This window comes from Oreochromis niloticus, linkage group LG11 (genome assembly GCF_001858045.2).
Source record: "Oreochromis niloticus isolate F11D_XX linkage group LG11, O_niloticus_UMD_NMBU, whole genome shotgun sequence".
In the NCBI taxonomy this organism is placed as follows: Eukaryota; Metazoa; Chordata; class Actinopteri; order Cichliformes; family Cichlidae; genus Oreochromis; species Oreochromis niloticus.
In genome coordinates this window covers 7,317,845-7,371,656 of record NC_031976.2, presented here as the reverse complement: position 1 = coordinate 7,371,656, position 53,812 = coordinate 7,317,845, and the positions used below count along the sequence as shown (strand labels likewise).

At 41.3% G+C, this 53,812-nt stretch overlaps 3 protein-coding genes across 15 annotated transcripts; 1 reads left to right on the top strand and 2 right to left on the bottom strand.

The window, feature by feature from the left end:
• Nucleotides 1-6,910: 6,910 nt before the first annotated feature.
• On the top strand, nucleotides 6,911-18,186 carry oprd1b (opioid receptor, delta 1b). Its single transcript, XM_003452103.5, has 3 exons — nucleotides 6,911-7,507; nucleotides 8,777-9,132; nucleotides 9,304-18,186. The coding sequence occupies exons 1-3, from the start codon at nucleotides 7,296-7,298 to the stop codon at nucleotides 9,831-9,833; spliced, it is 1,098 nt and encodes a 365-aa protein (XP_003452151.1). The 5' UTR covers nucleotides 6,911-7,295; the 3' UTR covers nucleotides 9,834-18,186.
• Nucleotides 18,187-21,057: 2,871 nt separating this feature from the next.
• Nucleotides 21,058-27,645, bottom strand: rcc1 (regulator of chromosome condensation 1). Of its 2 annotated transcripts, none has more exons than XM_005456709.4 (10): nucleotides 27,508-27,645; nucleotides 26,204-26,300; nucleotides 25,708-25,895; nucleotides 25,416-25,595; nucleotides 24,917-25,013; nucleotides 24,694-24,816; nucleotides 24,415-24,555; nucleotides 24,180-24,299; nucleotides 23,926-24,090; nucleotides 21,058-21,851 (listed from the first exon to the last, which is right to left on the bottom strand). In XM_005456709.4, exons 2-10 carry the CDS (start codon nucleotides 26,280-26,282, stop codon nucleotides 21,676-21,678), a joined length of 1,269 nt encoding a protein of 422 aa, XP_005456766.1. In that variant the 5' UTR covers nucleotides 26,283-26,300; nucleotides 27,508-27,645; the 3' UTR covers nucleotides 21,058-21,675. The 2 variants fall into 2 exon arrangements, with proteins under 2 accessions (XP_005456766.1, XP_003452123.1); XM_003452075.5 differs by having other exon boundaries at nucleotides 23,938-24,090.
• Nucleotides 27,646-29,274: 1,629 nt separating this feature from the next.
• phactr4b (phosphatase and actin regulator 4b) lies at nucleotides 29,275-53,275 on the bottom strand. 12 transcript variants are annotated; one of them, XM_025911443.1, is made up of 17 exons: nucleotides 53,090-53,275; nucleotides 46,555-46,669; nucleotides 46,254-46,298; nucleotides 45,261-45,298; nucleotides 41,322-41,492; nucleotides 40,341-40,421; nucleotides 39,003-39,512; nucleotides 37,350-37,670; nucleotides 35,321-35,452; nucleotides 33,766-34,294; nucleotides 33,144-33,442; nucleotides 32,824-33,022; nucleotides 32,588-32,643; nucleotides 32,259-32,320; nucleotides 32,033-32,170; nucleotides 31,760-31,836; nucleotides 29,275-30,781 (listed from the first exon to the last, which is right to left on the bottom strand). In XM_025911443.1, the coding sequence occupies exons 4-17, from the start codon at nucleotides 45,289-45,291 to the stop codon at nucleotides 30,766-30,768; spliced, it is 2,622 nt and encodes an 873-aa protein (XP_025767228.1). In that variant the 5' UTR covers nucleotides 45,292-45,298; nucleotides 46,254-46,298; nucleotides 46,555-46,669; nucleotides 53,090-53,275; the 3' UTR covers nucleotides 29,275-30,765. The 12 variants fall into 12 exon arrangements, with proteins under 12 accessions (XP_025767228.1, XP_025767229.1, XP_025767230.1 ...); XM_025911444.1 differs by lacking the exon at nucleotides 53,090-53,275 and adding an exon at nucleotides 52,098-52,291; XM_025911445.1 differs by lacking the exon at nucleotides 53,090-53,275 and adding an exon at nucleotides 50,894-51,214.
• Nucleotides 53,276-53,812: the final 537 nt, after the last annotated feature.

The window sequence follows — 53,812 nt, the reverse complement described above, 5'->3', positions numbered from 1 at the left end:
AGAAACACTGAAATTACCGGAAACTTAAAAAATATTACTCCCTTTATGCTTGTTCCTCTTCTGTAGCACTAGTTGCGATTCACAGACACCTGCAGTCCTTCTGGTGTTGTGACAAAAACAAAGCAAACAAAAAAAGATTTAATCTTTTAAATCCTGACTCATTCTGTTTTATGCGACATGCTCTGGTGATTAATAAACGAACAGGCCTGCCTTTCCTGTGGTTCTGTTTAGGCTCAAGTCTGTTTGATGTTTGGAGGCAAAATAATAGCTCCCCTCAAATACGTTAAACCAAAAGTAAGTTTTTGAAAATGTACTGAAGAAAAGTACCTGAAAATTGTACTTAAGTACAGTAACAAACTATTGGTACTTTGTTACTTCCCAACTCTGCCTCTCACCCATTACACCACCATCACTACCCTGAACTTATACAGTGAGGTCCATATATATTTGGACACTGACACAAGTGTTTTTAAAATCTGTTTACTGAAACGTGTTCTAATTGTAGTTATCTAATGAACATGGACATAATGAGCTTTTATTTGAGGGTATCCACTTTCAAATTGGATGAAGAGTTTCAGCTCCTTAACATGTGCCACCCTTTCTTTAAAGGGGCCAAAAGTAATTGACTCAAAGTCTCTTTCGTGGGCAGGTGTGGGCAATTCCTTCGTTATGTCATCAATTAAACAGATAAAAGGCCTGGAGTTGATTTGAGGTGTGGTGCTTGCATTTGGAAGACTTTGCTTTGAACAGACAACATGCTGTCAAATGAGCTCTCCATGAAGGTGAAACAAGCCATCCTTAAGCTGCGAAAACAGAAAAAAACCATCTGAGAAACTGCTACAATACGGCAGAGCATTTAAAGAAGGAAAGCCAGCATCTGCTGATGTCCATGAGTTCAAGACGTCAGGCTGTCATTGCCAGCAAAGGGTTTTATACCAAGTATTAGAAATTAACATTTTATTTTCAGTTATTTAATTTGTCCAATTTTGAGCCTCCGAAAAGATTAAAAAATCCTTAGTTTCTCACCATTTTCTGCAATCTTTTTGTTCAACCCACTGAATTAAAGCTGAACGTTTGCTGAAATGGTAATTTACAGAAAAAAGTTTTCTCTATCCAACTATTTATGGACCTCACTGTGCACGGCAGGTTCAGTCATGTTTTCCTGTTGATTGTATAATTCAGACCCTACCATCTGCATGTCACAGCAGAAACTGAGACTCATCAGACCAGCCGATGTTTTCCAATCTTCTGTTGTCCAGTTTTGGTGAACCTTTGTGAACCATAGCCTCAGTTTCCTGTTTCTACTGACAGAAATGCCACCCAGTATGGTCAGCTTGCAGCCCATCTGCTTCAAGATTCAGTCTGTTGTACATTCAGAGAACTGCTACTCGCTGGATGTTTTCTCCCCTTTTGGATCGTTTTCTGTGAACCCTACAGATGGTTGTTTGGGAAAATACCAGCAGTTTAGCAGTTTCTTAAATATTCAGACCAGCTGTCAATCGTGGCATGCTGAAAGCCACTATCATCACCTTTCTTCCTCTGTCTGATACTTGATTTGAACCTCAGGGAATCTTGATTATGTCTGAATGCACTGAGTTGCTACAGTGTGATTGGCTGAATAGCTAATTGTTAGTAATATGATGGCTAGTAAGTATGTGATTATAACAGACATATTTATGGAAACAGTGTAAATACAGGAACTAACTAAGTGAACCTGCTTCAGTGCAAACTCCTTTGGTGCTGTTTAACTTGATCATGGCATCTTTTTCCTCTCCACTGCATTCGAGTAAATATATTGAAACACTTTCTGTTTAAATGCAAAAAACCGAGCAAATACAGCCTTTTCTAAGCTCCTCGCCTTTATCAATAATTTCTCTCACCCCAAATCATAAATATTAAAACTACAGACCTCTGACTTGCCCTACCTTCATTACAACCATTAACAATTATTACTAATCTGTGTTCAGTATAATATGATATAAACATGGTGCGCTTATCCATATCTTTCTCAAACTTGATTTAAAGATGTTCTGTTTAGTTTTAAACTCCGATGCTAAAGCAGAATAAACAGGTGTGAGATGATTTGTAGACCAGAGCAGCTTTATTGTGCACCATGACTGAATGAAAGCACAGCAGGGTGTCTGTGTGCTTCCCTGCAAATTAAAAACGTTGGCCATAAGCACGGTCACTGCAGCGAGGGAAATGCATTTTTAGCTGGCACGTGTAAAAGATAAAAAGTGTGTATTCCTGTTCAGTTCTGCACAGCAGTTAATGACGCTGTTCTGGTCGCATTTAACACACACTTACACACAGTTTTCATTTGCCACACTATATGAGGCTTAAGATTTTGACTTTATTACAAAGTCCTAAATTTACCAGGCTGCTGACTGCTGTGAATGAAATCTGCTCCTATCTTTTTCTTTAAATGATTTAGTTCTTTTTGTCACTGCTCATCCATTAAAAAGCACACTAAGAGGACGGATCATGCAATAACTTTTTCTGACAGAACATGAAGTGCAGATACTACACTAAATAAAGTCTAACAGATGAGCATCAATAACACTACAAGCATGGCTTCATATCGGAAATTGCCATAATTTAAGTGAAGTATTATTTTATATAGACACTGCTTTAACTTCAGTCTGTTTACACAGTTTTGTTATGTGCACTTGTTCAGTTGCCCATTTATGCATATTTCAACATTGGCAGCAACTCATTGCATTTAGGTATACAGACATGATAAAGATAACCTGCTGAAGTTCAAACCGTGCTTGAGAATAGGGAAGAAAAGCGATTTCAGTCACTTTGAACACGGCTTCTTGAATATGAAAATGAGTTCACTGTACACTGTAAATTACCTCCACAGTCACCAGAAATCAATCCAATACACCACGTTTGAGATGTGCCATTATGAGAGATTCCAAGATTGGATGAGTAGCCAACAAATCTGCAGCACGTGTGTGATGCTGTCCCGGTAATATGGACCAATGTTGCTGCTGAACAATGTTTCCAGAACCCTGTAATTAGAACAGGTCTGAAGGCAAAAGGAGGTTTAATCAGGTAGTAACACAAGGTGTAACTAACAAAATATCCTTTAATCTTACAGCTAAGACAGAGCATGGGGGATTGCTTCCACTGTTCTTCAGCTCTGACAGATTCAGAACATACAGCTAAATGATAATATTATTTAAAAAAGCCTCCATATATTTTCTTTTTAGTTTCTCATCCATGTAATAACAGAAGAGAAACTCACAACGTGAGGAAATAAAATGTCAAGCCATGTACTTTATTCTCTGACCTTTAAGAAGTTAAAGTATTCTGGCTCACATCAGAACTGCTGTTGCGTGCACGAAACAACGGACTAATTCCACACAATACAATGTGAAAATGCAATGTATAGACACTGAAAAGTTAATCTATTTAAAATTATTCATTAAAACTAAACAATCTGTCAGGAGCTGAAAGGAGTCTGCCTGTCTTATGTGATCATTATGAAATCAAATATGCAACATCATCGTTGTATCTTTATGCAAAAACCCAACAACGAGTTCACTTTCATTTGCCCGTACTCTGTATTCCCTGCTATGAATGTGATGGGTTCAGGAAAGCAGCATAATGTTTCCCAAGGTTTCCATTGGGCTGATGAGTGATGCGGGTAATCACACTGCCTGTACACACTAATCATGAGTGATTCTCCCCGAGGAGCAAGGAGAATATAAACAAGAGCAACAGCAGCATTTTGTTCCTGCTGGTGACTCTACGTCCAGACCCATTTCTGTCTCCTTTGCAGGATATTTCCACCAGTTATAACAACTGTCCACATAGAAACATGCATCTCAACGTGCACACTCTTTCATTATAGGAAGCACCTGCACAGAACTAACACACTACAGTATTTTTAGTCCTATTCATTAACAGAGTAGATAGTCCTCCAACGTAACCTCTGTGGCATACATTGTTCTCCCACCCAGAAATTAAATGGAGTGAGTTTTGTTTCTGAACTGCTGAGTAAGTCATTTAACGCTGGTGGGATGTGCTGTCCCACTTGAACTATTGTCTTTGAGATTGATTGGTGTGATCAGGGCCACCAGAGGTGTGTAGGTATATAAGCTAGATATACACAGAGCCCTCAGCAGGGGTTGTGGGCTGAATTTAATCAAATGTTTGCAGGAAAATGTCTGTGTGACAGTAACTGTGACCTCTCCACCTCCTTCCTATCAGCTTACACTCACTTTTGAGGCACTTTTATATCAGCACATGACAATCTTAGCATTGTACTCTGTTGAGAAGCTGTCGTGCTTTCAAACTTGTTTATACAAGCTATTTAATCATAAAAGATGGGCATGAAAATAAAGATTGTGCAGAATCACTCATTTTTAATATACAACACAAAAATACCACAAGATAACTATCCCACAATGCAATTCTCTACATTCTATTGATGTAGAGCCAGGCTCCCTGAGCCTGGAACTGTCAGAGGTGTCTTCCTGTTAAAGGGAGTTTTTCCTTCTCACTGTTGCCAACATTGCCCATAGGGGTCTGTCTGATTGTTTGTGTTCTCTGTATGATTTAGTGTCTTTACCTTATAATATAAAGCCCCTTGAGGCAACTGTTGTTGTGAATTGGTTCTATGTAAATTGGACTGAATTGAATTGAAATGGAGTAGTGTGGGTTTTACAGTGCTCAGCATATATCTGTGACAGCATTTTGTAATAATATTTCCCAGTTAGCATCTTTCTGCTTCTGCTCCATTATACTTTGGATGCAAATATTTTACTTTCTGTTTGTTTAAAACCTTAAGTTACTTTTCAGATTTTAATATATTAATCTACTATTTATTTTTCCATATTATTATAGATAAAGTTGCACCACATAATAAAGATATTCAAATGATCTGTAACAGCAACATTAAATTGATGCAGACGTGAATAAATCCCCACTGTGAAAGCCTGTTTTAAAAAATCCCAGAAAAGCACCTGTTTGATACTCCCATTACATTTTCCGGGGTTTGAGAACTAAATGTTGTTTAGCCTTGTGTAGCAGGAGTTGGTTCAAGTTTCGTGGGAAGGAATGAAAATAGTGAGGTAGCCTTACTGTGACTCCTGTGTCAGAAGCCTAACTTTGGTCCCAGCAGTTCTCTTGTTTTTTGCCACCTGCACCACTAAACTGAATTGTGCAGCTGTGTTAGACAGAGCGTGTCAGTTTTAAAGAGTACACAAAAAAGAGAATGGGAAATCTCACAGAGATTTTAAAGGAAAAGAACAGCAAGTTAGAAAAGGAAGGAAAGCTGAAGGATAACTAAAAGTCAGAATCAACAGACATTTGACTGAACATCAGAAATGTTAACCTGGCAGCTCTCAAGGAACAGTCCTCTTCACCAAACTTCATAGCACTCAAACCAAAACACTGAACAACTGGCAGATCAGTGCAATACAAAACACAAGCTTGTGAAATCTAAAAATGCTCTTTTCTTAGGGAGACACAAATAGTCTATTTCAAAGAAACTGTAAAGACATTAAAGTGTTACCTGCTGTGGCTTACCAGAGATTATGGCTCTTCCATTAACTGGAGGTGACGGTTTGATTATTGCCTGTCTGTATGGCAGAGTTTCCTTGGGCAAAATATGAAAACCTAAAATGTTCTCCAGCATGTCCATTAGTATGTAATAGGACAAATGCTGTATGTATAGCACAAAAACACTGTGTGAATGTTCCTTGTGAGTAAGCACTATATAAATGCAGTCCATTTACCATTTAAATGCTGCCCGTTCACTGCTTTCTGCTCCGCTGATGGCCGTTCCTTAAAGGTCAGTCTGCAGAGTGCATAGATTATATACAGCCACAGGAGAATTTGTATCTGCGAATGTTCACAAAAAACAAAAACGCATGTTTGAGAAAGAAATGCAGACACACTCCTCTATGCCTCAATTTCAGGAGACATAAAGCATTACATGCTGCAGCCTGTTTGTAATGGTTTCTGATATCCTGGTTAATGGAAAGGCAGCTACAGATAAATGAATGCTTTCATAAAACATTGGAAAAAGATGTCTGCTTGGCATCAGAAAAAGAGTAATGAAGGACATATATGATCTGCTGCCAGCTGTACAGGTTAGGCTGAGTTGTTACTTCAGTAAATCTAATGTTACTAAACAAATTAAATGTTCTGATAAATAAAAACAAAACAGTGATATCCAGGGATGAGAAAGTCTTCAGACACATTTATATTACTAAAAAATTACCCTCACTTATTAAATATTCACCCAGAGTAAATACACAGTTCTCAAATGGAGACGCATGTGTATTTGTAGGCTTGCGTCAGTGTGTTTGCTCATATAGCTGTGATCAGTACTGTGAGGGTCATAAGCCGGTAATTTGGGACATTAGGGTTTTACAACTTAGACTCTTTAAACATTTGCAACCCATCGCTAAACAGTTATTGACTGATCTGCCATAACTATGATGGATGACAAGGAACAGCAGGAAAACCACAGGTTTACAGAGTGTGTTTGGCGAGGTCTATTTAGGCAAAATTACTAAATTAGGGTACAAAGGTCACTGACAGGATTAATGAGTTAAATGATAAACTGGTTTAACCATTAAAAAAACAGCTAACATAATTGAGTTGTTAATAAAGCTGGTGATCTGGTGTCGTTTTTAACATCGGCTGACTGCCCCATTTTATCCTAATACATCATCAGCGTGACATTAATGTGTAAAGTTCTTAAAGTGTTTCACTTGGCAGCATATTTTTTCTTTCAAGAATATTAAAAATCAATAAAAAGTTATCAAAGTATCACTTAAGATCTGCAGACTTCCATGTGGTTTTCACAACAATCTCCGAAAGGCGGTTCCAAATCACATGACTTCATTTGTAATTCCCTCTAACATCCGCGCACTTGCTGCTACGCAGTCATGCTATCAAAAGCAAGCTCAATGTTTCACGAGCCTTGGTGCTGTCAGGTGGTAACATGATGGTGACCGCCCGATGAGAAGAGTCAGGCTGTAGAACATGTTATGGCAGCTTGGTTATGACTGGCAATCGTTTGATGATGAAGCATTTTTAATTAACGCATTCTGAAAAAAAAAAGTCTTTTTAGGCAAGGTAAGAACTTGTCAGGGAAACGGTCTGCTTGTGCCAGTGCGCAGAGACGCACGCGCCACTCACACGCGGGCGGGCGAGGCGCAGAGGCACAGCTCTCACATCCTCCGAGCGCCCGATGACTTAATTTGTCGCACAGTTTTCGTGCGCTCGTACTTCTCGAATCTTTGCGCTCTGTTCGCACCTGGATCGCCGCAATGGAGTTTTCCACTCTTCTCCCGGACTATTACAACTCGGTCTCCGTAACTCCTTTCAATGTTACGCGCTCTGAGGATCTGGTTTCCATTCCTGGCAACGAGGCCAACAAGGACAGAAGACTTGTCATCCACGTTTGCATCACGGCTCTCTACTCTCTCATCTGTGTGGTGGGACTGGTGGGAAACGTGCTTGTAATGTACGGGGTGGTCAGGTAAGAAGGACATGCTATTCAGATAACCATAACCCAAAGGGAATGTGTTGAAAGGAAGACAAAAAAATGTACTTGCTCGCCACATTTTGATAGGTGAAAAGCGACACATAAACATATGACAGAAACCGCAAAATGGATAGGATAAATATGTTTTTATATGATCAGGGTTTATTTAAATGACACTAAAGTACTCTGTATGTTACGTGTTAAAAATATAGTAGAACAATTTCAAAAAATTTTATTCGAGGGAAATCCATTTTCACTGTCGTACTTTATTTGTGATGGTCCCCTTTGTAACTGCCCACGGTGCCAGTTGCGCCTGAGAGCCTCTCTCCATCACATCCACCCACACACAACACACACACACACCTCCCACATGCAAGGAGAGGATGGAGCGTAATCTACAGTTTAGCCCTGAGTTTATTTAATTGCACCAATTATTCCTGTAAGGAAGTGGGGTTGTGAATTGAGATGATAAACCAAAGCTCAACCTTCAAAAGCGATACTGTGTCGAAATGATGTATTATCGATTTCGGGGATTTTTTTTTTTATTTTATTTTTTTTTATTTTTGAAAAAGAAATGAAGAAAACTTAAATATATTACTCACACTCCCAGGCAAAGTAGTTACATACAGGATGAGATCTGTGTGCTGTAATACATAGATGTCTTTATACCTGGGAATAAGATGTGTCTCCCTCTATCCTTGCAGAGTCTGATATTTTGCAGCAAAACACTTCAGAAATATAATTTAATCAAATGTGACCCACAGAGTGTCATGTTGTGGGCTGATGTGGAGGAATCCATATTAAAAGAGCCAGGCAAATGTTAAGCTGGCACTCAGAAAACACACACACACACACACACACACAATAATTTTAATCTGAAATCAAGTAGGAGTTTGGAGGGCTTTGAGCTTTAATCAATTCATTACATGGTAATGTTTTTTAATGGAGGCTCCAGAGAAGCTCATGAGCTGCTGTGCATTTAGTGTAGTGCTCTAATGACATTATGCACCTAAAAAAATCTTGTTTATTTAGAGGAAATAGCAGATTATTGGTTTTATGGTTAAATGAATTAAATAAAACTTTGTAACTTTTAGACATTTTAATGGAAGTCGTGAGTCAGCCACACGAGACATCCTCTTTGTGTTATAGCAATAGCCAGACCTTGGGAAAAAATCCAGTCTCCTCCAGCTGACAATTATTCCCATCCGCTGTGTGTCGCAATCTGTTTAAAGTGTGCTCTGCACTTTTCTTCCGACCAAACAGGTACACGAAGATGAAGACAGCCACAAACATTTACATCTTCAACTTGGCTCTGGCCGACGCTCTTGCCACCAGCACCCTTCCTTTCCAGAGTGCCAAGTACCTGATGAGCACGTGGCCGTTTGGGGAGGTCCTGTGTAAAGTGGTGATAGCCATCGACTACTACAACATGTTCACCAGCATCTTCACGCTCACCATGATGAGCGTGGATCGCTACATCGCTGTGTGTCACCCGGTGAAGGCCCTGGACTTCCGCACGCCCGCCAAAGCCAAGCTCATCAACGTCGCCATCTGGATCCTCTCCTCTGCTATTGGAGTCCCCGTGATGATCATGGCTGTTACCAAGGTGACAGAAGAAGGTGAGGGAATTTTCATTGCTGCAAAAAAAAGAGGTGCTGGGAAGTACCATCGCTCTGTGAAAACAAACTGGCTGTTTAGAAGGAAAAAAAAAACAGACTTTTGAGCTGTGTTATTAATTTCAGTTAGCTTCTCCCCCTTTTATTAAACTTGCAATTGTTTTACCTCCTCAGGAGTCACTTTGTGCTCTCTTGGATTTCCTGAACCGGATTGGTACTGGGACACGGTGATAAAAATCTGTGTATTCATTTTTGCCTTCGTGGTGCCCGTCCTGGTCATCACCATTTGCTATGGGCTGATGATCCTGCGTCTTAAGAGTGTCCGTCTGCTCTCTGGCTCCAAAGAGAAGGACAAGAACCTGCGGCGGATCACCCGGATGGTCCTGGTTGTCGTGGCAGTTTTCATAATCTGCTGGACTCCCATTCACATCTTCGTCATTGTCAAGACCGCTGTGAAAGTTGACCGCGAGAATCTCCTGACTATGGCCTGCTGGCATATATGCATAGCTCTGGGCTACACCAACAGCAGTCTGAACCCTGTGCTGTATGCCTTGATGGATGAGAACTTCAAAAGGTGCTTCAGGGATTTCTGCCTGCCCTATCGCTCCCGCCCGGAGCAGAGCAGCTTCTCCAGAGCCCGCAACAGCACGCGGGAGCCCGCGTCCGTTTGTGCCCCTGCGCCGGCAGTGAAGCCGCCCGCCTGACTAGGTATGGATGAGCTGGGTGGGAGAGCATTGCATGATGACCTTCAGACTGAAGTCACGCAGTTCTCCACCACAGGAGTCTGAATTTAAACATGCAGGCTTCGTAGCTGCTGTTTAAAAGAATGATTGATTGTTTTTTTGTTTCATATAATGAAACTTTTATGTGTCACTAGGTTTTGGGGTGGGGGGTTATTTCAGGACAATCACAAACATCCCCATGTGTCCCTGTATATGATAATATGTATTAAAAAATGCATATAAATTACTGCAGTGTGTAAAAAAATACACACCAATAATGCACCTATCTGAACAGTGCCTGTGCACTGGGAAGCCAAAAAGCTGACTTTTAGCTTTAACTGTGTTTGTGGGATTTCACATCCATATTAGGTAAACAATGGGAGTCATTGCCCCATGTGTGCTCAGTCCATAGATTAGCAGGATTTCCAACAGGACATTGATCCTAAGCATACAGACATTGCCAGCAAGGTGTCTTTTTATGGCCAAGAGATGGCGATTGTATGATTGGCCGAGTCAGTCAGCTGACCACAGTCAAAGAGATCATATGTTTTCCTTGCTGAAAACGAGACCGACTGATGATGCCAGTCGTAGCTGGCAGAGCAAACACTGCTGTCTCCTCACATCTGTGGACCACAGACTTTCACTGATTTACAGACAAATATCAGATCTGAGGACTTTATTGATTGCCGCTTATTATTCATCTAACACTAAAATTGTGGGATCGTTTCATAAAAGGGCTACCAATCTGTTAATCTTACACACAAACTGGTTTCACCCTGGAGGTTGATTTGATAAAGCTTTTTCAAAGCTGGTGACCTTTTTAGCCAATGTGCACTCTGCCGCTTTAACTGGTCATTGTATCAGAGTGAGGTAGAGGTTCCTTTTTGTTTGGCGTTTTTGTTGGAAGTCTACTAAAAAGTGTCTCAACAACTGTTCAGAATGTGCACCAGTTTTCTAACATCTTATTTTTTCATTTACAAATGTTTATTCTTGCAATTTAATGATTAGAAATTGCATGTTTATTCTCTTTTGTTAGCTCTGTTAGCTAGTAAAACCTCCACTATCTTATTGCTGTTGAGCTGAGTGATAATTCTCCATGGGCTGGTCACTAAAAGCAGATTCTTTCATGTCAACACGTTTAAAAACTCACTAATATCATGAATCTTAGGTTGAAGCTTTATTTGCTTTCTGTTGGTGATGTCTGAACTAGCAGATGTTTCGCATAAGGAAAGATGCCGGTTAAACAGATATCAAAAAACATGACAATACTGCCTTCGTGATTAAGCAGTGATGACTGTTTGGCTGACTGTTTCCTGTCCTGTAGCAGTTAGGCGATAACCAAAAAGCTGTTCAGCTGGCAGATGGGTGGCAAGCTGAAGGGGACAGTGGAAATGCTGTTTCAAGTCACCGATAGATCACTAAATAGCCTCAAATTGACCTGGAGGAAAATCTGAATTAGATCAAATGCATTAGTGAGCAGGAAGAATCTTCCTAAACATATTAAACCTAATGGACAATTTTCCAGTGATGATTGCTGGACATTTACACAAGAGAGAGAATTCAAATTGATGCCTCTCATTTTGATAGTGCAGCAATGCAGTGTTGCTTTGGCAGTATTGTGTATATACACGAGTACGTACTGTGTCAGATGTGTACATAATATCATGCTGTAATGATATTTTTCAGTATTTTCAATGTGATTTATTTTATTTCAGTGTGCTGTCGAGCTGTCGTACCATCAAGTCAAATCTGATATAACTATATACACATAGTTAAAATGTGAGGAGAAGTATTCCAGATCTTCAAAGGAAATAGGTCCCTGTCTCCTGTCTGGACAATCTCTAACTGGGTTTTTTATAGGCACAGTAAAACTGTCCTGCAGTGTGGATGATAATATTTGCAGCTGAATGAAAGTAAGTACCGTAATGCCTTTTTCAACTTGTGTTTAGGTGTTTTTGCAGACGTTTGACTGTTTGTGCTTGATCTTTAAAATCTGTTTATATTCTGCAGTATCTAAAGTACTTTAATGTGCATATGTAATAACTGCTTTTGTTTTTGCAACAACAAAAAAAGAAGCACCACTGTCATACAGACTAGTATAAGTTGTATCTTGGACTTTTATTTTGAAATATTGTTGATTATCATTACTGTTTCAATAAAACATCCACCTTTATGTGATCATTATTACAGATCCTGTTAAAACTTATTGACAGTGTGGAAGTTTCACATGTGATCTCTTGGTTGGATTGAGTATAATGATCAGGGAATGCAGATGGGACACAGTGTCATCTGTTGGCCTGAGCATCGGGCGTTGAGGTAGGCACAACACGTTTTAAGTCCATGATTAAATCAAGCACAATTTGAAATAAGTGTGGAATAATCCTGTGATCCTTGTATGAATGGAAGGCTGAGGCTGGTAATCTCCTATACAGCACTGTGCAAAAGTCTCGAGACACCACTCACTTCTTTATATTTTGCTAGGAAATTTATTGGGAAAATTATATGGGATATGTATTGAAACACATGTGAACATTTGCGGTTATTTGTTCTGTTCTGTGAAAATGAATAGCCAGCTCTTGTTCCCACTGATGCAAATTACAATTTCATGCAGTGAAGTCATAACAACAACCGGTTAAAACTGGTTTGTTGTCTGGATTTTGATATTTAATTCTACCTTTTTATATTTATTTAGGTTACCAGTCTAATCATATTCTGATTATTAAAAATAATCTGCTTTTCTTGTCACATAATAAAAAGGCATACAATTCTGTATTCACACAAGTTATACACTTCAAATGTAAATGAAGGTGTAATAACAACAACAACAATAAAAACTGATTACAAATCATTTAGCTTTACTTCATTATATAATGACTGTAGCTTTTGTATGTCTGTATATCTCCTCCTAGACAAGTGGAACAATTTTGATGAAACTTTGGTCAAAGACTACCAACTTCTGCATTTTATAGAAATCCCTCAATCAAATATATTGTACATTTGACACTTCAACCGTGCACTGAATGAAACTGAACGCCAGCATTGACTCATGCTCTGGAATATCAGATAAGAACGGTGTGTCAACTCAAACACATTTCTGAAAGACTTGGTTCATGTGGGATACTTATTTGACAGCTATATCAACAAGCCTTTCCACAGCCTGCCTTTCTGCTTGTTTGAATGCTGTCCTCTTGCAGGGGCAGCATATGAAGCGTGGTTTGTTCACAGTCGTGAACAGTGGTAACCCCTGGTGTGCAGTGGGAAATGGACTGGTTCTTATATAGTTTTTATTCTGCACTATACTGACGCATTCACCAACTTATACAAGCACTTTTATATAGTTTATATGGTTTTAGTTTTATGTATTTCTAAAAAACTAATCATTTCCCTTACAAGCTGCCACGGCTTATGCTGCAATGCATTCTGGGTAGCTAGTTCAAATGGGTTGCACTCAGAATCCTGAATTGAAGAATTCAGAAGAAACGTCTACCATCAGTTTTGCTCAACTTCAAAGCCACAGCACTGATGACAGATCCACAATGTGTGAATTCATGTCCAGTGCTCTTACATTCAGTCAGTTGGCTACAGCGGCCGTCTACACCTTCAAATTACATTCTGGTTTCTGCAAGTCCTGCTTAAAAACCAGTGTTTATCTTCCCAACTTGTATTTCTTTTCAGAGACCTTTGCATTCTTAACCTCTTAACCGCTGCTCCGGCTCAAAGCGGCCTTTCCATTACGTCCCATGACGTAATGCGTCATTCGGTTACGTCGCAGAGACCTAGCGCTGCCTTTGATCCAAAACGTATAAAGAGCCTGATATACGTGTTTAGAAACGTACTCTCGCTTTTAGCGATGAGTGCACAGATTATTTTTTCCCCCAGCTGTAAAACTTTGAAAAAATGGTTTTGAATAAGTCTTCTTCTGACAGTGATGAGGGTATAGGTATGAACGTCCTTATCCAAAGTAAATCATGTAATTACATGGTAAGAAAGCTCCCCGGAGAAGGAACTTTTGGACGAGTGCTGAAAAGTGTAAAATTAGACACTTTTGAAACAGTAGCAGTCAAGGCTGCTAAGCAATACGACTGGGTTGCTTGGAAAGAGGCTGCTGCTATAAAAGAAATGAGTGTTCTGGATATCGACCAGTGCAATTTGGTCAAGTACTACGAAATTTTCGACTACAAATGTCAAACCTTCATTTCAATGGAAATGCTAGACATTAGTCTGCATGATTTTGTGAATCATAGGTACTGCTATCCACTGCTTCTGCATGAGATTCGGGTCATTTTAAAACAGATGTTTGTGGCTCTTATCACTCTGAAGAGCATAGGTATGATGCATGCAGACATTAAACCCGACAATATAATGCTGGTAAATCAATCTCAACAGCCGTTTAAAGTTAAGGGCATTCCTGTCAATGAATCTGCAGATTTGTGGGCTCTTGGTCATGTCGCAGCTTTTCTATATTTGGGCAAACACCTGTATCCTACCAGGTGTGAGTATGAGATGATGCAAACTTTTCTTCAGGTGCTTAGTCAGCCTAATGACAGCATATTAGAGAGTGTGTCGCACACCAAGAAATATTTCTGGAAGTGAAAAGAGGTAATGAAATACACATGGGTACTGAAGACACCAGTTCAATATTCAGTATCCACAGGCACTTTCATCAAACAAAGTAAAACAGACAAATTCACATGCATAGAAGATTTATCCAATCACCACCTACGGCCAAACACAGAATCCGAAGTGGAAGACACACTGGCATTTTTAAGCCTACTCAAGTGGATGCTGTGTTTGGATCCTGTAAAAAGAATCACACCTGTTGAGGGTCTGGGACATCGTTTTATTACAATGGAACATGTTCCCGAGGACCCTGCAGTAGATTGCTATGTGGAGTCATCCCGCATGAGCATGAACGTGTGCCCACCCCTCAGTCCAGAAAATGAAATCGAAAACTTTGTTTTTATGATTTCAAGTGAAATCATAAAAAACAGAAAACAAAGCAGTCGAGAATCTAGACTGTCATCCACTTCTGACAACCGTGCAATCGCAGCTGAAATCCAAAGAAACCGACAAAATAGAGCAGCTGCACGCAACAAGGATCAGCTCACATTTAGAAGGCTTGCATGGCATGCAGAAGATAACATGTCTTGGGGTAAAAAGGTCAATCCACTCCCTGCAGATAAATCAGATCAGCAGAGGCTGGGTGTCAAACCTGGGATGACCCCCCCCCCAAAAAAAAAAATCTGGTAGAATCCAGTGATTCTAGCAAAGTACAAGTACCTGTACAAGTAGAGACAGCAGAGAAGGAACAGTCAATAGAGATCCTGCTAAACGTCGGATTTCATTACAGAAAAGGGTCAAAAACTTTTTCTTAAGGCTGTTTGGCTTTTCTTCAAATTGAAGAAACTTAACTTTTTTGCCATCAACCCTCCCCAACCGGTCATGGCAGATGACATGGCAGCTTTCCTGAGCCTGGTTCTGTCACAGGTTTCTTCCTGTTCAAAGGGAGTGTTCTGTCCTGTCCACCATTGCCAAAGTGCTTGCTCATAGGGGATCATCAGGTTGTTGGGGTTTCTTTCTTATATTGTAGGGTCTTTACTCTACAGTACAAAACGCCTTGGTGCAACAGTTTGTTAATTTTTAAAGATGTAAAAAATGAAATGTAATCAACTTTAATCAACTCTTACTTTCAAGGTGTTTTTTGTTTTGTCACTGGTGTCATTGTCTCTCGGTCTGCCACATTCTGATAAGTGTTAACTGAATCTGCTTCAAACTTGAATTGATCAGAATTTGAATTGAATTTGAATTTGAGGTGACTGGAAATACAGTATATGAGGCAAATGCTGAGCTTGAAAGTCGATATTTGACAAAATTTATTCTTCAACACAGCATGAACATCATTTCTTTAAGTAGTCTTCAGGAATAGTTCTCCAGGCTTCTTGAAGGACATTCAGAGCTCTTCTTTGGATGTTGGCTGCCTTTTGTTCTGATCTCTGTTAAGGTGATCTTACACTGCTTCACTAATACTGAGGTCGAGGCTTCGGGGGGGCCAATCCATGACCTAATGGTGGTCCATCGTGTGTTGTTCTATCCAGGTATGTTTTTTACTGCATTGCCAGTGAGTTTGGGATCACTGTCATGGCAAAAATGTAAGCTTCTAGATGATATTGCATGATGGATCGAATCCAGATCTGATGATTCTTTTCTGCGTTCATAATTCCATCAATCTTGACAAGATCTGTCTCTCTGCTCTTGTTTCAGGTCTTTGCTGAATTTTTTCGTTTTTCTTAAGGACATGACTTTCAGATACTGTTCATATGCTGTAGACAGTTGTTTAGGCCCACCATTTCTTCTTTTGTCCTTATTTGTCCTGTTTCAATTTGGCAGAGTTTGGGGGGGCGGAATACTATTTTATACCTGTCGAACTGTGTTTTATTCTGCATTTTTAAATAGATTTAACTAAAGAAATGGTAACAAATTATCTGTTTTTGTGACCGGCAGCTAGTAACACAGAGGCTAATCATGCAATTTAAAATTGGTTCTGTTATCTCTGTTACGTGTAGACACAACACTGGTTCATCCCTTTAGTTAGGTGCCTTTCTATCCTTCAGTGATTCATAGGTCAGTGTTAAATCTTGTTAAGCAAACAAACAACAACAACAAAAATCACTCTTCTGAAAGAAGAACTATTGTTCAGGTGCGCTTAAAAAAAACACAACGCCACAAAGTCTGGCTCCTCAGAAACAAAACATAACAAAGCAAGTGTTGGTTCAAGACTTTTGCACAATACTGTATTATGCTATTGTTAACAAATCCCATGAGAAGACCAAAATCAACATGCTAGTTTAACTCCCCGCTAATTAATGTCTTCTGCAGCGCCTCTTTGGCTCTATAGCAAATCAAAATGAAAGAAATAACGTGTCTTTGTGATTGATAATGTGGTAATGCTGTGCCTGCTCTAGCGATGTGTTTTTAATTATATTTTATTTTTTAACTCATCTTGGAGAATACAAGGATAGAACGAATTTCTCCGCAGTGCATTCAAAACAATCTCTCACTGAGCAACTGCCTGAGAAGAAAACACTACAGACACGTTTAACACTTAAGTGACACATGCTTGCAGCAAATGTCAGCCAGGCTTGGGGAAGATGAAGCGAACACAACATCTTGGCCATATATATTTATTTATTGTGGCTGATGGATTATGTGTTCAAATGTTCATTTTTTTAAAGACTGATAAGATTCTCTGCCCAGAATGACTGATGATGTCTCAGAAAAAAGAAACCTTAGATGACATCAGGCTCTCTCATCACTCTTGTGAAAGTTGAAATATATCACTCAAACGCCTAGAGTGAGAAATGTTCAGTCTTGATGTCTCAGACGGTCCTGTGTATTACATCACAGTGCTAACAAAGAGAGACCAGACACATCTGTGATTGGGAGAGTGAAGGAAAGCAGAGCTTGCTGAAGATTTCTTTCAACACTCACTAAAAGTGTGCTCCTTATGACAGTTACATGGCTCTGCCTGCACGTTCGCTGTTTAAAAGACAAAGCATTAAAAAAAATCAAGAATTTAGTTAAATACATTTGTCTGGCTTCTGACAAGACTGCATGCTCACCCCCAAAGCACCCAGATTTACAGCACTGCCACAACTGTGACATTTGCTTAATTTTTTCAATGTTTCACATTTTCTATAAAACAAGTACAGTCAAACACTGAGATGCTGTAGTCCAGCTGCAGAGTGACACACGCTTAATGAAGTGCTTTGGTGTTTTAACCCTCGCTCACGGCGGCTCATATGCTCATATTCAACAGAATGGAGAACAGAGGGAATCTGACTGAAGCATTCACAACAGCGCTGCATTGTGCATGTCCCTGCTTACATCGCTTTGCTGGGAGCAAAAGCTCAGATTTGTTGTTTGGCTTAATAAAAGACAATTATCTTGTTTGGGAGACTGGGATAAATACACAACTTGAGCTCCATTATATCACGATGACGCAGTCAAGTAAATCTTTCAGTATAAAACACATAACAGACATCTCTGCATGGCTGACAATCTCATCTAGGCTGACAATGCAGAACAGGGCAGAATGCTGTCAGTCTGTTCTCTTACTGCTTCTCGCTACAGTAGATTTGTATCTGTAGACGGTCAGGTAGAGATTAAACATAAGATTGAATGAATAAACCCATTTCTATTCCAGCTTTTTCTTTTCCAGGCTTTTGTTGTCTAATTCCAATTCTTTTTTATGAGCTTTCTCTCTCTCTTTTTTTTTTAAAGAAACTGTTAAATGTCTCGGTTTAAACATCAGATAGTGTTTGTGTGGTAAAGTGAATAAAATCTGGATTTATGGGATTTCCAAATCATTGCATTATGTTTTTATTTACATTTTACACAGTGGTTTGTATATAAGTCATTGAGTCAGGGACCTATCCTACATATGAGGCCTGGCTGGATGGCGTAGGTACTAGAATGAAGAGGATGCAGTCGTGAAACTTTACAGGTAACCAGTTCAGGTCAGAATAACAGTTTAAAGATGTGGTTTGAGCCTATATTACTCAATTCCTTCACGAGATTGTCTCAGTTTCCCTCTTCCCTGCTGTCAGTTAGCTGCTGTCCATGAAGGTGACTTAAACCCAGTGCTAAACACAGTCCATAAGTCAGATACATCACATCCTATTGAAGGGATGCGTCATATACAATTGTGCTTTGCTAATAGTGTTTAATGCGTTGTGTTATCCCATCAAGACAACACGTCTTTAAAAAAAAGCATTATTTTCAAAAGATGTTGCCTTCTTTTAAGCCTCTGCGCAGCTCTTGATTCACTGCTGTGGGCCTCAGGAGATTCCCTCAAATGAGCAGTTCAACCTATCAAGGCAGTCACTAATAACTCCTAGCATGGATCACAGAGGATGGAGGACCAGCAGCTTAACAGCAAGAGAGTCATTTATTCACTAATAAGGTTCGTCACTGCACATGCTCTCAGGCATGTTTTCTCCAAGTGAGCCCTCCTCCTATTAAAGCCTGACACCAAACAACATCCTAACATGAATCATGTGCCTGCTTAAAGACAACATCTGCACCTACTGAATGTTTGAGTAGTTTGTAATATATTGTTGCATATCAGGATTTGCCATTGTCTCTTTCTACTTGCTAAATGCAAGTTATTAAGCAGTGCATCTTTAAAGTGCTTTAAGTTGAATAAAAACACACATCAGTGTGAAGTGTGCCGTTTGGTCGATATCAGTGTTTCTGAGGCTGCTTCTTCTCCTTCTCCTCTCTACATTTAACCTGCCCAAACACACATTCAGAGGCATTTTATCCTAACTGTGTTAATTCTATATGAGGCAGAAATTCGATATAAAGACGGATTGATTTGGCCAACTGCTTCCTGCTGCACGCCTTTAACAGATTCTTACCAGCAAATGAAAGAAACTCAGAGAAAAGCTCTCCAAAGAATTCAAGTCATCAACCCACTTTGGATTTTCATGATTAGGTCACACTTGAGAAATAGCACTCAAGACTTTATGAAATTGCATGTTAATTAAAAAAGCAGCAGGGTAACTCAAGAGCTGCTACATCCCAGATTGATGCAGAGCTACATGATGCTAAATTTGTGATGTTTTCTTCTTTTTTTTAGCTGCTGCTCTTGAAGAGTCCGTCAGAGGTGTGTAGTCTAAAGTCCTGCAGAGAGTGGTACCCAAATATGAGCTTATGAGAGACGCATGTAGATCTCTGAGTGACTGTGCACGTGTGCAGGTGTGTGAGAGTGGTTGTTCTCCTCTTTTATTAGTGAAATGATGAGGATCAGAGCCCACGAGCACTATGAGAAACCCCATTTTTTACTTTCCAAGAGTGAAAGGAACTAATGGCAGGATGTCATTGCCGAATTCCTGTATGAATGTGAGTCTTTGTGCCAAGAAGCTTTTGGACTATAATAAGACTGAATGCTTCAGTATGTGGAAAGCTGATAAAAGCATCAGTCCTTGACATCTCCTGGCAACCTTTCCAAACCCTGCAGATTCAATCTCTAACATTTAGCCCACTGATGCCCTGAAGGTGCATCAAAGGAACACTATATTTTTTACAGAATCAAGGATCTTTATATGATCTAGACTGGAGGTTCTATAACAAGTAAAATAAATAAATAATGGTTATTTAATTAGAAATAACATGACACACAGAATAAATGTTTCAGGTCTTACATTATAACAATGGATTAACGAAGTAAGGAAACATTAGTGATATTGAGGGGGTTACTTATCAGAAAAACCACTGCAGAACTGTGCAATGCTTTTGTATTTTAAAGGCTTTGTTCACCCACTGGGACTTTATTAGCTAAACGTGTCCAACGTCTCCTTAATGCAAATATCTAATCAGCCAATTACTTGGCAGCAACAAGGGGAAGATGACCTCAATTTGAAACCAAACACTAGAATGAGGGAGAAAAGTGATTTAAGTGACTTCTCACACAAATAAGTTTTACAGAGAAGGGTCTGAAAAACAAACAAACACACAAAAAACCTATCCTATGAGCGGCAGTTCTCTGGGAAAAAATACCTTGATGAAGTCAGAGGAGAAAGGCCAGACCGCTTCAAGGTGATAGAAAGGCAACAGTAACTCATAACGACATGAAAGCATAGATCCATCCTGCCTTGCATCATCAATTCAGGCTGCTGCTGGTGGTGTTGTAATGGTGTGGGGAACGTTTTATACTATATATCAGTCCCTTGATACCAAATGAACATGCTTTAAACCCCACAGGCTACCTGACTATTTTTGCTGCTCATGCTTTTATGACCACAGCGTATCCATCTGCTGAAGGCTGCTTGAGTTCACTGTACTTGAATGGCCTCCACAGTCACCAGATCTCAATCCAGTAAAGCAACTTTGGGATGCGTTGGAAAGGCAGATTCCCATCATGACTGTACAATTTACAAATCTGCAGTAACTGTGTGATGCCGTCATGTCAACATGGACTAAAATCTCTTAGCAATGTTTCCAGCATTGTGTTGCATGAGTATTCAACAATAAACAGCTCAGTGAGTGGGCCTCTATTTGCCTTTTCTGCAGCAAAAAGTAGCACAAACACACACACGCACACAGAGAAATGTTCTTTTTACAGTTAAAGAAAAGCAGCAAGGGTTTACTATCAAAAAGCTGTAATCAGCATCTTATTAATACACAGTAAATGAAATGAAGTAAATGTGGCTTGTATTTTCCTTAAAAAAGAAATCAGCTTTATTTTTCAGACAGGAAATGCAACAAAATACAGGATACAGTATGATGTGTTACCAAATGTCCAAACAGTTACAACAAATTTGTGTGCACTGGGTATAACGAACAGTAGTCGCACATGTTAAACTCACCAGGCGTACAGGTCCTGTCTGACAAAGGTCTAATCTACTTATTGCTTTAAAGAAAACATTAAAAAGACTATTTTTATGTCCTTAAACATCCTGCACTGCCATTTCCTTTATGTACATGCACAGTCAAATTCAGAAACATCACATATAACATCTTAGAGTCATACAAATGACCAGATGAAAAGACTTTAAAGGACTGTCAAAAACTAGCTTTAAAAAAAATAGTCTTTCATTTGTCATGATCTACCAAAAACATCACAACACATTCCCCAATGCCAAGAGCAGAGGAGCTTCCATAAAAGAGGACAAACCTCACCTCTCCCCTCTATCATGCACGTCTCACACTCCCTTGGCTCAGCATAGGAAGTCACATACATCCACCCCCTTCCCCTGATTTAGGCACCCTGAACATGGCCCCACCTTGAAGCGCCCCCTTCACTCTCTGTCAGTGCAGGACATCAGCTCTCCTGCTTGTCTTTGACCAAAAGGACGGTGTGCTGCCCTCCACTGGAGGCCATCAGTACTGCACGGTTCTCCAGCTGTTTGCCTGTCATCTTCACAGGACTCCACTCATCATCTTCCTCTCCAGTGCCAAGCTGCAGGTTGGTGCCCATGCCCCAGGCATACACAGATCCTGGAGTAGGAAAAAGTAACAGTAAGGAGAGCGAGCAATCTTTTATTCTCTAAGGGTGTCGACTGTATGAAAACCCAGGAGTGAAAGTTTAGTAGTTGTTGCACTGTGAGTGATGGCTCTGATAAGAATCCTGCTTCACAATTTTGTGTCAGACAGTCAGTCACACATTTACTGAAGACTTTTTTTTCCATATCTAAAAACTGTCTAACCATTAAAGAATAAGTTTGGACACATTATTGAATGTTTTTCTTTATTTGTACTACTTTTTACATTATAGATACAAACTGAAGACATCAAATATATGAGGCAAGATATATAGAATTATTTTGCAAAGAAAAAAATTTATAAATAATTCTAAATATGTTTTATATTTCAGATTCTTTGAAGTAGCCACTTTTTGCTTTGTTAACAGTGCTGCAAACTCTTGGCCTTCTCTCAGTGAGCTTCATGATGTAGTCACCTGAAATGGTTTTTACTTCACAGTTATGCCTTGTTAGGGTTCATTTCTGAAATGTCTTGCTTTCTTAATGGGGCTGGGACCATCAGTTGTGTTGTGCAGGAGTCAGGTTGGTACACAGCTGACAGCCCTATTTGGCAACTGTTAGAATTCATGTTATGGCAAGAACCAATCAGCTAAATAAAGACAAACAACAGTCCATCATTACTTTAAAAACTAAAGGTCAGTCAGTCCGGAAAATTGCAAAAACTCTGAATGTGTCCCCCAGTCCAGTCGCAAAAACCATCAAGAACTATGACAAAACTGGCTCATATGAGAACCACCCCAGGAAGGGAAGACCAAGAGTCACCTCTGCTGCTGAGGATAAATTCATCCGAGTCACCAGCCTCAGAAACCGTAAGTTAACAGCATCTCAGATTAGAGCCCAGATAAATGCCACACAGAGTTCCAGTAGCAGACGCGTCTCTACATCAACTGTTCAGAGGAGACGAATCAGGCCTTTATGGTCAAATAGCTGCTAAGAAACCACGACTAAGGAAAAACAACAACACAAGGAATGGACATTAGACCAGTGGAAATCTGTGCTTTGGGTCTAATGAGTCCAAATTTGAGATCTTTGCTTCCACCCACATGTCTTTGTGTGATGCAGAAAAGGTGAACGTATGGTCTCTACATGCATGGTTCCCAACGATGGTGTGATGGTGCTTTGCTGTTGACACTGTTGGGGATTTATTCAAAACTGAACCAGCATGGCTACCACAGCATCCTGCAGCGACATGCCATCCCATCCAGTTTGCCATTAGTTGGACCTAAATTATTTCTCAACAGGACAATGACCGAAAATACATCTCCACGTTATTTGACCAAGAAGGAGAGTGATGGAGTGCTGCGCCACATGGCCTGGCCTCCACAGTCACATGATCTAAACCCAATCATGATGGTTTGGGATGAAATGGACCACAGAGTGAAGGCAAAAGAGCCAACAATTGCTCTGCATCTCTGGGAACTCCTTCAATACTGTTGAAGGAGAATGTTCAAGGTGACTACCTCATGAAGCTCATCGAGAGAATGCCAAGAGTGTCCAAAGCAGTAATCAAAGCAAAGGGCGGCTATTTTGAAGAATCTCAAATATAAAACATGTTTTGAGTTATTTCAAACTTTTTTGTTTACTACATAATTCCATGTGTGTTCATTCACAATTTTCATGCCTTCAGTGAGAATCTACAATATAAGTAGTCATGAAAATAAAGGAAAACCATTAAATGAGAAGGTGTGCGCAGATGTGACTGGTAGAGTAAGTTGGTAGTTAACGTATTGTACTAGCTTCGAGCATCCCAACAAAACAAGATTAACTGTCATCTCCTGCTAATAAACTCAACATTACTTTCTCCTCATGCCTAAAGTTGGATTAAACTTGCTGCTATCTCACTGTCACCAGCAGCAATGTCTAAACAAACAGGAAATGAGGGGCCATGTGTTTGTAGGACAAATTTAAAGCTAGATAGATTTAAGGCAAAGTATGGTGTCTCATTGCACTTCAATGCTTCAGAAGAAAATAATAACAAAAAAAGGCTGCAAACAGTCTCAATTGTTTTACTCTTCCCGTCCCCTGATTACCTTGGTTCTCACCTTCTCTGGTAACTGCATAGCTGACAGACGCCCCACATGCCACTCCTTTAGCCAGCTCTATCCCCATCACAGGTGTGGGCTCGCTCTTCTCTTCAGCCCCTTCTCCCAGACCAAGACGACCATACTCTGCTCTGCCCAGGCTATATACCTGCCCTGGAAGACAAGAGTCCAACCTTCCAGCTGACTCGAGTGCTAAAGGATGATGTGTAACATCTGCCTGCGATTACACACAGTCAGCTTACCTTCAGCATCAAGGCAAAGTGTGTGATGCTGTCCTCCAGAGAAGTCTACCCAGGCGGTGGTTGAGTTCTTGAAACATGTAAGCTTTACAGGGACAAAACACATCTTGGTGCTTTTGGTGCCTAAAAAGAATAATTTGAAATGATACAGTCACTTCATGATATCTGTCGCAGTCACAAATAGCACATGGCAGTTGAGTTTACAAAGGATAACGCAGGAGTGACGAGTCACACTGACCCAGCTGGTGATAGTTTGAGAGGCCAAATCCATACACATGGCCTTCTTTTGACACAGCAAAGGTGAAGTACGCTCCACAGAAGGCGTCAACGAAGTGAACTTTCCCTTTCACTTTTACCATCTGTGGAACCAGCAGCCGCTCTGAGATCATAAAAATAAACAGGAGTGATGTATACTACATTAAAGACACTATAAAAAAGAAATGTTTATGTAATCAGATATTAACATAAATCTACAGTTTTTTATCCACCAAAAACAGAAAAGGTGTGTGCTACTTACCAAGGCCTTTCCTGCCTCCTCTGTTTGAAAAGTGTTCAGGCACTCTTCCCAGCTGCCCCTGCTCAGCTGAGCCGGACGTGTATAGATTTCCTTCCAGCGTCACCATTACCATGTGATCGTTACCTAGTAAAGAAATCAGTTACACAAATATCCCTGTTAGGAACTCATTTATAGTGCGCACACAGTAACATAAAGCACTAAACAAAAACTTTTTCTTTTTTACCTGAAACTATTTTAACAACGTGTTCTGTTAAAGGGACTTTAACAGGTAGAGCACACGTTTTCATCGGCTCCAGAAGACCAATGACTCCATTATTATCCTAAGAAAAGAGGGTAATATGTAGACATTATTTTAGACAGTCAAAACATTAAGTAAGCAGTTGCAATTTCAAAGTCTTTTCCCTACATTGTGTAGAATTACAAGAAGATTATGATTTTATTAATCAAATTTAAATGCTTTCTGATTCCACTGCATACATACTACAATATACTAAAATAGTTTTTATAAATTTGTTTTACAGCATTAATAAATGTTTAGGAACAACATTTAGGTTTTGGATAATAATATAGTGTTGAAGGCAAAATGATTTGAAACTTTTGTAGACATAGTAAATGTAACAAAGAACAAAAACAATTACATAGAAAGTAATGGAAGGGTGATAAAAATAGTTGCTGAGACAGCACTCAGGACCAGATTGCTCCCTAACTAGCAGTTCACTAACCCTGAAGGAGCCCCAGATGTACACCGATCCATCCTCTGTGAGTGCGGCTGTGTGGCTGTCCCCTGCCGATACCTGGACCACCTTCTCATTCAGCGTCACCTTTCCCGGGATCATCTCAGACCCCTCCTCTGATGTGTCCCGACCAAGAGCCCCTTCGTCATTACAGCCAAACGTGTAAATCTAAACAAAGAAAACAGTTTACATGAGGAACTAAGAAGCTCTTTGTTAAACACTACAAAGAGGTTGCCATTACATTTTTTTAAAGTGAGAAATAAGAAAAATGTTTGCTTACATTTCCAGTTTCGCTGAGGCACACGGTGTGCATGCCTCCAGCTGTCACCTGCACAATTTTCTCTGGCAGGGACAGAAGTGCTGGCTTCTTCCTTTCAATGACATCTTCGCCTAAACCCAACTGTCCAACATCACCTTGGCCCAAAACAAGAACTTGCCCTGCCTCTTTGGAATGACTTCTGTGTGAAACTGAAACACATATACAACCAATTTCATAGTGACCATTGAATTTTATTGGTTTGATGGAAAATACAAGAAAATGATTGGGGGGGGGATAAAAACACTGACAATGTAGTGTGATACACTTGGAGCCAAAGCCTTCGTTTCACATATGTGCATAATACTTGCTTAACAGAAATATATTACTTCAGCAAACTCAAATAGAAGTGGTGTAGATGTTTAAATGCAATGCCACTTTTTAGCTGGACTATCAGTTGTTCAAACTGAATCTGGTTACCCCTCTATAAACCCCTGTTTTGAAAAAGGAAGTGACTTACCTTTCACCTTTTTGGAGTCTTTATCATCTTCCACAATAGCGGCGGACTTTCTCTTGGTGGTCGTCTTTTTGGCAGGCATGATAGCAACACTTTTGGACTTTAAGAAAACATAAGGTTGTGTGTAAATTGGGTGCGTTTCTTAACTAACTGGATAATGTGAGTTAAACAATACAACAAAGTAATTTAAACTATGCTAGAATTCTTACACCACACAAAATTAAGAAACAAAAAAGCTAAACAGGATAGTTATTAGATACCACAAATGTCTCAAATTTACAACACAAGGCAGATAATTAAGTACATGAACAGCTGACATTTAACCTACAAGTTATTTGCATGTCTACCCTGGGGATGAGTAAAGTATACATCTCTCTCTATATATATTACTTACTGATACTCATGATGAGTATTTTAATTGCAGACAGAAAAGCAACGTGGACCACAATAACAAAACACTAGTGTAACCTGGAGAAAACCAGGCTACACTAGTATGATCTCTCTAAATACAAAAGCGTTTATAGACGACAATCACCCCCAAACCAGAGTCCAGACCACAGTGGCTCTTAGACAGCACTACAGACTAGCCAGCAAACCGACATAATACACAAAAAGCCTTTATTGTTGTTATAAGTCTGCCCACCAGTTCTTAGGGTTCAACAGCTGTCGGAGCCCAATTTCAATGGTTCTTTCACCCCACAAACAGCTGTGCTTCCTTCACTCCTGCTTCTCATGCTGACAAGAGACCACTGCCCACAAAATAAGGACACGTGGTACAGTTTGAAATGAGAGTCAGTTTCAGCTTTTAGTCCCCACTATAGATCGTACGACAGACGCTGGGATTTCATAAGGAAGTACTTGGATAGTGCCATCAGCTCCTTTACAGGGCTGGACAGTTTAAATTAAGCTGCGTGATCTAACGCTGGCAGTGCCCATGTGCCCTTGCTAACATTCAGTTAACTTGGCTGTTGAACGAGTTGTATATGGTGTAAAGATTGACTGTAAATATTTGTGTCACAACGAGCAACGAACGCAGCGAGAAAGCAAGAAAGAAAATATAAGCTGTTACAGCTTAACCAAAGTTAGTTGGCCGGCACTGAAAGTAAAGCTTTTCAGCCTAACCTAACGCCGGCTAACTGTTTGCTAGCCAATGCTAGCCAATGCTAGCTGGGGTGTTAGCGTGACATTGAATGAATGAAACCGAGAAACATAATTTAACAATGTAACTGCGTGCGATTCAGCGGAGCAGTATTTCTCGATACTTGTTTAATCCATCTGTAAAGTGTAGGAGGTGATAATTTACTGACCTGTGAAATATTGAAGAGTGCAGTTTGAAGTGAACGTGCACAGCCTGGTTCCCGGTCTCGAGACGTGCAACGTTACGTTCTGTAGGACCTTTGGAACGCCCGCCTCCTTAAAGAGACAGTAACACAGGAGGATGGAGCTGATGGACACAGACAGAGGTTCACGTGTATAAGTGTATATATGTATATCTATCTATCTAGTATAAAGGGCATCAGGCGAAGCCATTTATCTGCGTAAATGAAGTAATACTTGGTGCTGGAGAAAGTACTCCTATCACCTTTCTCAGAACCGAGTAACAGCACTGGAACAGGTAACTGTGGTGAATGAAACTGGCTACAGATCAGTTATATATGTAAAAGTAATAACGTCTGGTGAAACACTCAGTTTTTATTATAACCAAAGATATGAGAGTATTTTCTACTCCTCCTTCTTCTTGTTTTGGCTGTTTCCTTTAGGGGTCGCCACAGCAGATCATCTGGCTCCATCTCACCCTCAGTACCTCAAGTACTTCAAAAAGTGCAGAATTTAAGTAAAGGTACACGTCAATAGCTGTAATAGGGCAGTGTAACAGAGTTATTGTTAACAAAAAAAACAAAAAACAAAAAAAACCAACCCCTACAACAATGTAAAAGTAGTGGTATTTTCATCTAAAGTTGAATGTGTAATATAAAACCTTTACCTTATATATTTAATAGTTCTGTTATCTTGTACAATTCACTAATTACGGAAGCTGTATGTAATGTAAAAAAAACGCTGACCAGCTGATATTAAGACAGGGGAGGTGGGCATCTTTTGATTTTCACCTTTATCCATCTTGTATCGCTTTTATGTCTCTAATTGACATTAAGAGATAAGAATTTATCAGTAACCTACAAACCTTTTTTTAGGTTGTCCCTTATCTGTATATTTTGTAACTAGATTTCCTTTTGTCCAACCCAGACCTTAAAGATCTGTGAACATATTTTACCTTCAGTCTTTTCTTTCTTTCTTTAGCTGATGCTACAACATAGCCACTTCCTCACCCTAAAGCAAGGATGTCAAACTCACTTTACACAGTGAGCCACATACAGCTCACTTTGAACTTAAGTGGGCCAAACTAGCAAAACTCTCAATTTTCTCAGTGTGAAGACCTTTAGCTACACATTTAATATGAAAAAGTGCAATTTCAACTATACCTCTCGGTTTTTTGTACACGATGAAGACATACTGCTGTAGTAAATGAAAGAAATCTATTAGCACAAATAAATAAACAATTAAAATTACAGAAAAGGTTCTTGCAGCTCACTGTCCAGACTTTTCAGTAATTACACAATTGAAAGATGTTGGTAATTCACAGAAGATTATTTTTTCACTATTATAATTATTGACTTATTTTTACTGTGGGCCCATTGTAAAAATAAATTTCTATAGTCCATATGAAAAAGCAGGAGCTTTTGATTATTGATTATTATCTATGGCTTAATTACTCCCATATGGGAGATTTTATCATTAGGAAATGATGACACCCCCACCCTATGGTGTCACCTTTTCCAATAATCTAACATATAACCTATTACCTAAAATATATTCTAATTTACACTAAAGGGCCTTAAACCAGCTAATTTTTTAAAATCAAAAGACAGTGCAAAAACTTAAACCGCCACCAGGTGTTGCTGCAAACCCACTTTTTCTTTAGACGTTCCAGCTTAGACAAAAGACTCCACCTGAACACAGTCATTAGGTAAGAGAGGTCTACTGGACCTCAGTTGCAGAGTTGTTTCACAAGAAGGTTCCAGGAATTGTAAGATTTTTAATTAGATCCAGACTATTTACAATTAAAAAGAAGACTGTCAGCTCATACAGCTCCACATTCAATTAAAAATGAACTCAGATTTACAGAAAGGTGCACTTTCATATTCCCATTCTTGTAGCATTTAATCATAAACTCATGTTCTGCTTAAAAAAATAGCAACCTATAATACTTTTATATTTAAAATTTCTTTTCAAATCAAAGGAAGACAAGATATACAGAAGCATCAGATAAACCTATATCAACTTATACACACAGCACTGAGAACCCTGTAAGCTACTGGCCAGACAACAAGACAAGGTAAAACATTTCTGCAGTTTCAAAAAGTTCCAGCCAAACTGAGTTCCTGTTGACCGATTATACATTTTCAGGTGTTTTTTTTTCTCTTTTTTGTGATAAATCCCTGATCTACACTTGAAGCAACTTACATTTAACTCTTAGTTTAGACACTATCGTAACGACCTTATTTAAAATGGCTACAGAATGTATTGCATGTTCAATCTTTAAAGGGAAGTACAAAAACTTACAAAAGAAAAAAGTATAAATGAAGAGAGATTATCCAGACGCGGTGGCACTGGATTTTGTAATGGCTCATGCAGTGGATTGCAGAAATCAGTGATATGAAAACCAGTATTGGGTGTGTTGGCACGCATTAAAACACCAACAGCCTCCTGACCTTTTCCTATAGCTATTAAAAGGCCGACACATCACAACCACAAACACAGGCAAGCCAAATAATAATAATAATAATAATAAAAAAGAAGGCTCAAAGAAAAGCTCTCACTACCCTTGTGATCAAAATTGTAATAGAAAATATTTTGTGCATCACACAATATTTTGCAATGAGATCTCTTCCAGTTTCACTCTAACGTATCACAGCAGCAGTCTGTAGAGTGGATAAAAAACACACGATATCCCAGAGATGTCCAGCTCTAAAACAGAATATCCCAGTCTTCAGCCAACTCCTGACCGTTTGTGTCTATTATTACTGTGTGAAGTGTTATAGGTCATCATTATTGTTACCATTTTTATTCTACGTTATTACATTAGCGAAGATGAGTTAGCTTTTCCATATACAGTAAAGAAGAAAAAGAAAAAGGCAACACAGGACGAGGCCGCATTAAAGGTTGTAACTATATCCGAGTCCCTGAGGGGCACCACACAACAGCAGAGTGAGAGTAAGCCCTGTAGGTCCTTTGCCACTTCTCCACTTTATTGGCACGTGGTTCCCCCTTGCCGTCTGGGAGAAATACTGCATCTGGTCTCCACCCACCAACACCTCGGTTCAGTGAAAGCAATGTAGTGAGAGGGCGATGGAGGACAAGCATGAAGCATTCTCGTGTGGAGTCGGTTCCAGGCTTTCCCTGATAACAGTACATTCAAGAGACGCAAAAGGGCGATCTGTCTGCATAGGGAGCAGCTGCTTCTTTGCCGGAGATCTTAAGTGCTTCTTTATCCGGAAGCAGGGATGTTAAGGCCGATGGAACCTAAAGAAAACAAACAGCTCTCATGAGGCAAGATCACACCTTCGTAATCCTTAAGCTATTAATGCAGGGAAATTCATTATATCGCTATTTAAGGTACAGATTTTTCTCTAAAAGTCTTCTTCTGCCAAGGTTTCATTGTTAGTGCTGGATTCTGCCATTTAACCAGGCATGCATAAGAAAGCTGACCAATCAATCAGTTTCTACATGGATCTCTCTGTTTACTTGTCACAAGTCTATTAATGTAGTAGCAAATCACCACTGCTGCTAATTCATATTTAAAGTGTTTAGGTGCAAGCAACAAAGATGGCTTTAAGTGTAAAGCAAACACAAGACACACAGTGCATGTGTAGCCAAGGCAGCCGACGTCTACAGACTAAAATAAGTGACATCCTGAAGACTGTTAAACAGTAAGTCCTTAATGATTGAGGGAGTATGAAATAAACACTTGACACAGTAGCAAGCTAACAAACTCCTTTAGCTAAAACCTGCTGCTGGGGGGAGATGTCTTCAGGATGAGCGCCAAGGTTGGCTGCAAATGGCAGAAAGTGTTCAAAGATGCATCACTCTCAAGTGTGTATTACATATTTCATTGTTTCCCTGACACAAACAGGAGAAATAAATAACAACAAAAACAAAACTGTGTGACGTTTGCATGGCTTCCCTGTGCTCCAGGTACCCGTCTTCCTCCCACAGTCCCAGGTTTTGGGAGGTCATGCATGTGAGCTCAATGGGTGATTCTAAATTGGCCGTAGATGTGAAAGTGAGTGTGAGTGGTTCATCTGTCTCTCCTTTAGCTCTGCGATGGACTCATGAGCTGTCCAGAGTGTACCCAGTTTCTCGGCCTATGACAGCTGAGATAGACTCCATACCCCACCAACATGAAGAGTGGTGTAGAAAAACAAATCAGCAAAACACAGTACCTCACTGTTTTGACCAAGTCAATCAATCAGCCAGTCAAGTTTCAACTAAAAGGTATACCTTGTGTAAATTCTGCTCTCTTCATGAACCTCCATTTCAGTGCTCTTATAATCATTGAGCTCCTTCCGGATGGCCGCCTAGACAAAACAGCAATTCGGTTAAACATGAACTCAGAAAGAAAACGAGACAATATACTGCTAAAAAATTACATGAACCTAAAGGAGTTGCATGTGTTTAACATTTAAAATGTTTGTAACACTGTCTTGGACATTTTGTAAAGTGCTGTATCAGAAAGCGGTTGTGCCGATAAAGCCTTTATATGGAGCTGATTACCTTGTCAGCAGGTGTCAGCTTAGTCCACGGCTTGTCTGCTCTTCTATCGTAGTCCTGGGCATCTGTGACTTCCACATACTCGTGGAATCGCAAGATTTTTCTTGCCTGTAGTTCTGCAACCGTGGGTCTTTGACTCAGCTACAATAAAGAGGTTTTTTTTATGTCAGTTTAATATCAGGTAAATAAATGGTTTAACACTGGGATGTTTGCAGGTGTGCTGCTTCACCTTTCTGGTCAGCCGTCGCTTGATCTCTCGAACTTCGGCTTGTCTGTCAGCCTGATTTTTAGCTGAGGGAAGAACAAAGATGGGAGAAAGAATAGAAGAGCCAAATTTAGACTTTGGCATAAAAGGCTTGGTTTGATGGCAGGTTTAAAAGCAATTTCTAAAATTAGATATGTGCTTGTTGTTAACAGATGTGAAATGTACTTTGTTAACAAATGCTGAGGCAAAAGCATCAGACGAAAGAATGAGGAGTGGTTTTGCTAAAACCCAGAAACAAAAGAGTCCAAACAAGTCAAGGATCATGAACAAAGACAGAGAGAGTTAATACTAACGCTGGAGGATGTTTCTTTGCTCAAGTTCCTCAGCAGTGGGTCTCTGGCTTAGTCGCCTGAAATAAAAAAAAGAAAAGAAAAAAGAAAAATGGAGTCCTATTTTTACACATTTACTTCACTTGGACATTCAGGTAATAAGCAGGTCAAGGATCTATTAAAAATTGGTCTAATTTCTTCAGGAAATGCACTTTCACTGCTGTCATTTTAAACAATACAATGATTCTGCTCATCTTTACCTCGTGAGTGCAGTGCCAATTTGTGTGCGAATGGCTTCCCACTGCTCTCTGCTCTGCCAGGTGAGGCCAGTCTGTCCTGGAGGCTGGTCATCTCGGCTGCTCCTCTCCTGCGTAAACCTGTCCCTGTCGGGAGCAGAGGGACGGCTGCTCAGCTTCAGAGCCAGGGTGTCCTTTCTCTTCACCCTGCTGGCCAGTGCGCCTGGATAAAAGCCAAGCGGAGAGATGCAGTAAGCTGAGAAGGAGCACCAAAACGCTGCACAGGTTTACAAAGAGTCCGGAAAAGCCACTAAATGACCTCCAAATCAGTTTGTTATGCTTACTCATCGGGGGCTCATCCTCCTCATCTTCATCTGAGTCTTCATCTTTATGAGGCACAGGACCATCTGAATCACTGTCCTCCCCGTGCATGTCGTGTTCGCCTTCCTCATCCTCATCCTCCTCTTCTTCCTCGTCCTCGTCATTGCTGTTTCCCCGTGGGATGACACAAATGCCAGCGTCACCGACCAAGCACCGGCGACTCCTTGGCTCCAGCTCTGGCTGTGGAATCTCCCCATCATACTCCTCCTCTTCCTCGTCATCTTCTTCCTCTTCTTCTTCCTCTGAGTAGTCATCCTCAGATCTAACAGGAAAAAAATGCATGCATATAAAATATTTTTTTGTTTTTATTTGGCTAATTTTGAAGACGTGTTTTAAATAAGTTTAACTGAAATATGTCCCTCCAGCTATATCTGACTTTACAATGATGAAGACTGGACTGTTTTTCAGCTTGAAATGGATACACAGGTAAGTACAAAGAGTAAACAGCTTAGAAAATGGATGAAAAAGATCCTCAAAGCTACATGCAAAGACAGATCACATGCAAACTCCATATTTCTTCACCATGTAAGACTGTCTTTGTATACACCGATTCACTAATTGACTTTTCTGTGCAGAGAAACTTACAGTTTTAGTGGTTGAATGCTGACAGGCAGGGGGCGACCACGGTCTCCTTGGTACTCTAGAGGTGTTTCGAAAAGCAGTGTGTGCGCCCGCTGCGACCCATCTGGATGTGGCTGAGCCGGGCCGGGACTGGACAGGGCTCGCTGGATCATGATGTGCAGCGGTACGGGAGCCGGGCGCTGGGGAGACTCATTGGTCGGGCTCGGTGGGTCGAAAAGCATTGGTATGGGTTGGGGCAGCGGATGGGGGTAGGAGTGCTGATGGTGGAGGTGGTGGGTCTGTATGTGTTGGCGGGGTGGAGAAGGTGGTATGTGAGTCGGCAGGGGTGGGGACGGAGGAGGGGGAGGCAGCTGGAAGCCCACAGGGAGGCTGCTGTGTTCCTCCAGAGAAAGTGGTGAGGGGATGATGGGATGGCTTGAAGCAGAGTCCTCTGTGTTGCGTTTGGTGACTGGGGTGGTCCTCTTAGGAGGCATTGGAGGAGAGGGTTTGGCCGGGACAAGGCTAGCGCCCCCTGTTGCTTGGGTGAAGTCACCTGCAAATGGAAAAAGAGCTAATCCAACCATAACTGCTACAGAAAAAGAGCTACAGCTTAGGCGTGAGAGTGACTTGCTAGCAAGTGCTTTACTTTTGAATCTAGTTTGTCACTGTGACGCAAGTGCACAAGCATCAGTCACACATGTATTACATACCCAGTATGACAGAAGACACACGAATGCTGGGATTACATGTCTGACTGAGCATTACTGCATCCATACAGCAAGTTGGTTCACATGATGGCCATGAACGCACACTTTGCTCTAAAAGACCAGTGTGCAGCGACTGCTCCAGTTCACAGAGACAAAAAAGATGCATCCATGCTCTTCACAGCCAGACTCTAACCCCACACCGACACTTTATCTATTAGCGTAGTAAAGCTCCTGAAGCTCCTAAACAAAAAGCTCAAATGCAAACCTTCGAGTTTTGCATGCACTTTTGCATATTTGCTATTTGGCTCTTAAGACTTCAGAGGACAGCTTTAAGGCAACATTTCTGTTAAAGCAGAGCCGTGCTACGTAAGACATAATAAGTGAACAGTGCTGACAGACTTACAACATGCAGTAATCTACACAGTAATGGACTTCCTCTCTATATTAAGTCGAGCCCTTATGTTAGAACCATTTTGCCTTTTTATTCTTCGACCCATTCAAGTCCACCCATCCATCCCATTTGAGTGAGAGCTGAGTGGATTAGAGACATAAAATTCATTTGATGCATAGCAGAACACAGCTGGAACCCGCTAAAGGCCCTCCCTTATACAGAGGCAAAATACACTCAACTGCACTCACACAGAAGTTGTGTACAGTAAGCACACTCATTATCAGCTTGTTATATGCATGCGGCTCTTATATACCAGGTCCAAAGAAAAGCAATGAAGGCCAGTGAACAAGTTAAAGGCTTTTCAGAAGACATATGTTGGCAGCAGGAAAGGATGCGACATGATGAAGTGTGCAGACTCTGAAGAGGGCATTCCAGAAATTGGCACCGCAGCCAAAGAAATACCAGGAGGGCATCCTTTTACCTGAGCGCAGGCCTCCGGCCCGCCGGCACAGGTAGACAGGCAGGGACAGGTAGACATCATAGTCGCACTCTCGCTTCCAGCAGGACCAGTAGAGAGGAAGCTGAGCGTTTTCTCCCCCCTGCAGGGCGGAGACTAACAGGGACGAGATGGAGGCCTTCAGCTGGCATGTTTAATGAATGCAGCTACTTTCTGGTGCTGCGTAAGTTGTTGATTTCATAGTTACGGTTGTGGTCAGAAGTTTACATTAACTCATCGTGGGCATGAATTCCATAGTAATTCTGGGCTTTTAATGATTTCTTTGAACCGTTTCAACTTTTCTTTTTCCAGGGTGGAACGATTGTACAGCAAAAATCTTTTTAAAAAGAATTTGGTGCACAAACTTGAAATTAGTTTGGGTTTTCTCTTATCCACACAGAGTCACGCATCCGACTTTTAAGTGTAGTCCATAGAGTTTCCTGACTGAGGTCGGGTCTTTGGAAAGGCCATTCGAGAAGCTTAACGTTATCCTGCTTTATCCATCCCAAAACCAGTTTTGATGTGTGTTGGGATCATTGTCCTGTTGGAATTTCAACCGTCTAGCTCCTGATTTGAGGTGAAGTTGAAGATTTTGGAGGTAGTCCTTCTTCTTCATTATTCCATCCACTGTGTGCGATGTATCAGTACCCCTGACAGCAAAACAGCCGCAGAGCATGATGCTCCCAACACCATGCTTGACAGTAATGTTCCTAGGTCTTGTCTGACAGCAAAACTTTTACTTCCATGTAGGCAGCTGAAAATTTCAGTCGAGCTTGAAGGTGTCGGTTTTTTGTTTGTCGGTATCTTCTCAGTCCAGTAATATACATATCCATATAACATGATCTTATGTAAGTAAAGTGTCTGGTTGAGGTGTAGCTTGCTGAGGAACATTTATCCAAACATTACTGGGGGTGAGTGTATATATTTGAGCCTGTATGTATACTTCTGATGGAGTGGATGGAGAAAACCCAGAATAAATCCAAACTTGTGCCCCAAATTAATGTTTTTAAAGTCATTACACATGTACGCTCTACGATCATTCCACCCTGGAAAAAGAACAGTTTAAAATGATCATGACAATGCCAGTGATGAGTGGATGTAATCTTTTGAACACAACTGTATATAAACAGAGTTGCACTATGAGGGAATGGTACTGTTTCCCGAAATGATAATCACTAAAATAAACACATAGGTAAGAACATTATTACTATCCTTGTAACTGTAACAGTACCCGCTTCACGGTGTGTTTCATTAACACCTTTTGTCTCAGTTGTTCTTTGTGCATAAACATGGCCACAAAACAAAGAAGCCTCCTGGCTTTTAAAATACAGTCGCTTCATAGTAAACTGTCAACAAGTGTACTGAGAAATTAGATTTTGAGGAGTTCTCTGTAGTGTAAATGTTAACCTGAAACTAGTGTAAGTTTCTAACTGACTCATTTTGTATTCTATTTGTGTCAAAAACAACAATTAGTATAATAAACTGATGACGAATAGGAGCATTTTGTAATGCCCCGCCCACCCCTCCCCCCCGGAGCTGTCACACAAGAATCTGACGACATATCAGAACAAGTGGAAATGTACCAAATTCATACGATGTCCTGGAAAAAATGAGCCAAAGTAGACAGCCTTGCCTTACTGGGAATTAAAACACAATCCCAGATGAGGCAAACCCACAGAACCGCTACATTGTATCTGTGGAAGCAGTGGCCCACAGCCACAGGAGTCCCTGTTATCCTCATAGCGTAAAATGCTGGAGACGTTTCTGCTACAATAATCCAGGCATAATAAGTAATTAACTGGGGAAAAGCAGCTCGTGCTGTTAAGATAGCATCGTATACAGGATGTTGTGCTGAAGAGTTTACCATCAGTAGTGCACTGACGCATAAATGTACATACTGTATACGCCAGCTGGAAAACTACATGCTAACTGAGCAGGCATTTGATTGTTGATGTATGCTTCCTCTCCCTGCAACATCTGTTAACCTAAGAAGCTACTGTTAGCAAAGGCTTACCCAGCATGGCCGCGTTGCCCCTGTTCACAGGCTTGGGTGGAGGCAGAGGGGGCTGCTTGGCGGGCTGAGAAGTGGAGGTAAGGGCAGCGGCAGACTGCTGAGTGTTGGAACACGCAGAAGACACCGATCGAACAGGTTTGGACGTCACAGCCGACGGAGAAGAGAACTGACTCGTGGGGTGGTTGGATGGAGTTCGAGGTGGACACTCACTGCCAGGTTCAGGGGTGGAGCTCACCAGCCATTTTGGAGGCATGATCACCTGTTTGGGTGGCAGAGGTTCACGCAGGGTGTCCAGGTCAGGAACAAAATGGCTGTCTGATTCTAAAAAAAAGGAAAAAGCAGCCAACCATATAGTTTTATATCATAAAATTTAATTCTGCTTATATAACTTTAAAAGTTACAGCACGTCAACTGAGACTGAAACTTAAACAATAAATGATTGGTTTTCAGCTGTAGTGCATATACTGTATTCTATGTATGCATGATCATAACAAATACACTTCAGTGAATTAGCAAAATCTCACCAAATATCCCAGTGGATTGCTATAAATGTTTCAGCTCAGAGACTCAGCGATGAGCCATTTTTCTACAGCTCTAAGCACTCCAAGCACTCTCTGTGATAGCACTTGTTTGAGAATGGCATTATCTAGGGATCAGCTGTGAAGATAAACAGAGTAGGCGGCTGCAATTACCACCAAAAAAACCCACCTCCCTCTGCCCACCCCACTATACCCGCGAGCCGGCCCCCACACTGTTCCCACCGCTGCGCCCACGCCATTCCTGCTGCTCTCAGGTTCAGGGTTATTTATTTACAGAAGCGTTATCAGTGTGATGCCATGTAATCAAAGAGGAACTAATCCAGAGGAAAGCAGGAAGTCAGACTGAAGAACAGAGAGGGGGGGGGGAATAAAAGGAGGACAGAAAGCAGGAGAAGTGATAAAGATAGAAAGCGAGTGGGAGAGGTAAAAAAAAAGTAGCATCACACGGAGAAAAAAAAACAAAACAAGGTAAGATGAAAAGAAGAGCAGAGCAATGACACATGAAGGAAAGCGGACAAAATTTTACCTTCTTTCTGCTTTGCTGCAATGACATGCTATAGTTTTACATACTTTTCAACTCCTAACATGTTTACACATCGGCACAGAATAACCTGTCACGTGAGCGATAACCGCACAGCTGAGATCTAAAAACAGAGCTAAACACCATTATTTTTGAACAAATTCTATTTTTCAGGGAAATCAATTAGCTGTGGCACTTTACCAATTATCACTGAGCTCACTGTGCTAGCCTTAAAGGGCAATAATGAGTATAGCGATTGCACCACATTAATTAGGAGAGGAGAAGAGAGGACGAGCTATTCCCTCATGTTCCTGAATAAGAAGCATAGCTGGAGCAGGCCTCCCGGGAGCTGACAGGAGCCTGTCTATATCTGGGAGGACAGCATATAAGCAGAAAAGTGACAGCAAAAGGGAGGGGACAAGGTACCCAAGAATCACCGACTTTTCAAATATGAAGGAGGTTAAGGTGCAAAAGGTGTGCACTTTATCTGTGATGGCCTTACACTGACAACACCAGTGCTGTTATGATTGCAACTTGTAAAAATTGGCGGAAAAATTCAGATTGTAGGGAGGAAAACTACTGAAAGTGACTCACCTCTCCGGGCCCTCCCCTCCTCAGCAGATGCATGCCGAGGGAGTGTAGGCTTCCAATCTCCTTCTGCAGGCCGACTCCTCCTGCCATCCTCGGATGGGGCCTTCTGCAGGCCTGGCCTCTTTTGTCCATCGTCAGGGTGAAGCCTGCCGCCATGTCTGGTCTCTTCCATTTGCCCGTGAATGTGGCCCTGCCAGGCCATATTAGACTTCCACTCGCCCTCCCCTTGCGCCCGTGCCCCAATCCCTGCGCTTCTCCGTCCATCGTCATGTAGTCCTGTGCCCCTGGAGCCCAAAGCTCCACGGCGGTCTCCATCTGAGGGAGAACAACGGCCCCTTCGGTCATCTGGCTGGGCGAGCCATGCAGGGTTCATCCTAAAATCTGAATCTGAGGGGAGTTGGCCCTGGTTGCATGGGCTTCTGCCACCGCTGATGACTCCTCCTCCTCCTCCTCCAACAGGCAGAGTGTGGCCATTCTTTACATACGACTGCTTCACATTTTGTGCTTCTCCATCTAAAAAGATTGGCCAAAAACACTTGGTGAATACTTCAACAAATAAATTAGAAGACTGAATGATATTCTGAGCAATTGAGAAAGTGCAGAAGGACATTATATGCTAAATATTTGATACATAACAGGATTTCATATTGATACATTATTTAAAGTTTTACATACTGGTAGTGCCGTGTTCAATATTCTACAATTAACCTGATGCATTGCAAGAGAACTGATAACTATCCAACTGAGCCATAACACTGCTAAACATACTTTTTGCTGCTTATTTCTTCTTTAAATCTGGATTTCAAATAAAGTGAGGAGTGGTTTTTGGGGAGATTTTAAAACTACAGAATCAATACAGAAACTGTTCAAAAATAATTGCTATTTGCAGTTATTTTCCACAGTGATAAAAGGAACGTGCCCTTAACTCAAGCCCCATGGACAGTCAGTGTTTGCCGTGATGCAGAAGCTGCTGTAGATTTAATAAATGGGCTTCTGCAACAGCGGGACCAGCAGAACGTTCGCACCCCCCCCCTTTCTAAGCTATTTTGCTGCAAGGCACAATTTGTTCCACTTTTCCTCAGCTCTGGAGAGTGGCAAGTAATTTTAAACAGACATTGCATTACTTTGAGAAACAGCAAGGTGAAAGCAGTTTTTTCTCAAATTTGCTTTTCTAAATTTGTCTCAGACACCTGCTGCATGGGAAGACAGCGTTCCTGCTATCATGTGCTGAAGACTTAACTGTACTGTCTGAGTGGGCGTTATTGCCTCGGGGCTGCTGCTGTCAGACGCAGACAAAGCTTTGCAAAGATATCACATGTTGAATCACACAAGTCCCCTCACCATTGTCCGGGACCTCCTTCAGCACCCCCTGTTCTATAAGCTCCTGTCGGGTGCGCCTTGTCGACATCTGCCTCTCTAGTTCTGTCAAGAGCAAAAGGAAATTACATTTTACAGACCATTTTTTTCACCAAGATATCTATGATTTACAATTTTCACTGTGATCTCATGCACCAGAAGCAATATACAGGGTGGCACATTAGTATATGTGAGGGGGCAAACTCCTCAAGATGGGTGGTGATATGTGCCCCCTCACATATACTAATGTGCCACAAACAGGACTTTAATATCACCAACCGTTCCCATGTTATTGCAGTGTATCCATATAAATGGTCCACCCTGTATATAGATATATATATGTTGAGCTAATTCGAGTCACTGAACTGGACCTCTTCACCATGCTTTCTGGTTGGTGGTCTGTGGTACAGATCTGGTAAGTTTCTCATATTATTCAGTAACACTTAGAACCAGTTAGCAAGTATCTTTATTTATAACATACTCGATATAACATGCGGGTGTAACTTCTAGGCCTGAATAGTGAAGCCAATTTGAACTAATCATTTGATTCAGGTGTGTTGACACAGGGTGATATCTAAAACCTGCAGGACACTGGCCCTGGAGGCCTGGAGTTGCCCACCCCTGCAGCTAAATATTCACAGTAGTCACTTCTGTCACTCCAAAAAACAAGATGGCATGTGCCTCACTGCTAAAGAGACTAATAAATACAAAAAAAAAAGACGCTTCAAAACCCAAGGTCACCATGATATACACACTATGGTTTAGACTTCGTCTCCTAACGAGACACCTTGTATTCAGCTTATTGTATTATGTGCACTGAAAATAGCGAGAGACAAACTTGCTTGTAACATTTGGGCGGAAACATGTTCTCTGAGGAATTTTAATGAAATTTGAATACAACTGATACGGCTGCTGGGGTGAAAGGAGAGGTGGCATTCGCAAAGAGAACAAGTTTGCAACACAAACCTTCAGAAGTTTCTTTGAACTTCTCGCTGCTTTTTTTCTTCCTCCACTTCCACGGCTTGAAGATCTTGCCAAGGGTGGAGAACTTGCCCTTGCGCTTCGGGGGAGGGGTGCTGTCCCCGGTGCTGCCTCCCTCTCCCACCATTGTGCTGTGGTGCTGCTCAGCTTCATCATCTAAAACAGAAAGCACAAATTTAAAACAAATACAAAAGAACTTATAACATAAAATTATAGACACCCCACTCAGCAGCGGAGCTTTCTATTTTAACTGAGCTCATCTGCTGCTTTTTAAAGAGGGCCAGGCTCATTATGGCGGTTATTATCTTTAGCTGTTAGTTCTCGGGGACCGAGTGTGCTTTGGCAGGGTGATGCTGAGAGCTCATGGACTCCTCCACGTATCCACAGCTAACAGGAGAAGCCTAACACTGGCTCTGAGCCAGGATTTCTCGCTGTCAAGTACTCACATTCCTTAGCTGGATGGAGTCTAGTGCCTTATCAGCCTTTCAGCCCTCGCTGCTCCCATAGAGAAGAGGGGCACACACGAATGCAGACATAAGCAGCAGAAAAAGGTTGTCAGTCATTCTGCATGCATATATAAAATATATACATGTGTACACACCCACACATACAGGTAACAAGAAGCAAAAGCTCTTTAAAAACCACTAATTATCATTAGGTGTCACCAAGGCTTCAAGAACTCAATTAAAAAGCAATCTGCAGACATGGCTACATACTCTGGGTCACATGACTGACAGGCCAACTGACAGCGCGCTGAGCTTGGAGAGACTTTCAAACATTAGCTCTCTAAAGGCTGCAGCTGCTGTATTCAGCAGACATAATATTTACCAGCAGAGAGAGAACAGAGTCCGATGTAAAACATCCAGTCTCGGGCTCACACAGGATGTCTTGGCGACAGTAATGCCCTGCAGTCTGATTCCCACAACAATATGCTCTCACACAATACTGATGTGGCTTACTTAGCAGTCCAGGGAACACTAAAACAACAAAACGTTATTCTTGGATAGAAACTTTTTCTTTATTTGAGACACTAACACACACACTGATACGCATACATCAGGATCAGCTAGCTGCAGTCCAGCACCCCTGGAGCTGGCAGGGTTTCAGTATCTTGCTAAGTGACACTACAGAAAGGCGGATGGTTGCTGACACAAGATTCAAACCCATTTTTTGCAACTGAAGGACAGGCACATTAACTCCACACTGCTGGCGGTGTAAAATTTGAGTTGAGTGTTTACACAGAGCTCACAAGCCTGACAGACTGTAAACCTCGGATAGGAAAACAGTTTTAATCACAATACTTCAACTTCATACCCTACTGTGAGTTTAAAAATGGCATTTTTGACAAGTAGTTAAAAAGCAGACACTAATCTACCTTGGAGAGGGGTGTTAAGTGTCCAGCTTGCATGGTGGTGGGACTTAAAACAGCACGCCATGAGGACGCAGGGAGCATTCAGCAACCAAAAATCTACTGTCCCGTGTATATCCCAGCATCAAATCACAGATGACGAAAACGCAGGAGACCAAGTTGCAGAGAGTTGGCGGAAACTACAGCAGAGAGTCCGGAATCAAGAGACGTGTCCATGCTGTGGAAATCCACCTTATCTCGGCGAGGTAGAAATCTGAGGATTCAGACCAGCTGCCATAACATCCAGATTAAGCATTGCTTAAGGCAGCTTCTCCGCGATCCAGAACTGAGGTTCTCACACACAGCAGACTGTTCTGTCAGAGACGCCTCTGCCACAGTGGCTCAGCTGAAGCCAGTGAAGCAGGATAAGAGCTGGCTGTGCCAGGCCTGCACACTCCAAAGCACTGCAGAGATGACGATCGCAGAGGACTCAGCCCATGCAGCAGGCATCTATTTGAAAGACACGACTGACCATATCCTCAGCGGTCTTTTCCGTTAGCCAGTGAAGCTTGATTATAAAAGGTGACAATCCACTAGTACAAAAAAAAAGTCCTCAAAAAAGAAAAAAGTACAGAAGACCCAAATCAGCTGTCACATTCAAGAGAGCTGTAGATCCACTCCAAATTATTCTTCACAGATACAGAGAAAAACTCTCCAACATGTCATTGTTTCAGCTGTAGTGTGAAGAGGTCTGGCATGTTGTGACACTATAGCTGAGTGCTACTGTGGGTTTTGGAATGGGAGTAAAGGGTAAAAAAAAAAGGGCTACAAAGAGAGAAAAAGTACAGACATAATGTGGCAGGCTGGGATGGGGGGGCTGGAAACGCAGTCACAGAATCAGGGTGGAGTGCCATTTCCTCCCAGAGAACAAAGGCAACCTCTTCCCCTCATATTCAATAACATACTCCACTGTACAGCTCATGGAAACACTATGCTCGAAGGTACAACAGGGAAACTAATGAATGATGATATATAAAAAATACCTCCATTCATAACAGAGCTACATTCTTAATAGTGTTGCTCTAATGAGAAAGTCTGCCAAGATAAGCCACAGCAGACAGGAAACACGGGAGTGTGTGACTGTGCTGGTGTCTTCCTATGACATAGCCATATACAGAAGACACACCTACTACTCCCCCATACAACCGACCAGATTTCCCTCTAACCTCATGATTCACTGAGTCATGGCAGGCTGGTCAGGTGAGCATGTGGGTAAAGGAGATTGTTGCTGTAAAGGGGCTTGCTATCCCGATCGCTAACACAAAAACCAAAAGTCCAGGCGGATAAATGTTAGGAAATACCTCCAACCTCAGTGTAACAGTTACCTTTGTCAGGGCCGATTATGAAATTTAATCCACTTATAAATACTTACGAGCACTGACTGTTTCCTGAGAAAAAATGTGTTCCCTAACATTTACAACAATTAAAGATCCAGTAGAAATAAATGTCATTACATGACACTGTAATATGATTAACATTTTACTGCTGTACTTATCTTTTTACTCACCACTTGTATAAAATGCACGATCATATAACATCGTGTGACGCTCAGAAACTTGGAATAATTGGTGCGGTACAAAATTATGTAAAACCTCTGAGCCAGACAACATATGCAATCTGATGTTCCTGTGCAGTGTAACATAAGAAAATAAGTGCACAAGTCATGCATGAGTGTGTAAAAACACTGTAGAAAATTAGCCACATGATCCCAGTGATTTAGCATTCCTTGTGGTGGTAAAAATGAATGAGGGGCAGAATTAGGGGGGAGGCTACGCAACGTTCGTGCAAAGTTTATTACACAATCACCGATCCTCAGTTCTGCTCTATTTTCTATCCTTGAAAACTAGTAAACGAGAAAATAGTTTTATGTTGTTGATGTTAGCGATGGAGGAAACCACAGCAGTGTAAAGTACACCAAGAATGTAAGCCCAGAAACTCACCACTGCGGCTATGTTGTTGTTGTGGGTCCTGAGCTGCGATCTCCACACGGAGGCTCTGTCCCATGATCCAGCCCCTGAGGGGGCCCTACCTGTCCTGCACCTTTAAGTGTGTGCACTACACAGTACAGATCAACTCCTTCACCTGCCGTGCTTCTTCTGCAACAAAGTCCCCGTATGCCCTAAGATCTTTTATGCTTCTCTGCGTCTGTCATCTAGCCGCCTTCTGTGCCTTTTCTTCAGTCCTTCCCCCATCCCTCCCTCGCACAATATCCTCAGACCTCCCCTCCCTCCCTCCTGGAGTTGGACTCCCCCTTTCTTGCTGACCCTCCCTCCTTGGCTCATAGCACAGGTCAGCATTCACAGAAAGATGCCTACCATTCCAGGGAAAAGACAAGTTTTGTTTTCAATATGGCGCATGTTGTAGTATGCGGTGCAGTGCGTGTACTCAGTAATATCTGTACAATGTAAAATATTCCTTTATAGTAAATTAAAAAGAGTTAACCAACACAGAAGACACTAGACCTGAAGCTGCAGATCTCAGACCACAACACATAAGATATAGTTATATATACACACCTATAATGCAACTATAGTAATGTATCTGCATGTGATGGCTGGAGGGGAAAGAAATCAGAGAAATTTGAATCAGTACCCTTGATCAGTGGAAAAGGTAAACAACATCAGACGCATTACTGTTTCTGAATAAAGGTCGAGTATGCTCTCATCCCCATCAACAGAATGACAGTGGAAAGGTTGAGTGGACAGTTTGATCAGAGAAATAAACACTGCACTTTCTATACAGGGTTTGCACGCTAACATTAGCTAACTTCTGCTCAGTAACCAATGTTAGTGCAGGGTATTTATCATGCTGCTCGCCTCTTTTAATGTCTGCAAACACCATTTTATACACTTCTTTAACTCTCTTATATCACATTTTAAAAAGACTTGGAAGCATTAGCATGACTTTGAAATATGTTTGCCAAGAAGCCCAGTCTTGTATCAGGCTTGAAAATAGAGAGGAGCGGGAAAGAAAAAGAGAGCACTTTCTGTAAATGAGAAGAAAAGCGGGAGTGGACCCCCTGAATTAGTGCTTTGATTTCTTTTGACATTTGAGTGTCTTTAGAAGAAAAAAAAATCTCGTCTGAGCCTCAGAGGAATCCAGAGCACTGTGCTGTGTCATTATGCCTGGATAGATCAGAGCTTTTTGAGCATTTGGCTGCATCTCGAGCTGTTTCTAAAGATGGAGAGCTAGTGTGTTCGGCAGCGTTCCTTTTCTCTTCCTGTGCCCCACATAAAGCCACCACGCCGGGCTGGCTTCCAGCGAGAACTGAGCCAATCCGCATGAGTCCAGAACCTGTTGGCCTGACCTGGATAACAGACTGGGACAGGCTACTTCAGCAGGGAGGGAGACTAAGTCAGGTACGCACATATGTACATAAACATCCCCAGCCCCGTCTGACAAGAGTGCGCAATGAGTCATTCACGATGGGGGAATAAAGTGAAACACAGCTCACTCCACAGCATTAACACTGCTTTTAAAAAAACCACAACGCGTAACTTAGTACTCACCACGATTTTCCATTACAGAGTTTGAGGCACACCAATCAACATCTCCTGAAAAACACAAGTTTAATGCATGAGCAGACACATTCTCAGTTCTTCATTTGCTTCATTTTATACTTTTATATAATTCATTTTCTTCTGTTATTTCAATTTATAGTTTTTAATGCGATTTTTCCCTTTTATGTATTAGGTATAACACTTAGATAGCCTTCAGATATAAAGTATATGATATATAAATAAAACTCCTGTCTATTGACTTCAGTATATTTAATCGGATTTGTGCTACTGCAAAAAGTTGTACACATACACTACACAAAGTCATGGGAGGGGTGTGGGTGGTTGGGGTTCTCTGCAATAGTATAGCAGTATTTTTTCAGGTCTCTAGCATGGTGACGATGCCACCTCCAACCATCCTATCCACTCTGAAAGAGAGAAAACAAAGGTTGATCACATCACTGTCTGACATACAACACACAACTAAGAGATCCACAAATTCCCAGAAATCTTCCAACAATGCTGCAAAGAGAAACTGATTATACTTGGGCCTGAAAATACAGGCACACTGAATATAAGTCACAACCAGACTGATAATACTCCATATCTCAGAGCTTGAACATTATCATCATGTTTGTTTTCTAAGACAATAAATGCCCGCAAAGATGTATCTATGAGTTTGGATGAAGCAAAAAAAGTAACTTCTAATACCAGATTGAATCTACTGTGTATTTGAAGGAGCGCGCAGTAGGAGAAAAAAAGCAGAAGGAAATACTACAAAGGCCTTTAGAAGTCCCTGTGTAACAGCAACTGATACAATTTGGTCAGACTTTACAGAGCTTAAAGCAGACTATAGCTCCAGTCCACTAAATCACAAAAGGTCTGATGCCACAGTCATCACTGAGTAAGTAACTGGAGTTTGTATCCATTGATGTATACATGGTGACGGTAATGAGTAAATGGCTTTCTGGCATTCATTCAAATCAGAGTCGTGTGTAAAATGACACTTCAGTTATGTAACCGCTCATGGACAAGCTCACAAATAACAATTTTATGTACTCAAAGTGGTGCACTGTCCATTCTTTGCTATAGAAAAGCTGGAAAACATAAGCAAAATCACAGTACAAAAGCTCTGATGATTATGGCAGCAAAGAAAACAAAGCAGACATATTTACTATTGCAGCACTGACTCATTAACAAGTATAACTGCTGTATAATTGGAAGTAAAAATACATTGTCAATGATATAGTGCTGTTGATGCACATCTAGCTAAGCTTTGTAGCACCTTCAGTCAACAGTATGTTTTTGGGAATCGTCCTTCATTTGGTCCATCTTCTGTCATATTGCCTTCAAATTCTAACACAAGACTGCACAGACTTTACAACCACACTGGTTTGGACCAGTCTACTGCAGTTTTAATCAAATGGATTAAATTAATCATACACATACTGGGTACATTATTTAAAGCAGCGGTCCCCAACCCCCGGGCCACGGACCGGCACCGGTCCGTGAGTCGTTTGGTACTGGGCCACGAGAATTGAGGCTCGGGTGTGAAATTTATGGTTTTTGGGGTTTTTATCGTTAACTCGGTTTCCCTGGGTCTTTTCCCGTGTTGTAGTTGTGTGTCTTATTTTGAAAGAAATATTTATGTGTTACCATAGCAACCAGAGAGCATTAAGGGGCAGAGAGGAGGCTGTTACTCTCAATGTTGTTGGCACATTTCAGGAGGGCGCTGCTAATAAAGTTACACAATTACACAGTGAATTCGCGTTTATTATTATATTTACAAAATACCACAGTTTTTGTCTTGGTCGTATCATTTTATTTTGCTGTATTTACCCGCGACACATTAAAGGCCGGTCCGTGAAAAAGTTTGGGGACCGCTGATTTAAAGTATGTAAACTGTCGGGTATTTTGGGGGGGGCAGCTGTTGATGTCATGCACACTTTGCTTGAGATTTTTTTTGCCATCTTGGACGTGTCATAATGACCAGTTGCTATGGAAAAATGTGTATTCCCCGACTGGTTGGCACTGGTTCCTGGAGGTTGCTGGCTGTCGCTGAATGAAATAGGATGGAAAATGGTGCTGCACCAGAAACTTCCTAGTGACTGCTTTGGTTTCCATGGTTGCCTGTAGTTTTTCATGTTTGTCTGTAAGCACTCGCTAACAACTACTTCCATGCAAACTCTGGGTGACTGCAGCAATATGTTAGGAACCAAAGCAAGCACAAGGAGGTTTTTGCCAACCAGTAAGGGAATACAGATTTTGTGTGACTGGGGATATAGTAACCACTTTCCTAACATATGCCAACAACCTCCAAATTGGCCGACAAGTTAATGTCACATGCTTAGTGATAATATCAAAAGGGCTAGGTATAGATTCAAGCATGGTAGTGAGACCAGACAGAATGAACTAAGACAGAACTCCACCCTCTCAAATGTAATGTGTTGGTGGGTTTCTTAGTCATATACTGCAGGAATCATATTCTTTCTGTGCACATGAAGACATCTGAATGGTGCGGAATTATTTCATACATTTCTGACATTTGTAGAAAGTTAAACTATAAATAAAACAATATTACAAATCTCTTATGGCATCTTTAAAGCTTCTTCAGGTGACTATTGTTGTGATTTTGCACTATAATAATACAATTAAATTGAACTGATTTGAAGTTTCAGCTATAAAGAAAATAATTAGTTATTTTCTAATTAATTCATTAGTTATAGTCCCAGCTGAACCTGTGTGTTTGTTGATTGTTTAAATGGTTAAGCTTCAATGACAGATCAAGACATGCAAGCATCATTGTACAGCAGAGTGCAAATTAGACATTCTTAGCAATAAAATAGCTGAAATGCTATGGAAGCCACATCTTTTAGACAAAATCAGGCACAAATGTTTTCTGTAGTGAGAAAACCACAAGCAATCTAATGTGAAAACCCCCCCAAAAACGCTGGTTATAATTGTCAGTGTACGAAGTGGCCCAAACCCAAACCATAAAGTTTGGGTTTGGGCCACAAAATTCCTTCTCGCTCTAAAATATTACTGATGAGCTTCACTGCAAGGCAAAATTCTGGGTTTTAATGGCCCTTCGTATCATCTTACATTTGACTAAATTACTGGTCTAGGCAAACTGCAGCTTTATTGCCTTGAAATCTAATGGTTTTGCCAATGAGGGATATTTTAAGAGAAAGTGTGCTGGCTGATGTTACCGGAGGCCCTTGACTAGATAATTAACGTTATCACTGGCCAATGTCCTACCCTGAAGTGAAGCTCTGTCAGTCTAAGTAAGCTGTGATCGTATTGCAAAGTAATCCAAATATCACTTATATAAACACAAACAGTTCACTACCTATATAATTCTGGATATTCAGTTTGGCATTCTTCTCTATTTCTTCTCTCTGGCAATTATCTGGCAGGTCAGAGGTCAGCTTCCCTTTCAAAAGAAGAAGTGTAAGTAACGGCACTTGCACACCAAACAGGCCAAACAGCACTACCTGAAAGCCTGAAATTACTGTAGCCTTCGTAGTGCAGCCATTCGCATAGAGACTCACACAGACTGGATGAGAACCCTAACACCACTGAGACGAGGCAGATGCATTTGTGGTCAGAGATGAAATTTTTTACACTCCCGCCCAGTGCCACAGCCTTGGCTAGATGACTCAAAATAATCGAGCTGTGCGGTGAGTGTTCCACGGAAAGAGAAAATATCTCTAGGTTCTCAAAGTACGAGCGGATTAAAGGCAGGGGGTGGAAATTAAAATACTGGGACTTTTCCATATATATCTATACATATGCACAGGATTATTCGACTACACTTCACTTCAGGCTTTTCATAAATAAAGAACTGGCTTGAGGAGATACGTTCCACAGTAAAATATTGTTCTGTTTCACTTGCTGTTGTCACGCTCACAGCCAGTCACAGATAAAAAAAAAAGGGATGTTCATGGCCTAGTTCCTTATTGAGTTGTTAACCCTGTACCTGCCTTTTCATTGTATAGAACAGATCGATATGAAAGTAATGCGTTTCTCGAAACTGTGCAGGACCTCTGAGTTTTAACCATGAAAGATACTTTCTCAGAGGCGACTAACAGCTGCCATATATCGCTTCACACAGCTGGGCAAGCAGATCGAAGAAAACGGGATGCACACAATCAATTAATGACACAAACTCTTAATTCGAGCTGAACTCTTCGGACAGACGAATACATAAAAAAGCCTAACTTACCTGCCCACCTTATCAATCACTAATCACAAACTACATCCCTGCATGGCCGATGACATCAGCCCCGCTTCCAAATCCCAAATGCACCAACCAGGTATGTGAAAGTGACTGTTAAAGACCGCCTAGAGGTCCCGACTGTGTAATCTTCTGCGAAGTGCACACACCCTCACTGGCGCAGTCTACTAGTGTTGATTCAATTACGATGGGAGCGGAAACGGCAGCAGCTGGCTGAGTTATGCCATCTTTAAATAGCAGTCTGCTTCTCACTCCAGGGTTCTGGGCACAAAAAGCCGCCAAATCACTGGAAGAAAGTAATTAACTCCACGCTTAAGTCCTAACAAGGCAGACTCTTACAAACTGAACACAACGAGCAACTGTTTGAATACAAGTTATTATCTGCAGCAGGTAGGCTCAGCTGAGGCATACTTACAGGCCAATTCCGGTGAGGCATCAAAAAGAAATAAGGATTGTAAAACAGAGCGTGGCGATCGAACCCCTGTTGCTGTGTCTATGCTTGGACCTTTCTGTAGGTGTCGGTCCCGGGCTGCACAGTTTCTACACCTCTTTCCGAAATGGATGGACGAGGGTGTCTGTTCCCAATCTGTGCTGGGACAGCGTCATCACTGAGCCTGCCCCAGAAAAGTGCCTCTCACCACAGGGACCAGTGCCCCACTTTTACAAGGAGCCCAAAAAGCTCCTCGCCTTTGCTAAACTTTTCTTCTGTAGTGTCCTTCCACCTGCGTGAAGGCTGCACTGCAGGGGAACCAAGCATAACTTAAGTGAAGTTATTTGATTGCCGCCCACTTCTGCTCCCTGCCAGCGGCTGCCCTGTGAACGAGGATTGATCCGAGACATTCAGCAAAGAGCTTTTAAGGAATGTGATGCTCAGACCAGTCTCATCTGCGCGGTTTAACCAAATGAATCAGGCACAGTCGACAGCTTAACCATTGTGGTTCTCCTCTTAATGGTCCATTAAAGAGGAGGCTTCCAGTGGGAAGTGGAAAGAGCCCGAACACAAGCCATGAGGCATCTTTTTTTTTTCTGCAAGAGCACATTAACTTCAAGAGTTATTATGGTGGATGGAACCACAGGAAATGGATTTCATTGCATGTTTAAGGAGAGAAAACACCTGATGAGACCATTAGCCAAGTTTTATCATGTGTCAGATTCAGTAGCTTCATGATGCATTGAAAAGAAATTGAGACAGTGAAATAATAGCCTTATTATAAACACATAAAAACACACTTTTATTCCTTTCCATCAGGAGGTTCTCTGAGATGGAAGTTTATCAGCCTCGTCTGGAGTAAAGCTGAATAATTTACTTCACTCTAATTTCCTCATGGCAGTATAGCTTATAACGTCCTTGAAGAAGTATGCACTCTCCATAACAATGGGCTGCGATGAATCCGAATAAGAAAAAAATGATAATAAATAAAAATTGCCTTGCCAGACTGCCATTTCTCCAATGACACTTTGATGTCAGACACATGCACATATCGCGTCTTCCATCTCTGCCCTAACAATCCATGTCCTAATTAGACCTACACGGACAGCGGATTTCTAATTGTATCGCCGAGATTAAACGGACTCTTACTTAACAGGTTTTCATTCTCGAGGCAAAAATACAAAATTACCTGAGAGGTTGAATCGGGCCATGTCGTAAAAAAGCATCAAATTAAACAGCTGCTACTCCCCGGCACCAGGAGAGGAAAAACGGGAGCCCGTGCGTGAAGGCTCGCGGCACCGACCTGCCCTCTCTCTCTCTCCTCTCTCTCTCCTCGCGAGCGGATCTCGCGCCAGTGGAGTCAAGATGCTGCTGAGTGAACGAGAGACCGGAGTCAAGTCAGCCACGCAGCGAAAACGGCGACTTCCGGTGTCACACCTCAAAATAAAAACTCTGCCGGTAGACACATTTTATGAAAGCTAAAAAAACCCTAATAAACATAAATAGAGTGGGGTCTGTTATCCACCGATTTGTCATTGTTCCTGACATTTCCGCCATGCTGTGATTTATCACGCCTACAGATGCAGGCCTTGAGGCAATGTATTACCCTTTTAAGTGTGCTAATTATTACTGTGAGCTGAAGATGGGCCTATAGCTGTTACACCCCACCTTAAATGCATCATATGTCCTTAAAAAGTAACCGAAATCCATGTTTTTTCTTCTTCTTCTTTTGCACACCAGCACCAGCAGTTACACAGAGATAAGACAGATACAGGGACAATCGTTTTGACCATCTCTCTTTCTCAGTATATATAGTTTAGATGTAGCATATATGGCACAATGTGACTCGGATAAAATAACCGGTCTGCGGACCTTCCGACGACATTCATCGGCACGCACCATGCACACCCTGATCATCCCGATCCTTTGTTGTGCACGGTCTCCTGAGCAGAGCATCAGCGGGGAAAAATGGAGTTCCAGGGTGTGAAACAATTGCAGCAGGAGCAAAGATGTGCGCTGACCCTGTGGCACTCGCTTTGTGCCGAAACACAACACTTTCACGCGCAACATCACGCCGTGAACGTGCAAATCGCTTTCTGAAAACGGCTGATTCGCACCGACCAACTTGAGAGCGCAACTTGCAGGTTATTGTCTGTGCAGACATCTCTGCAGCAAACTCACCGTGTCTTACTCGCTGCTCGGGAATCAGCAGCGCTACATCCCTCCTGACGAACGTCCCTCCTCCGCCGCCTCCTCTTTTGCAAGTACTTACAGCCGACTTAAAAATAGCAGCCCGGTCATTTCCTCACCTCACACTTTTCCCTTCTTCCAGTGCCCGGTCCAAACATTTTGCGCACTTACCGGAAACCATCCCGAGCTGCGCATCTCGGTACCGGTAGTTCTCAATGGGAGCGACAGCACCGCAGTAGCCGTTGAGAACACGGCTTCTCTCTTTGTTGTGAAGACTTCAATACCCACCAGGCTTTGCAGTCCACAGCTCTGGGGTGGGAAGGGGGTGGAGGGGCATACCGTTATGTTGTCCAGCTTCACACTCTCAGGATGAAGACCCTCTCTTCCCTTCCTTAAAAATAACAAAATAATAAAGGCAGCCCTGACGTACAGACTGAGCCTGCTATCATTTTAACCCCCATATGACACTTTATTAAACACACACCCTGAGTTATAACGCTGTAAGAATGAGACTGATGCCAAAAATAAAATACAACCATTTAAACATTTAATAATAATAACAGTGGCAACAACAACAACAACAACAACAATAATAATCAACTATATTAAGTTATTGATGGGATTGTTGTAAAGCAATAATCTCAGTGTATTTTATGCTCTGTGAAATTCTGTATTGTTCTTGTTTTTGTTTTTGTGTTTTTGTGTTTTTATGTT

Bases quoted from the DNA above. Each gene is read 5' to 3' on its own strand.
- rcc1 (XM_005456709.4), bottom strand. From the start codon at position 26,282: ATGCCTGCCAAAAAGACGACCACCAAGAGAAAGTCCGCCGCTATTGTG. The intron at 24,556-24,693 runs GTAAGTAGCACA...TTATGATCTCAG, and splicing joins AGGAGGCAGGAAAGGCCTTG to AGCGGCTGCTGGTTCCACAG. The intron at 21,852-23,925 runs GTAATCAGGGGA...TTCCTACTCCAG, and splicing joins CAGAGAAGGTGAGAACCAAG to GATCTGTGTATGCCTGGGGC.
- phactr4b (XM_005456710.4), bottom strand. From the start codon at position 44,748: ATGGGACAGAGCCTCCGTGTGGAGATCGCAGCTCAGGACCCACAACAA. The intron at 40,422-41,321 runs GTTTGTGTTGCA...TGCTCTTGACAG, and splicing joins GTTCAAAGAAACTTCTGAAG to AACTAGAGAGGCAGATGTCG. The intron at 32,321-32,587 runs GTTAGTATTAAC...TTCTTCCCTCAG, and splicing joins GCAAAGAAACATCCTCCAGC to CTAAAAATCAGGCTGACAGA.
- oprd1b (XM_003452103.5), top strand. From the start codon at position 7,296: ATGGAGTTTTCCACTCTTCTCCCGGACTATTACAACTCGGTCTCCGTA. The intron at 7,508-8,776 runs GTAAGAAGGACA...CCGACCAAACAG, and splicing joins GTAATGTACGGGGTGGTCAG to GTACACGAAGATGAAGACAG. The intron at 9,133-9,303 runs GTGAGGGAATTT...TTACCTCCTCAG, and splicing joins TACCAAGGTGACAGAAGAAG to GAGTCACTTTGTGCTCTCTT.